Genomic DNA, 71,444 nt, shown 5'->3' with positions numbered 1-71,444 from the left:
CCTCCTGTGGGAGGGAGACGACGAGCCGACGGGGGCGGTGAGGGCGAGGAGGATGGGGCCAAGAGGAGGACAGACCGAATTGCCGGACTCGACGCCGCTTCCCCCTGCGCGCATCGCGCCTGCTCTCCCGAGCCTGCCCCCCGATGCACCGACGCGCAATCGCGCGACCCCCAAGGCCAATGTTTCGTGGCTACAGAGGTGGGCGCCCTACGACCTCGACCCCTCCCATCCTATGGCAGCTCTGGCCCCCATCCCATTCCCGACCAAGTCCATCGACCGCATCGTCCACCGCCTCTGCAACCTCGCCCTCAGTCCTGAAGTTGACAAATTTGTGAAGCATGGAATCCACAAGTGCCACCCTCAGTCCTGTTGTAGAAACAGGAAATGGTCATACTACACTGTTGAATGTTGATGGAAGCAAAATCACAGCGTTCGCGAGGTAATGTTGCTAGCCATGCTGTTGGGTTATCTGAATCCTCCAGCCAGCCCACTGTTTCTACTGTTTGCAAGCCAACAGCCGGCCATATTCGTGCTGATGAGGATACGAGGCAGAGATCTTGTGATACTAATGAATCTTGCGGTGCATTACCAAGTTCCTCCAATCCTACAGTTGAACCTTTGCCTTCAAATTCTCTGGGGAATGCTATTGTTGATGGTATGTCACAAGGAAGTGCTGAAATGGACTGTTCAGATGATGATGTTAATACTGTTTCACGAATTCCAACTACCAGTGGAGCAAGGGCCTCCTGTGAATCCCTGCCGGTCTTGGAGGAATCCTTCTCGTATTGCTCGATGTAGACACGGATGGTGGCACCAACAGAACCGGTTCCGGAGAGACGGAACACCTAGAACGCCAAAAATCCATGTTAGCTCACCAGCACAACTTGTGGCCAGTATGATATAGTCAGATATCTCAAATATATTCATGACCAAGGCTCAGACTTATCATGTACTGACTGATAATATTGCAAAAAAAAAGATGTACAGTTGACTGCGGAACAAGGTTTTCACACCAGACCCTTTGTTTTGGTTCAAGACATAAAATAGAGGATATCTGAAACAATACAGGTCTACATACCAGTCGTGAACCATCTCCGAAGAGGTATCAGATGCCCTGGTGCTTGGACACAGAGCCATCAACAGGATCCTTGTACTCAAACTCGTCAGCTGCAACTACTTCAGAAACATCAGACCAGATCTCCTTGATCAACCTGACAAAGAGATACTTTAGACATGGTTCTAAAAAGTTCAAGTTTGCGATTGCTTGAATTGATATATACACGGGAGTACTATCATAATTTTTTGAAGTTGATATATACACGGGAGTACTTGGACATGGTTCTAAAAAGTTCAGGTTTGAGATTCATGTACATTTGAAAAAGTTCCACTTACTTGTTAACATCAGAAAGTGATGACTGCATGCTTACTAGGTTTGCCATCAGCTCCTTAGCAGCCCCAGCATCGACATTCTTCACAAACAAACTAATGTATTTAGAATGATATAAATCTGAAACATGTGGTACATATATGCAAGGCACATGTGAAAAAAAGGAAGTACCTCATAGTCATAGCGTGAGTAATAATGGCGACCATATGTGGCCCAATGCTGACGGACAATATCTTCAACAGTGACAAGCTTATCTCCTCCAAGGTTGTCCTTATTCTTGAAAGCAATAATAGAAAGCCATGCAAGCACAGCCCAGATGCCATCTTTCTCACGAATGTGGTCAGACCCTAGCCAAAGTAGTACATATAAACATCTCAATAATGTATATACCAAATACCAACAAGTCCTTGATTTTACTATGGGTTGGATTCATGACCACCAACTCAATAAAAGGGCGAGAGAGCTCACTGTCAGAACACAAGAAGTGATTTGCCCCATTCATATACCACATGATAACACAATTTACCCATCTAACATGACAATACAAGAGGTGGTGACATGTTTACTACTGTGATTGGCATGTATAGAAATGATAGCCAGAAGCCAAATATTACCAGTGCCAAAGCTTTCTTCACCACAGATTGAGCACATTCCAGCATCCATCAAATTCCCAAAAAATTTCCACCCAGTAGGCACCTGAAACATGTTTTTTATGTTAGATTTATCTGGCATTCAAAATCTTGCAAACCAAAGTTTTAACACTTTACCTCAAAGAACTTGAGATTCAAATTATTTGCAACAACATCAAGGGCAGCTGATGTTGGCATGCTCCTGCATTTACAACATTGGATTGTCGTAAGTAGCCTATCAGTGCATAGAGAAATTTTAAATGCATCTAAGGTCAGATAGCTGCATACAAGTGGGGATCAAAAGGTTGGCATTAGCAGAAACTGTGTTCCAGATGGTATTATTGCTGATATGTTAAGCAGATTTATTGAGCAGAACGCTGCCGAACTTAAACAGATGCAGAACCAATGTAGAGGGAAACATGCATTTTTATTGCAGACTGCAGTGGTGCTTACCGCTTGGTGCCTACAGTGAGAGTTCTTACAGTAAAAATATATCTAGATGTTATATTAGCAGCACAATATGGAGGAGAGCTTTTTACCTGGCAACTCCCTTCAGGCCAGAAGCAAAGTAAGGAATTGATTGAACAGCATTGGCCGCGATAATGGCAACAGAGTCTGATGGTGTCACAAAGAATCTATAACAAGGCAAAGGGGAAGCATCATGAATTCCTTGAGCTTATCTAGAATCCAAAACAAATTTTCTACATAATAAGATACTCGTACAGATCATACCTTTTACCCAGAATCATGTTGCGGTCAGCATCTCCATCAGCTGCAGCACCAAATTCAGGAGGTTCAACATTTGAGGATGACTTTCCAAGACCCATCCGTTCAACCAACTCTTTTGCATAGGTGAGGTTAGGATCCGGATGACCACCTCCAAAGTCCTCCTGCAAAAACAAAAGTGATGAATTCCCAAGCCATATTTTAAGTAGAAACTTGTGACAATAGAGCATGTGTGGCACTTGATTTGCAACAAAGATACTAGCAGTAAACTTGGTACCTCCTTAGGACCACCTGGGTTATGGCTCGCTGTCAAGATGAAGGCACCAGTAGCCTTTGATCCCTTTTGTTCATGTGTTTATAAACCAATGTAGAGGGAAACATGCATTTTTATTGCAGACTGCAGTGGTGCTTACCGCTTGGTGCCTACAGTGAGAGTTCTTACAGTAAAAATATATCTAGATGTTATATTAGCAGCACAATATGGAGGAGAGCTTTTTACCTGGCAACTCCCTTCAGGCCAGAAGCAAAGTAAGGAATTGATTGAACAGCATTGGCCGCGATAATGGCAACAGAGTCTGATGGTGTCACAAAGAATCTATAACAAGGCAAAGGGGAAGCATCATGAATTCCTTGAGCTTATCTAGAATCCAAAACAAATTTTCTACATAATAAGATACTCGTACAGATCATACCTTTTACCCAGAATCATGTTGTGGTCAGCATCTCCATCAGCTGCAGCACCAAATTCAGGAGGTTCAACATTTGAGGATGACTTTCCAAGACCCATCCGTTCAACCAACTCTTTTGCATAGGTGAGGTTAGGATCCGGATGACCACCTCCAAAGTCCTCCTGCAAAAACAAAAGTGACGAATTCCCAAGCCATATTTTAAGTAGAAACTTGTGACAATAGAGCATGTGTGGCACTTGATTTGCAACAAAGATACTAGCAGTAAACTTGGTACCTCCTTAGGACCACCTGGGTTATGGCTCGCTGTCAAGATGAAGGCACCAGTAGCCTTTGATCCCTTTTGTTCATGTGTTTATAAACCAACAGTCAGGTTATTCATTAGACAGTATAAAGGAATAACAAGTAAATATTCATACTGCTAAAGACTGTCCTTCATTAAGAAATCAAACTTACATCTACACCAATTCTTTCACGGATGACAGCAGATACAGCAGGAGTAGACATGAGACTGTTTTGTCCAACCCAAACACATCTTACTCCATTGGCAGCAGCCATTTTTGTTATGATCTGTAACAAGCAAAATCAATGGGATTCTATGTAGCTCATGAACACCAAGTCTATTAAAAAAACTCAACCTCAGGGAGAAGACAACAATGTTACATCTGCATCGGAATTTAAGTCTACAATAGCTACTATCAAAGCAGTATAAAAATTATAAAATGCGGTTAGAAAATATATAAGGGAGATGGTACTGTTCTAAATCACCTGAACAACATCTTTTGAGAAATAGCGGCCATCACCAGAGACAACAATGGTTGCACCTATAAGAAAGGAAAGGAGACATGACTAATTAGCAACAAATGCAGAGAGAGAACGGAGGTCATAAAAAATGGTCTCCAACAATATCCATTTACAAACATAGTTGTTTCATAAACTAAATTATTTGAAAGGAATCAAAGTTCTATGATATGATCATTTTAGAATTTGCATGATTAAGAGAGCTGACACAATCAGATAAGGATATGAACACATATGAAATTTTACCAGTTATATTTACCAGTCATCCATGAAAATTTAAAATGACAAAGATGTCATATATAGAAAGGAAAAAAAAAACAAGAAACTACCAATATACTCACTATCGGAAACTTCACACAAACAACATCATACCCCATACATCAACTTCATTCTTCAACTCCACATTAACTGTACTGCCATGAGGCCTTGACACCAAGACTACGGCCCCATCACACACTGTGACCCCACATGACAATTATTTGTGCCCCAACGACCAGTCAAACCCAAGAGTCCACGGCCACGCACCGACTCTCAGAGACGAAAGTCTTGAGCCATCCCATCCGTCCACTCATCCTACCAACGGCGCGGATCCCTCCTCTCTCGACGCCGGCCAGATCCGCCCTCCACTCGGGGAAAAAATTCCCGTCTTCTCCACTCCACCAGTCCACCTGCATCCGTCCACCTGCTATCACATGGTACCACATCACTCACTGAATGATGACGAGCGACCGAGCAAGCTATAAAAAAGAGGTCGGACTTATTTTCAACTCATAACTTTTTTTGGTCTTTTGGCTGAGATAAAATGTAATATTTGTTCTCACCAATTTATTATCTGATATGTGAATCATGTTCACTTCGATACTAAATTTATTTTTTTATAAATATCAAATATGATTGTGTGTCGTCGCAGCGTACGAGTGCTGTAGTAGTAAGAGATTAAAGATCACATCTCTTTTCTACTATATTAAAGTACCAGTTTTAACTTTAATACGATTATATGTTTCTTTGTCATGAGCAATTGCGAGAGGTAAAGGTACTTACAACAAGAGAAATGAATGCTTCTCAAATTTAACATACAAAGAATATTGTGTACAAAGAAGTTCACTTCTTAGTCTTTGTATTTGTGATATACACATTATAGTATAATTTGATTTGTTCCAGTTTAGATATGTATTGTTTGGTGGCAAAAAAATAGTGATATATTGAGGTCGATGACAATATGTATTGTTCATTTTCATATAATTGTTGTTCACTAACATTTTATTAATAATTTGTGAGCCATCGCAAATGCATAGACACCTCATATATAGAAATTTGTATGATATTGATGGTCGCAATGTAGTGGTGAAATAAGTAGATTAAAATAATAAAATTTATGTATGACCAAGATCACCAATAAATTATAAAATCTTTTCTCATAGCAATATAACACATTTATATATAAGTTATTGTAATATTATATGTTCCCGTTGCAACGCACGGGCACTCACCTAGTGGAATTAGATAAGCTCTATCCAGATGATTTTAGTTCAGATGAATTGAATGATCTTGCTTATGATCTTCCTATCAGTACTTCAATATCTATGATTTATTTGAAAGAATAGTATTATTATTAATTATCAAATTATTTCATATCAGTACTTCAATATATGACACATTAAATTTTTATTTTCAGATTACTTCATCTTTATCTTTTTACACTGCCTTATATTGATGTCTATGCTATTTAGCTATTGACTATTGGCTATTTTATATTACTATGAAAGAATTTAAATGGTTTGTATCTTATAACCTTTTATTTTAATGTACCGTTAAAATGTAAGTCGTTACACTAATTAGAAACTAGAACCCTTTTATACTCATAGTTTCTCGGTGACACCAATGACCAAAAATCCTAGATCCGCCCCTGGCGACTAGGGGTCTCTTTTATAGCCCCAAGGCAGCTAGGAGCCGTTGAGAGCAATCTGGGAAGGCAATTCTTGCCTTCTGTCGCCTGGCACACCGGACAGTCTGGTGCACCACCGGACACTGTCCGGTGCGGATTTCCTTCCTTATTTGGCGAAGCCGACCGTTGGCAGCCTTGGAGCCGTTGGCGCACCAGACATTGTCCGGTGCACACCAGACAGTCCGGTGCCCCCTCCCGACTGTTGGCTCGGCCACGTGTCTCGCGCAGATCGCGCAGCCGACCGTTGGCCCGGCCGACCGTTGGCTCACCGGACAGTCCGGTGCACCACCGGACAGTCCGGTGAATTATAGCCGTACGCCGTTAATTTATTTCCGAGAGCGCCAAGTTCACCTGAGCCAGCCTGGCACACCGGACACTGTCCGGTGCACCACCGGACACTGTCTAGTGCACCACCGGATAGTCCGGTGCACCCAGACAGCGCTGGCTTTGGCTGAAACAAAGCTATCTCTCTCCAATTTGTTTTCTCCTGTTTCCAGCACTTAGACACAATACATTAGTCTCTAAAACAATTTACTAAGTCTGAGAAACATACCTTTATACTTGATTTGTACTTTGTCCACCATTTGACACTCAAGCACTTGTGTTGGATACTAAATCACCAAAACACTTAGGAATGGCCCAAGGGCACATTTCCCTTTCAATCTCCCCCTTTTTGGTGATTAATGCCAACATAACATAAGGCAAGTAGAACAAGTACAAAATCAATTCAAATAAGAACTCAAATTTGTTTTGAATCAAATTTAGCATATATGGATCATTCTTTGCCACCACTTGGTTTGTTTTTGCAAATCGACCTCAATTTCCTAACTCTAAGTCAAACACACTTGTAGAGACATAAAGAGAGTTGTTCCAATAGAAATTGATCACAGTGTCAAAAACTCCCCCTTTTTCCCATAATTAAGCCTTCTCCCCACAAGAGACAAACAAGAGTATTTTGTCAAACAGAGGCAAATAAGAGTATTTTGACAAACAAAAACTCTAACTCTACTATTTTCAAAATTGACAAGTGGTAGCTGATCCATTTATTGCTTTGGCCTTATTTTCTCCCCCTTTGGCATCAAGCACCAAAACGGGATCAATTTTGGCCCTTTAACCCCATTGCCTCACCAAAATCTTCAACTCAGAGTAAAAGGCAACAAGAGTACGAAGATGAACTTGGAAGAAGTTACTCTTTTATCGGAGTGCAGTGGAAGTCTTGCATGGTCCAAGTCCACCTTTTCCCTTTCAATCCACCTTCGTGACTAAATCAGGCAAACTCAAGCACACAGTTAGTCTCAAAGGTTTAAGTTGTAGCACATCTCCCCCTAAATTTGTGCATCACTTGCAAAGGACTTATGAGGTCCGTGGAGTGCATGTACAACTTGAGCACCATAAATAAACAACACAATGCAAAAGGAACATGATCAAAGGCATAAACACATGTATGCTATAAATCAATCCAAGTTCCGTGAATCTAATACATTTAGCTCACTACGCAACTTGCAAAAGGTCTGCTCATCTAAAGGCTTGGTAAAGATATCGGCTAGCTGGTTCTCGGAGCTAACATGAAACACTTCGATATCTCCCTTTTGCTGGTGGTCTCTCAAAAAGTGATGTTGGATGTCTATGTGCTTTGTGCGGCTGTGTTCAACAGGATTATCTGCCATGCGGATAGCACTCTCATTATCACATAGGAGTGGGACTTTGCTCAAATTGTAGCCAAAATCCCTGAGGGTTTGCCTCATCCAAAGTAGTTGTGCGCAACACTGTCCTGCGGCAACGTACTCGGCCTCAGCGGTGGATAGGGCAACGGAAGTTTGTTTCTTAGAACTCCATGACACCAGGGACCTTCCTAAGAATTGGCACGTCCCCGATGTACTCTTCCTATCGACCTTACATCCAGCATAGTCAGAGTCTGAATATCCAATCAAGTCAAAGGTAGACCCCTTTGGATACCAGATCCCGAAACAAGGCGTAGCGACTAAATATCTAAGAATTCGCTTCACAGCTACTAAGTGACACTCCTTAGGATCGGATTGAAATCTAGCACACATGCATACGCTAAGCATAATATCCGGTCTACTAGCACATAAATAAAGTAAAGACCCTATCATAGACCGGTATGCTTTTTGATCAACAGACTTACCTCCTTTGTTGAGGTCGGTGTGTCCATCGGTTCCCATCGAAGTCTTTGCGGGCTTGGCGTCCTTCATCCCAAACCTCTTGATCAGATCTTGTGTGTACTTCATTTGGGAGATGAAGGTTCCATCCTTGAGTTGCCTCACTTGGAACCCAAGGAAGTAGCTTAACTCGCCCATCATCGACATCTCGAATTTCTGAGTCATCACCCTGCTAAACTCTTCACAAGACTTTTGGTTAGTAGAACCAAATATTATGTCATCGACATAAATTTGGCACACAAAAAGATCACCATCACAGGTCTTAGTAAAAAGAGTTGGATCGGCTTTCCCAACCTTGAAAGCATTAGCAATTAAAAAGTCTCTAAGGCATTCATACCATGCTCTTGGGGCTTGCTTAAGTCCATAGAGCGCCTTAGATAGCTTACACACGTGGTCGGGGTACCGTTCATCCTCGAAGCCAGGGGTTGCTCCACGTACACCTCCTCCTTGATTGGCCCGTTGAGGAAAGCGCTCTTCACATCCATTTGGAACAACCTGAAGGAATGGTGAGCGGCATAAGCTAGCAAAATTCGAATTGACTCTAGCCTAGCCACAGGAGCAAAAGTCTCCTCGAAGTCCAAACCTGCGACTTGGGCATAACCTTTTGCCACAAGTCGTGCCTTGTTCCTTGTCACCACCCCGTGCTCGTCTTGTTTGTTGCGGAACACCCACTTGGTTCCCACAACATTTTGCTTGGGACGAGGCACCAGTGTCCAAACTTCATTTCTTTTGAAGTTGTTGAGCTCCTCCTGCATGGCCAACACCTAGTCCGGATCTAGCAATGCCTCTTCTACCCTGAAAGGCTCAATAGAAGAGACAAAGGAGTAATGCTCACAAAAATTAACTAATCGAGACCGAGTAGTTACTCCCTTGCTAATGTCACCCAAAATCTGGTCGACTGGATGATCCCTTTGAATCATCGCTCGAACTTGGGTTGGAGGTGCCGGTTGTGCTTCTTCCTCCATCACATGATCATCTTGTGCTCCCCCTTGATCACACGCCTCCTTTTGATGGACTTGTTCAGCGTCTTGAGTTGGGGACGCACCATTGTTGAGGAAGAAGGTTGATCTCGCACATCTTGTTCCTGTGGCCGTACATCTCCAATCGCCATGGTGTGTATTGCGGCCGTTGGAACTTCTTCTTCATCTACATCATCACAATCAACAACTTGCTCTCGTGGAGAGCTATTAGTCTCATCAAATACAACGTCACTAGAGACTTCAACCAACCCCGATGATTTGTTGAAGACTCTATATGCCTTTGTATTTGAGTCATAACCTAACAAAAACCCTTCTACGACTTTGGGAGTAAATTTGGAATTCCTACCCTTCTTCACTAGAATGTAGCACTTACTCCCAAAAACTCGAAAATACGAAACATTGGGTTTGTTACCGGTTAGTAGCTCATATGACGTCTTCTTGAGGAGGCGATGAAGGTAGACCCTGTTGATGGCGTGGCAAGCCGTGTTCACGGCTTCTGACCAAAAGCGCTCGGGGGTCTTGAACTCTCCAAGCATCGTCCTCGCCATATCAATTAGCGTCATGTTCTTCCTCTCTACCACACCGTTTTGCTGTGGTGTGTAGGGAGCAGAGAACTCGTGCTTGATCCCTTCCTCCTCAAGATACTCCTCCACTAGAAGGTTCTTGAATTCGGACCCATTGTCGCTCCTTATCTTCTTCACTTTGAGCTCAAACTCGTTTTGAGCTCTCCTTAGGAAGCGCTTGAGGGTCCCTTGGGTTTCAGATTTATCCTGCAAAAAGAATACCCAAGTGAAGCGGGAAAAGTCATCAACTATAACAAGACCATACTTACTTCCTCCTATACTTAGATAGGCGACGGGTCCGAAGAGGTCCATGTGAAGCATCTCCAAAGGTCTTGATGTGGTCATCACATTTTCGATGTGATGAGAGCTTCCCACCTGTTTGCCTGCTTGACACGCTGCACAAGGTCTATCTTTTTTGAATTGCACATTAGTTAAACCTATCATGTGTTCTCCCTTTAGAAGTTTGTGAAGGTTCTTCATCCCCACATGTGCTAAGCGGCGATGCCACAGCCAGTCCATGCTAGTCTTAGCTATTAAGCATGCATCTAGACCGACCTCCTCTTTTGCAAAATCAACTAAGTAAAGTTTGCCGTCTAATACACCCTTAAAAGCTAGTGAACCATCACTTCTTCTAAAGACAGACACATCTACATTTGTGAATAGACAATTATATCCCATATTGCATAATTGACTAACAGATAACAAGTTATATCCAAGAGACTCAACTAAAAACACATTAGAAATAGAGTGCTCATTTGATATTGCAATTTTGTCTAAACCTTTCACCTTGCCTTGATTCCCATCATCGAATATGATTGAATCTTGGGGATCCTTGTTCTTGACGTAGGAGGTGAACATCTTCTTCTCCCCCATCATGTGGTTTGTGCATCCGCTGTCGATAATCCAGCTTGAACCCCCGGATGCATAAACCTGCAAGGCAAATTTAGGCTTGGGTCTTAGGTACCCAACTCTTGTTGGGTCCTACAAGGTTAGTCACAATTGTCTTAGTGACCCAAATGCAAGTTTTGTCTCCCTTGCATTTTGCCCCTAATTTTCTAGCAACTATCTTCCTATCCTTTCTACAAATAGCAAAGGAAGTATCTAAAGCATGATATATTGTAGAAGGTTCATTAACTTTCCTAGGAACATTAACACCATTTCTCCTAGGCATGTGATTAATAGCATTTCTCCTAGCTACATTTCTACCATGCATATAGGAAGAACTAGAAGCAAACATAGCGTATGAATCATAAACATGTGAATCAAAAGCATCATAACTTCTATTTGCATTTCTAGCATGTCTCCTATCATGATACATAAAAGCATGGTTCTTTTTAGCACTACTAGCCATAGGAGCCTTCCCTTTCTCCTTGGCGGAGATGGGAGCCTTATGGCTTGTTAAGTCCTTGGCTTCCCTCTTGAAGCCAAGTCCATCCTTAATTGAGGGGTGTCTTCCAATCGTGTAGGCATCCCTTGCAAATTTTAGCTTGTCAAATTCATTCTTTCTAGTCTTAAGTTGGGCATTAAGGCTAGCCAATTCATCATTCAATTTGGAAATTGAAGCTAGGTGTTCACTACAAGCATCAATGTCAAAATCTTTACACCTATTGCAAATCGTAACATGTTCTACATAAGAGTTAGATTTACTAGCTATCTCTAACTTAGCATTCAAATCATCATTTATGCTCCTTAAGCTAGAAATTGTCTCATGGCAAGAAGATAGTTCACAAGAGAGCATTTCATTTCTTTTAACTTCTAAAGCATGAGATTTTTGAGCTTCTACAAACTTATCATGTTCATCATATAAGAGATCCTCTTGCTTTTCTAGCAATCTATTCTTATCATTCAAAGCATCAATCAATTCATTTATTTTATCCACCTTGGTTCTATCTAGACCCTTGAATAAACATGAATAATCTATTTCATCATCATCACTAGACTCATCCTCACTTGAAGAAGCATAAGTACTAGTGTTACGAGCGCTTACCTTCTTTTCCCTTGCCATGAGGCAAGTGTGATGCTCGTTGGGGAAGAGGGATGACTTGTTGAAGGCAGTGGCGGCGAGTCCTTCGTTGTCGGAGTCGGATGACGAACAATCCGAGTCCCACTCCTTGCCAAGATGTGCCTCGCCTTTTGCCTTCTTATAGTTCTTCTTCTTCTCCCTCTTGTTCCCTTGTTCCTGGTCACTATCATTATCGGGGCAGTTAGCGATAAAATGACCAACCTTACCACATTTGAAACATGAGCGCTTCCCCTTTGTCTTGGTCTTGCTTGGCTGCCCCTTGCGACCCTTTAGCGCTGTCTTGAAGCGCTTGATGATGAGGGCCATCTCTTCATCATTGAGCCCGGCCGCCTCAACTTGTGCCACCTTGCTAGGTAGCACCTCCTTGCTCCTCGTTGCCTTGAGAGCAATGGGTTGAGACTCATGGATTGGACCGTTCAACGCGTCGTCGACATATCTTGCCTCCTTGATCATCATTCGCCCGCTTACAAATTTCCCAAGAACTTCTTCGGGCGACATCTTGGTGTACCTAGGATTTTCACGGATATTGTTCACCAAATGTGGATCAAGTACAGTAAATGACCTTAGCATTAGACGAACGACGTCGTGGTCCGTCCATCGTGTGCTTCCGTAGCTCCTTATCTTGTTGATGAGGGTCTTGAGCCAGTTGTATGTTTGGGTTGGCTCCTCTCCCCTGATCATTGCGAATCTTCCAAGCTCGCCCTCCACCAACTCCATTTTGGTGAGTAAGGTGACGTCGTTCCCCTCATGTGAGATCCTGAGGGTGTCTAGATCTGCTTGGCATTGTCCAAGCCGCTCACCTTATGATACTCGTCCCTGCACAAAGAGGCTAACAACACAGTAGTAGCTTGTGCATTTCTATGAATCTGTTCATTGATCAACATAGGACTATCCGAGCTATCAAATTTCATTCCACTTTCCACAATCTCCCATATGCTCGGATGGAGAGAGAACAGGTGACTACGCATTTTGTGGCTCCAAAATCCGTAGTCCTCTCCATCAAAGTGAGGAGGTTTGCCAAGTGGAATGGAGAGCAAATGAGCATTTATACTTTGTGGAATACAAGAGTAATCAAAAGAAAAGTTCGAATTAACCGGTTTCCTTCTCTCGTAGTCGTTGTCGTCGTTGTCCTTTTGGGAAGAAGTGGACTCGTCGCTGTCGTCGTAGTAGACGATCTCCTTGATGCGCCTTGTCTTCTTCTTCCCATCCTTTAGTTTGTGGCCCAAGCCCGAGTCGGTAGGCTTGTCATCCTTCGGCTCGTTGACGAAGGACTCCTTCTCCTTATCATTGATCACAATTCCCTTCCCCTTAGGATCCATCTCTTCGGGCGGTTAGTCCCTTTCTTGAAGAGAACGGCTCTGATACCAATTGAGAGCACCTAGAGGGGGGGGGGGGTGAATAGGTGATCCTATGAAACTTGAAACTTAATCCACAAACACTTGATTAGGCGTTAGCACAATAATGCCAAGTGGCTAGGAGAAGAGTCTTAGCGAAACACAGTAACCACAAGAGATCAATCACAGAGATGACACAATGGTTTATCTCGTGGTTCGGCCAAGATCAACGCTTGCCTACTCCACGTTGTGGCGTTCCAACGGATGAGGGTTGCAATCAACCCCTCTCAAGCGGTCCAAAGACCCACTTGAATACCACGGTGTTTGCTTTTCTTTTCTATATCCCGTTCGCGAGGAATCTCCACAACTTGGAGTCTCTTGCCCTTACAAAGATGTTCACAAAGAAGCACGGAGTAAGGGAGGGATTAGCAACTCACACAAGACACAAAGATCACAGCAAATACGCACACACAAGACCCAGACTTAAGCTCAAAAGACTAGCACACTAGAACGGAGCTCAAATCACTAGAATGTCGAACAAGTGTGCAAAAATGGAGTGTGAGTGATCAAGAGTGCTCAAGGAATGCTTGGTTTCATCCTCCATGCGCCTAGGGGTCCCTTTTATAGCCCCAAGGCAGCTAGGAGCCGTTGAGAGCAATCTGGGAAGGCAATTCTTGCCTTCTGTCGCCTCAGTCCGGTGCACCACCGGACACTGTCCGGTGCGGATTTCCTTCCTTATTTGGCGAAGCCGACCGTTGGCAGCCTTGGAGCCGTTGGCGCACCGGACACTGTCCGGTGCACACCGGACAGTCCGGTGCCCCCTCCCGACCGTTGGCTCGGCCACGTGTCTCGCGCAGATCGCGCAGCCGACCGTTGGCCCGGTCGACCGTTGGCTCACCGGACAGTCCGGTGCACCACCGGACAGTCCGGTGAATTATAGTCGTACGCCGTTAATTTATTCCCGAGAGCACCAAGTTCGCCTGAGCCAGCCTGGCACACCGGACACTGTCCGGTGCACCACCGGACACTGCCTGGTGCACCACCGGATAGTCCGGTGCACCCAGACAGCGCTGGCTTTGGCTGAAACAAAGCTATCTCTCTCCAATTTGTTTTCTCCTGTTTCCAGCACTTAGACACAATACATTAGTCTCTAAAACAATTTACTAAGTCTGAGAAACATACCTTTATACTTGATTTGTACTTTGTCCACCATTTGACACTCAAGCACTTGTGTTGGATACTAAATCACCAAAACACTTAGGAATGGCCCAAGGGCACATTTCCCTTTCAGAAGAGCAGTAGGGTCATATTGTTTATTGCACAATATGATAATTGTAGAAGTAAAGGAGTTGACAAATATCCCTTTGGATTTGAATGAGAGTCCGGGAGCATCTATTGCCCTACCGCTAGAAGTGACCAACCAAGTTAATCCTTGCTTTGCGGATGTACTTCGAAGAAACTCAGAAATTAGGGACAACTCAAAGCACATCGAGCTAAAAATTATATAGTTGAGCATATATGACAGCGATTCGGTGGACATTAGTACTTTAATATTTTATCCAAATATTGTTCAAGATTTTATCTAAATGTTTCGTCGATGGTACTAGATGATTCGGTGGACACACATTTATATACAAAAGTTATATGCACATTTGATCAAGTGTAATTCAATACAAGAATCTGGATGTATTTATTAAGATACTAGGTTTAGATACACCCCATTGTAGCAAGCTATATCTACGTTGTATATGAAAACAAAGTTGTATCTAAATTGTACATGCCACCGATTTTGAACGTCGATTAGCTGACGTGGGATTTATTTTTGTTGGTTGCACACATGAATTTGGTCACTGTGGTTGCCACGCAGTCACTTTTGTCTGCCATGGCTTCAGGCCCACATGTCAGTGTTGAAGGGTTCAAGATACCCAAGAAGAGGTAAATTAGGCTATTAAAAATTCTCGCAACAATTAAACCTATAGCCGACTTTGCCCCTTATGCCTAGTGTTATCTAGTCTTTAGCATAAAAAGTAGCACCCTAAAATTTGATCATATTCTAACATGATAATTCTAATAATCTAAATACAAACATTTAATTGAACAAAAAAATTATAAGGAATCAAAGAGTCGACATTCTCCACTAGTTTTCGTTAGAGCACCAACTCAAGGGTGTGGCTCCCTCTTGATTTGCACAAGGATTAATTGTGGTCTACGAGTTTATTATTTACCATTCCAATATGGTGAATCGTCCACAACCAGTTACACCATGAGTTAGGCGACTACACCAAAATAGTTAACTTCCTAAACTCTAGAAAGTTAGCCCTAAACTCTAGGAAGTTAGCGAAACCCTCGGAAGTAAAGCTATCCTGTCGGAAGTTTGGCTCTCGGAATTTTTTTGTCGGAAGTTAGCTTAACTTACTATAGCCCTCTAGGAAGTTAGCTAACTTCCTACAGCCAGCGGCGCCTCTCGGAAGTTAGTAGTTTCACGCCGTCAGCCAGCTAACTTCCTATGGCTTATTGTACTAACTTCCTACGGCCCAGTTGGCCTCTAGAAAGTTAATTTGACCAGCATCTCTTGCTCGCCACTAAGTCATCAGTGTGATGTCAACCACCAAGAGTAATAAACACAAACTCTCACTTGATCTAAACAAGTCAAATGAGGAAGGTGGACGCGTTACTAATCTCAATAAACTAATGAAGTCTCTAATCTTGCGATTATCAAATCTTAAACAACTCACTAGGAAAAGGGTTCTCCCTTTCTTTACAAAGAGTTTGTTCATCAGGACAAATGGGTAACATGCATCAAATGGACAAGATGAAGGGATATTTGTAGCCCCTGGCATAGAACTAGTCGTTGCCTCTCCACTCAACTTTGACAGAGTCACAGAACATATCTGGCGCACACCAACTTTTTGCACAAGACACATCCAATGCATGTACCAACAGTTAGTTTATGAACTAGTCATTATTGTATCGGTATCTGTTGCTTCTGAATGAGTGCACATCAGACCTATATGATGAGTGTAGATCCTTGAGGTGCACAACTACATACCTCTTTGAGTACCAATTTCGATGTAGTGTTTGGTGTGGCTATGATGTTAGAAGCACACAAGAGGGGCAACATGCTACTGAAAGCAATGCACAATGAGGATTGAACAAACTTATCTCATGTTTGGCAACAACTAATGTGTTGCATAGCAAGAATAGTACAAGCAGAAGACATTAACATATGCTAATAATCTAAAAACTTATGATATGCCCTAAAGTTACGTTTGTCAATGTAACTTCATTATGTTTTGTCATTGTCATTTTTCTATTGCTAATTTACAAATTATGTCATTTTTACTTTCACTTCACATAAACAATATACACAAAAGCACGTTGTTTTATCCGTGCAACAATAACCACAAGTTGATTTCATATTCTACCACATGAGACAATTTACATAACACACAATTCTAGAATATGTTCATTTTACTAAAGGCCACGATATAAGTACAATCAAACCATATAAGATATGTCCTTCAAACTACAGGCCTGTGGCCATGGATACAAATAATCATGGCAAGTCTAACCACTAAAACCGCATGTCTAGTCAGCAAAACCAAGTGTCGCCTCAACTTATCGACGTTACAAACCGGTCTAAAGGGTGATCTTTATTGTTTTCAATTGTCTAATGTCTAGTTCTTTGGGGTTAAGTTTGTGAACTGGTATACTTAAAGCATCCATAGTAGTTATGTAAACAACGTCCTAAATATGAATTTAAGAAGTTTTCAATAAAACTCTTCTAAGACAATTATGTGAAGTAAGTCCCTAAATTTACAAACTCTCCATAAAATTCAATTTTATTCCTACATTTACCAACCTCGTTGGAACCCTTGAAATCAACGCGCTAAATTCATCATAAAAAACCTTCTACCACCACTGTTTTGCACCATCCATCTCCACCGCTCCATATGCCTTGATGCCGTCACTGCTAGACAACTTCTTATGCTAAGGCGCTGCCATAGGACCTCCTATGTTGCCTCTACGTCATCGCCGCGAGCACCTCTGTGGATGACGTGTGCCTATCTCCACGATCGTCTGATCGCACGTAGGGAGATATGATTACACCCTCGGCTAAAGAAATTGTTCAATTCCCACATGTCAAACACTGATAAAAGCCACTATCGCTAGGATTTTTTATAGAAGCAGCTGTGAAAGTTCAGCTTGTCAAGATTTGTAGCGAGTCCTATACAACATCGCTACTAGAAAAGACAGAGTGTTGTCTATACAGATTTTTGCCACCAACCTAATTAAAAAAGAAAGCAAACCCACCCATTTTTAGTTGACGTGAACAGCCTTAAAGAATAGTAATAAATAAATAGAGAACAATTAAATCACTTTTTTTTTTACTTTTTAAAGTGTTTTAGCGTTCTCTAAATTTATAATTTAGGGAGATAAATTTACATAATTGTTGGAGATTGTTTCAACGGATTATCTATTTCATTTTTGAGATAATTGGATTTTTGGGACTTTAAATAATGTGCTTAATTTTTATATTCCTAACAATAGGAACTAAAACATGTCACCCTTAATTTTAATGTTATTTTGGACATTTTTTGTTATTCTATGCGTAAGTACACATGTATGCGAAAGATAGAAGAATCATACAAAATAGTCTTGAAAGAAGGGTGATATGTTTGATTTATATCTTGTGAAGTAATATTACAAAGTGCAAAACATATTGATTGGAGTCAAAAATCCAATTTTCTCACTTTTTCCTATCCGCATCGCTTCGTGTTCCCTTCCCGCCCGGCCGAAGCGAACAAGCAACCGCCACCAATGGCTGCGTGACCTTGCGGGCGAGGGCGAGGGCGGCGGCGGCGGCGGAAAGGAGCAAGGAGGCTTCCAGAAGCTTTCGTCCATGCAAGGTGAGCGTCAGCCTCGTATCACCGTCTCAATCCCTATCATGATCTAAAGTTTTGACTTTTTTATTCGCCTTTTCATTTATTTGTTTTTTATAATAAAACTCAGGAGGTAGTTTCAATCAATGCGCTCTTACCGAGGTTTTCTTGTGGGCAGATTCTGTCCATTTTTGGTTGTTTGTGCATGAGAGTCCAGGTTGCTCTGTTTTTTGATTCGTTCATTGTGTGTTCCTGGACTCCGTTGTTCAAGGGAACTGTTAACTCGTGCTGCATTTTTTGGACGATCCGGTTTCGTAGTCCATGTATCCAAACTCTTTTTCCCTCTTCGAAGTTTTTTTGGAACCCTTCGAGCCCCGTGGAAGGAATTCAATCTTGCGAACGGAACCGCGGATTTATCGTGATCCACAAGACCGCAACCCTCGTTAGCCGCGGATTTATCGTGATCCAAAATTTCGAACGAGACCAATTCTCTTGAAAATTTCAACCCCCATCCGCGAATCTCTCTCTTTCCAAATCTCGCCCCACCCTCCAGCCCTTAACCCTTTGCGGTGATTTGGTGCGCAGCTCCACCTGAGAGATACGGGCTCGCCGCGATGGAATTCGAGTCAGCGGCGCGGCGGCGGCAGCGCAGACTCTCTTCGCCGTCGTTGAGGACCCACCTCACGCCGGCTTTTGACGCCGTGGCCGGTGGGGAGGGCGGCGTGTCTGGGTACTCTTCATCGTCGTCTTCCAGCGGTCTCGAACTCGGGTTCGACGCCTCTCTCCTCCGCAACCGCCGCTCCGGTTTCGCCGCCCCCTCGGACCTGGACAGCCGTGTCCTCCTCTACTCCCCGCAGTCCGTGCCGCCGCAGATGAGGGCGGCGTACCTGGCAGCGGATGATGGGGTCAGGGCACCTGGCGTCAACCACTACGGATCCAAATATGAGGTACTTGTGCTGCTCTCCAGATCTAGTTTCATTGACAGTTTGGGGGTCTGATTAATCACTAGCTGAAGGGTAGTAATGGTTTGTGATTGGCCCTAATGGTTGGATCATATGTGGATTTTCGTTAATGCCATGGTTGCATGATTCCGATGAATCCTGCTTCAAGGAATTTCCTGTTAATTATAGTGTGGAATGTAGTTGAATAATTGAACTGAGTCCTTAAGAGTTAAGGGTTGCTGAAAGTGGTTTACCACAAGACATGGATTTCATCAAGCCAACTTATGTAGATGTGGACCATGCAATATCTCAGACAATTTGCTTTTGCTGTGGTTACCTTAATTACAGTTCTAGATATACAGATTGACAATTTATATGAAGCTTCAATGAGAATTAGTTCGTTATCATTTACTAACGGCTTCGGAATTTAGGGAATGTATCACAGTGAACATTATTTAATTTTAGTGTGACGTACTCTTGTGAATAGTTATGGCTTTGCTTTAATTGAGCTTATTAAAATACATTGTTTGTCATCCTTTCTAGTGAAATGTGAAGTCCATGGTGCTTTTCGTTTCAGAAAAGTACAGAGAGTTTAGGATCTGGTTCGGTTATTTGCAGTCCCGTTGTTTCCGTAGAGGAAACCACATGATATCCACCATTTTACAACACTTGAGATCCCAATACATTTCAGACATACATGGCTTATGTGTATTCTTGCCATTTAATATTATTGTGCAAACTAGTTAATCCAGTTCTGGTGTCAAAGCTCAAGTTTAAATTTCTTCTATCGTTTCCTTATCAGTCTGTTCATGTTAGGCAATATCCTTTGAGGTGCATTAACAGACAGATAGGTCCGTTACTGGCTGCTTTATTAGTTGGAAACAACCTATGGGGGCATGTACAGCGCTGATGCTTGCTTGGGCCCTTGCAGGCAGCTACTGCCTTGCTGGTTTCCCGTGCCCTTGTGGACAACACCTCAACTAGCTTTTGCTGTGGCGTCGCTGCTTAAGGACATTTACAACGCCGATGCTTGCTTGGACGCTTGTGGGCGGTTACTGTGTTGCCGGTTTTCCATGCCCTGGTGGATAATGCCTCGACTAGCTTTTGCTGTGCCATCGCTGCTTAAGGGCATGTACAACGCCGATGCTTGGTTGGGCCCTTGCAGGCAGTTACTGCCTAACTGGTTTTGTTACCCTAGTGGACGACGCCTCAACGAGCTGTTGCAGTGGCATCACTGCTTGCTCAAGCACCGATGCCTGAGGTCATTTTTCAGCAAACAACTAACAGTTGCATCTTGAAAAAATTGGAGTTTGGTGTAGATATTTAGTTGTTGCCATCCTAAATTAGGACTCATAGTAGGTGCTTGATTGTTCTGTCTTTAAATGTCTATTTAAAAATTATTGCATTGCGCATCCCTAATTATGCAGGTTGCAATACAAATAGAAAGAGTATGTGGACTAAGCATTTTATAAGACCCAGTATCAGCATATGAACATGCCCTAATGTGCTGAAACCTTTTCATTCTTTTAGCTGTCCTGTCTGTCTAATCCAATGGTTAACATGTTTTTCAGAACCAGTGCATCACTGTCAATCAAAGCAACCATTGATAATGCACAGTATAGTTCACTAGCATTGCCTAATTCCCCTGACTGGAACCTATACTAACATACTTTTACATGTTTACTTTAATATTTGTTGCATAGGCTGCCCGGCTTACTGGCGCGCCAGGTTTTCAGGGTTCAGAAAACCACATTTCTTTTGCCTCCCCGCCGCAGACAAGTAGCAATATTCCTACTACAGTTCTGGGCGCCTCCACCTCCACCAAGCTTCCTGCTGAACTCCAGTTGCCAGAGGGCAGCGTCGTAGCGACCAATGCAGAGCTCAAGACGCCAGGACCAGAAGCTACGCCTTCAACTCTCAAGCCATCTGCTAATCCAGAACCACGCGTGGATGGCGATGACATCACTGATGCTCTCTACGGTGACCATGGTCATCGCAGGCTCCCTATTTTCAGGGAGATCTGTCCAGATTGAGTGTCAGCCTCAGCATTCTCAACGTCGCTGATGGATGCATTTCGGCCCTAGCTGTATATTCTGTTTATCTATCTTGTACCCAGGGTCTTGGTAGCAATTACTCTGGAGGGTCATTTCTAGTTTCCTAAAGGAGAATCTCTCTTCTCTTGATCTATTCATAATCGAGAAAGCTATGATATAATTTACTTGATTAAGCCAGCAATTGACCGTTTTGCTTGACGTTGGTTGTAGATGAACCTTGTCATATATATGAATTGAGCCTTGGTTTTTTTTTGCCTTTTGTAACTGAGTTGCAGGGTTTCCATATCCACTCGATGACTGTCTTGCATCATATGCATACTAGCACGCACAAGACCATAAAGCATGACGAACACTGAGTGGATATGTGAATCAGCTTACTGAATGAGGGATGGCAGATGTATAGCATTTGATGTTTATTTAGATATATATATAAATAATAAAAGTAATGTATTTAGAAAAGTTAAAAATATCTTATAATTTGGAACGGTAACTAGCATAAATAAACATTCTAGACTTCTCCGATATGAGTTGAATACACCATCTTATGTAACATACCCCCTCGTCAACCAAATCAAAGGTAAAATTGATTGTCCTTTTAAGGTATTTGATTAGTGCATATAGTGATATATAAATAGTTAGACAAGACATCCATTGGAAATAAAATGAATTTGAAGTTTATATTCTGCCACTATTATTTCTATGATTGATTGATATTGTGGTAGTGTATGACTTGTTCATGAGCAAGTGAACATAGTGTTTGATCTAGTACATGAGCTACAAGTTTATAACTCGGCTTCAACAAGATAACTATTGAAAGATGTGTGAAGAAGCTTGAAGAATGATCAAAACAGGTTATATGGTTATGCATATTGACTAGTTCAAGTCAACGAGAAAAAAGCTACTGGAAACAACCTAAGAAGAAGCTGAAGTGATCCTCAGCTTTAAGTGACCTCCCCACCAAAGCGGTGTCTTGAAAGTCCAAGAGTGGCATCTACCCCATCCTACATCAATAGGAAGCTATCCCTTGTTGGAAATTGATGACAAAGGGGGGAGAAGATGGATACAAAGATAGATCATGGGGAGAAGTAAGTCGCATTTAAAATGTGCATATTCGTATATACAAAGATACAAAGGAGGACATCGGACCAATATGGAGAAACTGAGATGTATCAAATTGTTTGGAGCACACAAGTAGGTGGAGTAAGCTCATAAGCTTGGTTGTTGCATTCAAAATGTGCGTATTCGTATATTTGCTTGCATTTACACGAGTAGAAGTTTTCACAAGTTGTATCTTCCTTGTGTTTAGTGGTGTGTGCTCTACGTATAACTTGTTTGGTGATTTAAGAACTAGTATGAACAGGTTAAGGTGGCCGTGGGTTGAAGCTGAGCCTTGGCTTATAGGTTTGTCTCGTTTTTTGCCCTCAATTTTGCTTCAGTGAGTTTATTAACCGGTGCAAGTTTGGTATGGTATCTCTGCAACGAGAAGGTACGCTGGACGTTTCATCTGCATATCCTGAATGCTTCAACCAAACGCTGTGGTTATTGTATGGTACAGTACTGGCTCACTGAATATAATTTGCAAGCATCGATCTGCGTCGCAGATTCGCGATACGTCCACACCTCATACAGAACACGTTTACATCGCGAACTTACCAAACGCTGTGGTCTGGCTGGTGGTACAGTACGTTCTTGACAATTTTACACGCTACAGGATATAGACGCTACAGAGTACACAGCACTGAAGCTTTAGAAAACGAAGAAGGAACAAACAAAAAAAGCCCGGAAAAGTTCCGCTCAGAGGTCTCCATCAGGGCGCCGCGCCGACGGCGAGACCTTCCTCCTGACCTTCTCGGTGGTCCTCTCGAGCGCCTCCTCGGTGGCCCTGGCCGCCGACTCCGCCAACTTCTCCACCATCTCCTTGCCCATCTCCAGGGTGCTCTTGGCCGCCTTCGTCACCGACGCCGCCGGGCTCCGCGGCAGATGGTACCTTGCCACACACACACACACGGCAGGCGTGAGAACTGAGAGCACACACGTCTCCCGATCCAGAACAGCGGGGCAGTAGTGAAACGGATAATCATCTACCGCGGCTCGGCCGGCGGCCGGCGGAGGTTGAAGCACGCGAGCTTGGCCCACGCGCGGAGCGCGTCCAGCCAGCGCTCGTGCCCGGCGAGGCCGATCGCCAGCTCCACCGGCTCTCGAGGCGGCCCGTTCCCCGGTACCCCCGTCGCCGGCGGCGGCGACGACGACAGCAGGAACAGCAGAGCCGACGCCGCGACGAGCAGCACGACGACGCAGACGATGATGGCGGCCATGCATGTCGCCACGGGCCGCGCGGCGCCACCCTTGCCCCTGCCGTTCCTGTTGCCGCTCATTGCCGCGGGCTGCTGCAAGCTGGTGGCGATCGAGAGGCGTCGCGTCGCGTCGCGCGGCTGGAACCTGGAACCGGTGGACGGAAGCGAGCGAAGGTTGGGTTGGGAGCCCCTCCTCCTCCAGCCCGGCCCCATTGGCCAGGAGCTTTCTTCGTGCGGGCGGACACACGTCCGGCGGCGGCACGTGTTGGGCTCGGGAGCAACGCGGTGACGTGCCGGGCCACGTCGGGTGCTGCATGTGGTGACGTGGCGGGGGCGTTGATTGCATTGCACGCGACGCGAGCGCGATACGTCGTCGCCGGGCTTTCAGAGTGCGCGACGCAGCAGGCCGCGACGGCAAGTGCAGGTGATTCGTGGCGGCCAGTCCCATCGGGACGATGAGGCCTGACCTACCACTACCACTACCACTCTACCAGACTGATGCATCGATGTATCTTCTCGCGCAAAGCACGTACTCCTTCCTACCAAGCTAGCTCAAACGACCACTGATCTGGACACACCTGACCTGGCGACCGGCGGCGGTGAATGGTTGTTTACTCCTGCCGTCTCCGTCCTGACGACAGGGAATAATCAGCGGCGTATCATTCCCGGAAACTTCGGCCTTGGTTCAGCCCACATGAACCAGAACTGGCTAGCTAACAACCACGGCCACCGCTGTCTGCTCAACTCCCATTGAGCTAATCCGGTTTTATAATGCTGCCAGGTTTTATTTACACGCTTGCCAGTGCGTTCCTCGAGCGGTGTTCAATATGGAACCGTCAGTGTGTTCAACAAACTCACGGACACACTCGATTTCTTTTCTTTTTCTTTTTGAGTTAAATTTGACAGCGGACATGTCATACCAAAATCCGCTGCAGCTGCAAAGATGGTTTTTATTTCCAGAGAAGAAAGTAAGCCAAATCTTCCAACACCACCACGGTAGGAAACCCGCCGGCCGCACCATCCGACCGTTAGTTCCAAACCCTCCCCGGCCGGCTTAAAACGCGCCGATCCAAGAAAAGCACCCCCCCTCCAACCCGCGCACAGACGCACTAACCCCCTTCAAGGCTTGCACGTAAGCGTAACCGGCGTTGCCTTCCTTCATCACGGCGGCTGGGCGGCAGAGCGCGCCGCCATGCCGCACCGCCACCATGACGCCGCCGCCGGCGACGAAGCCCCGTCCCCGCGCCCCTCGGCGGCCGGCTGCTACGCGTTCCTGACGCGCTCCCACCGCAGCGCGGGCGCGTACCGCCGCCTGGACTCCGCGCGGGCGCTCGAGGCCGAGGCCGACGCCGCCGTGGCGGCGGTGAGGGTGGAGGTCGGGACGGCGGCGAAGGGGAGGGCGAGGAGCGTGTTCCACGTCGACCCCGCCGTGCTGGAGGCCGGGCCGGTGCGCCGGCTGCTGGCGGCCGCGGGGAGGCGGGCCCCCGGCGGAGGCGTCGCCGTCGACGTCGACGCCCTGCTGTTCGAGCACCTGATGTGGCTGGCAACCAAGGCCCGCGACGGTGGCGGGGTGGGCGGCGACGGCGACGGCGACGAAGACGAAGGCTCCGCCCCCGCCGCTGATGACGACCTTTCCGAGATCGTCGAGTTCTACTCGCAGGACGACGAGGATGACGAGGAGGAGGGCCGCGACCACGGGTTGAGCAGCTTAAGCTTCTAGTAAATTCCCGGTGGCTAAGTTAAATAATCTAAAGTATATTCTTAATCCGCGTCATTTAGTTCTCGTCATTCATGTGTATAATGCTATATATACATGTAAAATGTATAATCAAGATTACTACTAATTGTTGTTTTAAATAATTAGCCCGTGAGGTAGACCACTGAGTCAAGAACCGACGATTTGTTTGTTTAGGAAGAGTCTGACAAACGGGTCTAGGTTTGAATGAGGACAAGGAAGGAAAAAAAAAAGGTACCACACTGATTGGTTAATGTTAATCTATTATTGGGCTAGGTCAGCACATCCATCGTCAAGCTTTTTTTTAAACACTTCACTCCGTAATATGGGATCTAAGAGCTAAGTTAGGCCATGTTTGGTTTGTTTAGTCTAGTGACTAAAGTTTAGTTACGGGACTAAAGTTTAGTCTCTAACATGTTTGGTTCTAAGAGCTAAAAATAGTAAGAATATACTAAATGACTCATAAGAAGACTAAAATGACCTTTAACATTCTCCTGCTATTAGTATAATTGAACTAAATGAGGGGTAAATGTGGAATTAATATGGTTTAGTGCCTTTTAGCACATATGTGAAAGACTAAAGACTAAACCATTTTAGTCCATATTTTAGTCCTAGTGTTTGGCAAAAAATTTGACTAAATGAGACTAAAAACTAGAGACCAATTCTTTAGTCTCTCTAACCAAACACCCCCTTAAAACCGCTTTATATAAAGTGTAATCTACACATCTAGATACCAATTTTTAGATTTGAAGCTAGTCCCAACCAAGCTCTAACTCTAAGGACAAATCCTTTTTAGAATTGGAGGGCATTAGAAAAGAAATTAGTTCATTCCCACCATAATCAGACTAACACTAGTTTTCCTAAAAAAAATGTCAGCAATTTGTTTTTTTAATACAAGATTTTTGTGTACTTCTGTTAGTACTAGCTACTAGCTTATTCGGGCTACTAGTCAACATCATTTATTCATTCTAGTAATAGCTTGGTGTCGCGAATGGAGAACCTTGTCGGGCTCGTTAGTTAAAGCGCGGTTGCTTCGAGGCTCGGGCTTTCGATCCGTCCACGCGACGACGCGTGTGTTCGTGCATTGTGGTGATGTGCAAGATGAAGGGGATAAGATTAGGAAAAGCACACGGGCGGGGCTGGACTGGTTCCCGGGAACGGCTCTCCTGCGATCATCTGACAGCAACGGGTACCGCGGCGCGTGCGGGGAGGGGACACATGCATATGCCACCCACGGTGCGGCCGGTGTGCGTCGTCGTCCCTCTTGGCCCGGACCTATCGACCGATACGAATCCGAGCGCTGTTACCGTGAGATGACACGGACAGACTGACAGACCGACCGTGACAGCGGAACGCGCATGTTTGTGTTTCACGGTATGCCGACCAGAGCTACCTGTCCCCTTACCATGAACAAGATCATCTCGATGACGGCCTACACGAGCTGCTGCCGAAGTACGCCGCGGACGACGGTGGAGAGGCTGACGCGGTTCTTCGCCTCCTCTTCGGCCCGCGTGTGGAGCCTGTACCGCTCAAGCGGCCGCCGGTGAAGGATGGGAGCGAAGGTGCCCATCGTCTCGTCGCTGACGTACCCTTCCAATCCAACGGCACCATCTCCACTGGTGTTCGCCTCTCCCTACCACTATATCACACGAAGAAGACGATGGCGCACGGCTGCACGAGCGTCAAGATTGGGTTTTGACGCTGGGTTCCTGCGTTCCTCTCAATCAAACCGCGAACCCTTTTTTGCGGATTCAGGTGTCCCGTCGCCTCTACGCAGATCTAGGGAACAGGAACCGGTCCTGTTCTTGTTTTGTCAAGCCAGAGGCCACTCGGGGAGAATGGGGATTCCGGATTCGAGTCGTTGGGGAAACAGCACATAGCACACCACCAAAGATGATTATGAATTATCATAATCATCACTAGAAAACGTACGAACACCAGATAAGGTACAAACACTTAATAAATAAATCATCAAATCACCTTATATCCTCCTCTAAAGATATGGAGAGCATCTCTCCACGTGTTCAACGGTTGGGCCAGACACTTGGCAGCACACATCGGTGACTCCAGTCCACATGGCACCAAGTTAGAGGAAGTTACATCACAGCTACATGACTCGTTGTATATAAGTAAATGCCGACTCACATTGTCTTTGGATCAAAGCAAATTTTCTGAGAACAGGGAACATTACATATGAGCCTCACCAACAAGCAAAGGCCGAGTTCAAGCTCTTCTCGCGAGGCTACTACTCAACAAAATCCTCAACGCTCCCAGTTTTGCAGAAAAAAACAGGTTTCGTTCCACCACATGATACGCCTATATTTTCTTGATGATCTGAACGACGTCCTCATCGTCAAGCTCATGCTCCTGCACGAAAGCACAATAAATCAGTGCAAGGAACCTAACACCCACCCAGTGGGTGTGTAACAATGTAACATCATGCTGGTCTAATGCATACCTTGCCAACTCTCTGAGGCTTATGTTTCACACTGGAACCCCATACCAGAGCGCTGCAATTTTTGGAGCAGTTAGAGACGAGGGCCAAAAAAACAAGTAAAAAATTATCTGGTACATAGCCGATCAAAAGATTCCATTCAAGTGAGACAATAATAACATAATTATATGGCACTCACTATTTAAATTGTTTGACCATGTCCTTGTGGATTCTGTCGCAGAAATCTTCCACGGTTTTCTTCTTAGATGATACGATAACAGGATCCTCATAATCTGGGTTCAGCCCTTTAGGTTTTGTGTATATCCTAACCAAATCCAAGTATTCCCATACCTTCTCCAGAAGTCCATCAAGATTCCATTCAAGATGAGCACTGCAACAATACAACAACAACAAAGCCTCTTAGTCCTAAGCATGTTCAGGTTCTAGATGAGCAGAGCACTGCAATGATTTTTTTTTAAATGAGGTGTTTCAGCTATTAAGGGAAATCAAGTGAATCAATTGCAGCAGGATACTACAGTACATGCTCACCTAACCGGGCAGTAATGGGGAAGTTTGTCCAAGATTTCCAGCTCCTCGAGTGTTATCTGATCAATCTTGTTGACAACATATACGCAAGGAGTGTAAATCCGGCTTCCTTCAATAACATCTATGAGATCATCTGCTGTAGCATCATATCTCAGGGAGACATCAGCATTATGTATCCTGTACTCGCTACAGATTGCTTTTACTGTATCAAGGTCCAAATGTGTGTTCGTCACTGTTGATGTGAAGTTGATTCCACCCTTGTCCTTTCTTCTGAAAGTCAAATTGGGTGGTGTTTTGTTCAACCTGACAAGAGCAAAGAGAGCAAAGATCTTAAAACTTTTTTCAAAAATAGGAGGGAAAAACCCACAAAACAAACGGGACTAGTTATAAAGAAACAAAGGAGACACAAGCCGCAAAACAAAATAGAATGTTGTATTAGAAACAGCATGATAACATAAGAGGATAGAATTTAGCATGGTTCAGTATAAATAAATGAGTGCAACATCCAGGAAATGAATCAAGTCATTTAGGTAATTGGTAATAGCTAAATGATGTCTTCCAGATTGGGAGCAAAGGAAAGATCACAAAAGGACTGATGGCCAAGCTGTGTACAAGTTTCGTACACTAGCGCCAGCAGAAGTATGAATGTAAAGAAGACTTACCTAATGCCAAATCCTTCAAGCTCCTTCTCAATAAGACGCTTGTGAGTTATTGGTTTTATGGCATCAAGAACAATCAAAATAACATTGCATGTCCTAGCTGTGCTGATAACCTGTCAAGCCACAAAAATAGGAACTTTCAAGCCCAAGAAGAAATGGTTCCGCACACAAAGAACACGGAATAACACAAGAAAATCCAAGACTGAAGTGTTACGAGCAGCTATTTGATTTGGAGAAAAACTACTGAGTGTGAAGTGTGAATACAAGTATAAAACAAGTACGGATCATAGAACTGTTTCAGTGTTTCTTAATGAAGCATATTAGCTCAGTATGCATAAAATGGTAAATAAAACCAGATGTTGTAGCCTTAGCAATTATCAAATTAGCTTTATTTCTCATCAATATACAAGAAACAACTTGCTTAAAATATATAAATGAATATTCAAGGCTAAGAAGTAAGAACTCATTGGAGCCTCTAGTACTGTGAAGAACATAGTAGCTAATCAGTTCCCAGTTCCCCCTACATATTTAATAAATCTGAGCACTCTTAGCTACAAAGTGGATATTTTTTATAAAGTAAACCATTGACCATTCTGAAGTAAGAAGTGCTGGTGCAGGTTTGTGTAATTACGGACGATTTTACAATAGGTCAATAGGTGAGTGCTCATAAGAATGGAATTTTCTGTCCAATCTATGTACCATTTGTTGATGTATAATCCTAACAACAATCGGAACAAGATGATTTGGAAACTTAAGCTCCCCTGAAAATAATTTTTGTGGAATTTAGGTCGGGGAGGAATCCTCACCAAAGATAATTTAGACATAATACGATGGAAAGGTAGCTTGACTTGTTGCTTTTGCAACCGTAATGAGAGTATACACCACCTCTTTTTCGATTGCTATATTGCCAAAAATATTTGGAGGATAATTTATTTTACTCTAAAAATAGAAACGCCTGTTAACATTAATCATATTATCAGGTCTTGGGCAAGTAATTGTGGTCTAGTATACAAAAAAATACTACTTACTCGAATATCAGCTTTATTTTGGTCTATTTGGCTTACTCGAAATGAGGTGGCTTTTAATAAAAAACCAACATCATCAATTGTGCAGGTCATTTTCAGAGGTACCCACTGGTTCAGGTTCTGGAGACTCCTACAGAAGGAGGAAGTACATCAACAAATTCTCGATGTGTGTCAAGCTTTAGAAGTGGTGGCGATGGAAGTCTTTGTGAATCATGGATGGCGATCAAATGCAAGACTTGAGTGTGCCTAGTGTTTTTCATAGCCATGTTATTTGGTTTCGTCGAGTTAGTTTCATTTTTCAAAGAACCGTCCATTGAGTCAAAAATTGACATGTACATGTAATGGATGTACACATTTAATGCGAAAAGCTGGAACTCTTGTTTCCATTATAAAAAAAAGGTGAGTGCTCATAAAATTTCCAAAATGTGGATGGATACTTTTCATAGAATCATATGAAGATAGGACAGTTCCTGCATACTATGCGATGACCCGGTTATGCCCATCAGCCCATATAAGGAAGGCAATTTTTCCAACAATGCAAAAGTTTTTTTTTGTTGAAATCATGTCAATTTCAAAGAAGAAAATGGTGTCAAGAAACTTTTGGAGATTCAAATACCTGTCTTCCTCTGCCCTTTCCATCTTTAGCACCTTCGATGATCCCTGGGAGATCTAGAAGCTGAAATGAAAGCCAGATATTAATAATTAATCAAGATGAAATATGCTCAGAAAAACTTTTAGATTTCTGAATGCACATGGTCACCTGGATTTTAGCACCCTTATACATGATAACTCCAGGAATACATGTTAAAGTTGTAAACTCGTAGGAAGCAACCTTTGAAACAGAGAAGGAACAAAACAGTGCATTAGTAATTTAATATACTGAAATCAAATAAATAGTAACAGCATACGAAAATATTCATCTGTAAGAAGGTCCAAAGAGCAATCAATCCAAAAATACTTCTTTTCTAATGAATTCGCATCACTGAAAGCAAAATCTTGCTACTCAAGCAATATGTACGTGTAGTCCCTCGGAGCATACCAATAGAATCAGACAGCATGTAACTTAAAAACATTGTGCAAGGTACGAACACGAGGATTTCCCTAATACAATACAGGTGATGAGCAGCTAAATGTAATGTTGTAAACAAAGAGCATTGATGTAGCAAACCTCTGAAAATGTCCCTGTTAGCTTGTTCAACAATGTTGATTTCCCAACCGAAGGAAAGCCAACTAAACCAACACGTGCATCTCCACTCTTCGTCACATCAAATCCTTCACCTGCACCACCACCACCTTTGGATGTTGGAGTGAGCAACTCCCGCCGCAATTTTGCAAGTTTAGCCTAGGCAAACGAACAATTAAGACATAAGCTCAGTTGATATCAAAGAGTATCAGCTCAACAAAGTACAGTGTCATAATAAATATCAAATATCAACATGAAGCATAATATGGAAACTAATTAATAGCAAAACATTGCAGCGTTGATAATTGAATAGTAGAAAATAGCTGAACTGTCCACGTTTTCTTCGGATTAGTACCTCCAACCACAAATATAAGTCCATTTAGGTTTTCCCTCAAACATCTTTTAACTTTGGCCATCAATATCTTAAAAATCATATAGAACTGGCAACATATGGCATTAATAAATTCATAATGAAACATCAAATCAAAGTGTTACATTGAAATGATATGCAGATGTCCTAATGGCCTCATACGGAGTGGGCATCTTAAACTCATTAAAGTGAATGACAGAAATTACCATAGGTAAGAGTTCTAAGATAAAGATTAGAGTATATTTCAAGTTACCTTAAGAAGACCAAGATGGTGAGCAGTGGCTTTATTCTTCTGTGTCCTTGCCATCTGCATAGTCAAAAAAATAGACAACATATTTAGTTGCAGCAATAGAAGATCAGAAGATATATATGCGATTAAATTTCCAGTTCCACGGTCTACATATTACTCAAAAAAAGCAATACCATCAATTCATCACCATGGAACCAAGGTCCACAATTTCGTTTGGAATGATCCAAATTTCGTTTTGTTGATCAAAATTTGACTTTTGTATTTTTATATACTTTGAATCGAAATCCATTTAAAACCGGACCGAAATTCGTTTTTCAGTTAGTAGCGAAACAGAAAAAAAAAACCTTGAAATTTGGTGATTTCGAACCAAAAAAGTAAACCTTGCATGGAACACAACCAAAAAACAGTTTAGATGTTAGCGCTGGCTTTTAAAACCTATAGCTATCGTCTATCGATCACATCTACGGAAGAGTGGGCATGACAATTCCACTTGTTGCCTAGAGATCCTGGGTTTGAATCAGCCTACGAGCAGAATTTTGCAGGGGTAAAGGCTGTCTAGAAATTCCCTTCCCCAGATTCCAACGTTGTCAACAATGGGTATTCCCTTTTTTAAGGAAAAGCAATCAAATCCAACAATGTGATCAGAGGCACAGAACATATAGTATTTGTCGACACTACATATTGATGTGATAAACTCATCAACCCACAAAACAGACTATGATCGTTTCACAGGGATGGAAGCATTTAAAAGGCAGGAAAACCCCATACAGACTAAACTTCCACACAAACCTCACCAGACACTTAACCATCAAACACAAACAGTACAGAACCCAGGGTTAGCATCCCATCTCTCAAATAAAATAATAACCTCTTAAGACAATCCCAATCTCACAGCCGCATTAACACAGCATTCTCGGACAACATCAGAACACATACAAGGTGAAACTAATGATAGTTCGAAACCAGAACGGAAGAAATTTAAAACCTGTAGTATTTCCGGCGTCCCAAACTATCAACTATATAAGCGACTCGGCATCAAAAACCATTGTAATTCGAAGCTCCCACTGAGCTACAGCCCAACATCTCGTAAGCGCTGGGAGCACAGATCTACCGAGACGTTGGGACGGCTGGATGGGAACCTAGCCCTCAAACTCGCGATTCACTAGCCGGGGTGGGGTCGTTAGTCGTTACCTCGTCCTCGATGTCCTTGATCTTCTGCATGACGGTCGCCATGGCTGCGGCTGGAAGGGGGGGTACGCTTCGAGGTCGGGAAGGATCGTCTGCTCCTCGCTCGCGCTGCTTCGTTCGTGCGGATGAAGGGGGGAGTAGGGTTGAGGATGGAGAAAGGAGAAGTTTCGGGAAGCGTGGTGAGGGTTTCCCTTTGGTTTGGGGGGCGGGCGAGGGCGACACGGGCAGGCTTAATGGGCCGGTAGACTGGGCCGTGGAATGTTTCAATTTTGTGGAGCAAAAATGACCAAAAAGAAAAAATAAAGCGAAACAAAACAAAAAGGAAAGAAATTAAAAATGATCCGGTTTGTTCGGGGTTTTGAACCCGACGTGAATCGAACACGCAACCTTCTGATCTGGAGTCAGACGCGCTACCATTGCGCCACGGATCCGGATGGCTTAAGATTGTAATTTAGGTTATAAGTACTGTTCGTAGTTTAATTACGGACGAGATCGTGAGTAGCACAGATGGGGCCGAGAAGGAAGGTGGCATGAAGTGTCGTACCAGTGGAGCGGGGTCATGTTGTAGCTCCGACTCGGACTCGCTGTCGCCGGAGCCGAAATCGGACACGACAGGCGGCGCCCAACGGTGTAAAGACAAGTTCAATGCAACCATAATACATGGAGAGCGTGCCGGCTGGTGGCTGCTCGACTCGCCTCTTCATTCGCACTCTTGCTTCTTGGCCTCTTGGCTTGGGGCACGTGTCTTCATGTCAAATTAAAAAGCACTCATCATACATGGCGTGCGTGGCGCGTGGAGAAGCACCGGTGCTTGGCCGTTGCCGTGGAGCCAGCGGACGTAGGACAAAATTCTATATAGGGCTACAATATAAAAAACAAAACGTTATGCTAGATCACTAGATAAAATTAGTTTTAGTATAATACTAAGGCTAAGTGATAATACTAGGAATGTTTCAAAATGATATACATACATAAAATCCTTTTTTGTATGTATTGATTCACAAATAAAAAACTAATTTTGTAACATTCCGTACACTCCTGAACCAGTGGTACTTACTTCTAGTAGCCCTCTAACTTATGTGCGCACTTTGTCCATAGTCATGTGCACCCAAAAAGATTTCTCGGTCCATCACCCTTCTCAAGATTGCTCTAGACCAAACACAATTAACACAGATGTTCTTTCGAGATAGACTTCCGAAAAATAAGATACATCTTAATGGTATCTTAATGGTATGAGTACTCTATTAATTATATTAATCCTTGATCTTGGATATCACAAATCTATAGCTAGAAAAATTGTATATTAGCTAAACACTAATGCAAGAAAAGTATATTGACAAAAGTAGTGTAGTGAATATACAATCTTGCAGCTGTGACCTAAGACAAATATATTTTTCTAGTTTTAAGACGTTGAAATCTTCTTGTAATAGTCTCATGATTAAAGGATTCGAAATCATGCATCTAATAATTTATTACACAATTATCTCTTTTAATCGGAGATATTAAAACCTCACCCATTTTGCTGTGCCCGCCGCATTCGACGGCCTCCCCGCCATCCGTCGTGCGACGCCTGGCGGTCGCCCGGACCCAAAATTTTCCTAAACTTCAACTCTGAGCGCAGTTAGACGGGTCTGTCTCCCACCGAATACTTTCCCACGTCGTACTTGCCTCCTCCCCTTCCGGTCCCTTTCTCCCTCCCATGCCGACGCATCCCTCTTCCCCCCCATGGTTGGTGTTCCTACTTCGAGCCTTCCACTGGGTGATGGGCGACCCGGCACCTCCGACGACCCCGCCACGCGCCACCACCTCACCCACCGTCCACCCATCACCTTTCCTGCAAACCTCGGCGACCTCCTTTTCAATCTCACGACGATGTCCTGCAAGTCTCTCCCGAGCCCTCTCCTCAAGCCCTACCACGCCCAGCCAGGCCACGGCGGCGCCAAGATCCAGGCCCTATCTCCAACTCAGCAACTTATTGTAGCGCAACTTGAGCTCTGGATGGTCTGCATCGTTGCCATCGTGGCGCGCGCCGAGCAGGAGGACGAGGTGCGAGCCCTGGCCGACCAGGCGGCCAACATAGACGTCGAAGTGTGGGCCGTCGCCGCGCACGCGAAGGTCCACTAGGTCGACGACGACGTCCAGGTGCTCACCACAGCGTGTACTGACCTCATCAACCGGCTCCAGGGCCTACACGAGAACCTCACAAATGTGTCGTCTGAGGCGAGTAAGACCAATTATGTTCGTGCCCAGATTGGAAACCATGCATCGGTAGATCCAGAAGGGCGGTATTGGTGTTGCTTCATTTAATCAGTTAGGTTTAATGTTCATTGATGATATGCTATTCCATTATTTTTCTACCTTATTAGGAGGCCACCCCACTTGTTGACCTATTACTTATTGAAAACAATCATGTGTTTTGATGGTTAGCTTCTGAAGTTTGTAAAATACAAGGACATGCTACACCTTAGGCCGCCTGGTGAAGTTTGGACAGACACCACGCTCAGAGGAAAATGTTAATTATCAAGTGCAAGCGCAAATGCTGCACGTACCTGAAACTACTAATGAAACATGTTAAAAATTATTTTGTTTGAAGTAGGAACTTGTACAGTGTGTTCATATGTCCTATTTATACATCTTCACAAATAGACAACGTTTTATGCACTTCTTTTAGCTACAACCAGTAGGTGTTAAATTTTACACTCTCATTATACATTAGATGTGAACTGAACTGTGGTATGTGTCGACGTCTTGCATTCTTGCCTCATTGAATTTGCAACCACTTGATCATTCATAGTATGACGCTTCTCCTCACATGGTGCATCATCTGTAATTCGTTTAATACTACCTTATTGTTGTTAAAGAAATACTGTCATTATTGTTTCTTGCTTATTTCTCTACTGCTGGTAGAGTGCAGTGTTGCTTGTTACAGTCAACACCTAAAGGACAAGATGTTAATTAATCATAGTAGCATCAGTGCTAGACCCATATTATGAAGATATTTTTGTTCGTCCTTTTTTTACATGGAGCTCCAAGAACTACAACTCTTCATGGTTGTTGACTTGTTGGTCACTGTTCTTATGGTCTTGCAGCATCAGTGCAGTTCCCACTCTACTTCTGTCAAGTGTTTTAGGTGTCTTCAGCTAGGCCCTGTAGAGCATCCTTGTTTTCTCACGTCACCATATTCAGGTATCAATGTTCTTCAGTTCACAATTCGTTCAATGTTGGTTCTGAAATTCATATTTTTCACCTAAAACAAGATCTCTTTGATTGACACATGACATCTGGGTTTTGAGGCCAAGTACATCTTAAACTCATGTTATTGAGCCCCAAACAAGCAAGCACAACCAATATGGCAGAGGTTGTTGTGGGAGTTCTGACCAGCAAGCTTGGTGTGACCTTAGCAAAAGGGGCATCAGCCTATGGTGCATCTCTAGATTTCAAGGATCAATGATTTTTTAAATATCTCTTGCATTCACATAGCCTCAGCCTCACATGTATGTGGTCTTGAACAGGGTTGATGGATAATCTCTATCCAAGCAATCTTGTCTTGGCCCCTTAACATCTGACAGCTCTAATGTGAGTCCCAGGCCTTTCCAGAATTTACAAGCCCCCAGTTCTGCAGAAATATAAATGATGTACTATCTTTTACTTTCATTTGGCAAAGGAACTTGCAATGCTTGAAGTATTTTATCATTTATAGTTATTTTCCGTGCATTGAGTACTTATTACAGCTATCTATGCAAATGTTGGGCATATAAAAAAGTGAAGAACAACAAATTTTGATTGAAGATGTTGGTGTGGGATCTTCTGCACCAATAGGAGCAAATAAACAAACAAGTGAAGATGACACAAAGATTCCATATTCGGTATATTCAAGCCTTTGTACTATTTAGGAAACAAACATTCGTACATGTCCTCCAATTTTGTTTTGCACGTGTGCTCAGTTTGTTGTTTCCAAATGCGTTAGATCTGGTGTTTGCGTTTGGCTAATTAGAGAATCAAACTAACATGCAAAGTTGAAGTTACAAGCAGTTATAAAATCAAATCAATTATTACTTTGTTAGAAATTTTACTTGATTTATTAAAATTTGTGAGTAGGGGTAATTATAGTTAGAATTTTGCAACAGCTTGACCTATCCTTAAAATAGGCAAAAGCTTCTCAGTTCAGTCAATAAGGATTATAATGTGTATATTATTGAAAGGGAAGTGTATGTGGAACTATAAATACATAAACCATCAGGGAACATGTTTATGGTTTTCATTTTTGTAATGTTTACTGCATTTTCAAATAATGTATCATCTTCATGAGGTGGTGTTGGTTATTATATTTTGGAAAATATAGATGGTATTTACATGTTTCTAATAGTTGTATGTTGATGAGTTATTTGGTGCATTCAAAGTACTTAGTCAAGCAGTTTATGCTGCTCAACTATCCATACAATAAAACCTCCTCATTTGGTATACAGTAAAATATTCTCATTCAGTCATTCCTCGACTGGAATTCGTTGTTCCATTAATTGTTTGGTTGGTTGAGAGAAAACCCCACTGAATCCAATCTATGCACTGATTGCGGGAGTGCTACATAAAAAAATGTGTCTAAACATAACATATGACAAGTTCCTGACATGCACCTTAGGTTTAGCATTTTTTTCTTAACAAATATGTTCTTGTGCTTCCTAGCTCATGTTTACATACTTTAAATTAACTTGTTTTCTTAATGCTTTTTAATTGCTTTGTTTTTTAAAATAATGGAAAATTCTTCTGTTTAGGTTCGTTTTCTGGAGTGGGCATGTGATTTGGAGGGTTTTGTTCTATAAGGCTATGGTGATTCTGCCATTGCTCAAGGATGTTGTCCAGTCAATGGAAGAAACAATCAATAGCTAGAGAAGGTAGCTGCATTCTATGATTTCAGTGAATTTAGATCTTTAGTATGTGCTTCTTGGTATAAAATTATTTATAGATTCATTCATTTGATCTAAACAGGATGCAGCTATCTAATATCTATGACATTCTAGTAGATATTTGAGCATATTTACAAACTATTGTTGTAGAATCGCCTTACCTGACCTTTGTCATAGCTATCAAGGAGCTTTCAATTAGGCTTTAGCGGAATAACAACAAATTTAAAACACCTTTCTTGTACCAAACCTCCTCCCCAACACTAGGTCAACTGATGATGATTCTCAATCACAATAATAGAAGAACAACCTATGAGTTGCTTCACCCAAAATTTGTGAGCACAAGTATGTCTATACTAGCTACTACATATATGGCCAGTGTGTAACTCGAACCATGTCAGGCCACACTACAAAACATCATTAAGCGTAGCAACACGACATGGTGCTAGGTCACAAGGAATTCTCGTGGTTCTGTGTCTGCTGCTACACTGTCATTTTGCTACTCTCCACCTTGTACTGGGCCTTCGGCTCCAAATCGATGAACTGACTCCAAATTTTGCTAGCTCCAAACAATTAATAACCTAGACCGGTGCAAAACTAAAACCTTAATGTGGCGGTACATTGTTCTCCAGATCACTTGCTAGCTACAAAATAAATTATCTGGCAGTGAAAGGCATTCTGTTAGGGTGGAAGATTATTTTGATCATTAATTATGTGTTTGTTTTGGTAGGTGTCATGCAGAGGAGCATAATACGACACAGAAGGATAGGCATCCAGCCATCACAAAACAGAAGCATGCGTGCCAATCTGCGGTTACGTGCAATAAATATAACCTTCTAGGGTAAAATAAACCAGCAACACTTATAATATAGCCGCACGCATGCACCTGTTCTATTTTTTGTTGGAATCAGATGCATTTATGATTTAAGGGGGGGTTTGTTTGAGATTATAATCTACCCAGATTATATAATCCAACAATTTTTTAACTGGTAGTAGTTCAAAAATTATTGGATAATATAATTTGGGCAGATTATAATCTCAAACAAACACCCCCTTATTATTGTACAGAGTATGAGTATCGCTTTAATAATTGTTGCAGATTTCATTCTTCTGATGTTTTGTTTGTAGTGGACAGTAACTCTTCACCCTTTTTTTCTACAACCACTTTGCAGCAGAGTGCACCTCAAAACCTATTTGCTGGAACTTCAAAGAGCCTGAGCACATTGCTAGCGAGTGCAAGGATGAGGCACTGTGCCACACTAGCATCAAAATAGGTCACTTGCCATGCGATTGTCCTACTTTATGGGCTAACGTTTGATAGTTAGAGACTTTGTCGCACGGTTTGGCATTTGTCATAGTTTGTGATATTTCCAAAATACTACAGAAAAGGTGAAAGTAGCCTAGAGGGGGGGTGAATAGGCTACACCTGAAAATTTTCACTAAAAACTTCGAAATAGGTTAAATTAAAGTTGCACTGGTGCAAACCGGTTCAGTCGATTTTAATCACGACTGAACAAGTTTGAACCTGCTCAACTTAAATTTGATAATCTATTGAACAAATGCGAAGTAGTGAAGAATATAGCTATAGATTTGCCCTACACAAAATCTACTCAAATGAATAATATGAACCAACCACTGAATATAAAGCGCTTGACAAGAACACACAAGAACACGCGATATAACCCGAGGTTCGGCAACCACCACAAAGGTGTCCTACTCCTCGTTGAGGAACCCACAAAGGGCCGGGTCTTTTCCAACCCTAATCCTCCACAAGCCGACCACAAAGGTCAAGGCAATCTCTTCTCAAATCAGCTCAAGGAGCGGGTGATACAAACTTCTTGGGGTCGTCCACAAATTTGGAGACTCCCAAGCAACCTCTAACCGTCAAGGAACACGAGGTTCCAAGAGTAACAAATCCACACACGGTTAAGTTTGCAACGAGCTCAAGAACAAGAGAATGGGAGAATCGAGATGAAATTGACAGCGAGTTCGATCGAGTTCACCTCACACCAAGGGTCCTTCAAATGATTGAAGGAGATGCGATTGCGGGTGTGAAAGGTGAAATGAATGCTCTTGTTTGAAGGTTGGTCAGCCAAGAATTCGTGGGAGAGGCAGGAGTAAATGAGAGAGAGAGAGTGTGAGGGGGTATATAAAGGATCCCCCAAAAGCTGGCAGCCGTTGGGAGAAAAGGAGCAAAAACCGGTTGAACCGGTTTTCAGACCGGTTGAACCGGTTTCTACCAGGGGGATCCCGGTCCACTGAGCTACTCAGCCGGACACTCGACCGGTTTCAAAACCGGCTGAGTAGGGACAAAATTCGGCTCAACCGGTTTCTGAAAAATATCTGCTACGACTTTTTCTGACAGCTCTGACTGTCAGACAGGTCGGAGCAGAGGTGGCAGGTGAACAGTACCGAAACCGGTTGAGCCGGTTTCAGGACCGGTTGAACCGGTTTTGAGGGCTGAAACCAAATTTTGAGTATTTTGAAGAGAACAAAAGGGGAGACTTTGTGGGAAGTAAAATTTGTTTTTCTCAAGGGCATTCATGATCTGGGAAAATGATCTCCAAGGAGTTTTCAAAAGATTTTGAACTTGGCTCGTTTCACAACTTACTTAACCGTCGCAGATCCCTCTTAATTGTATGGCGATTCCTATGACTCAAGAATTATAAATTTAGAACCACCGTTATTTCTTAGCACTTGGAGCACGCCATTTGATGTGGAATTTTAAATCCGCTGTGCTTTATACTTTTATGCTCGTAAGATCTATGCTTCTCCTGTCTGTAGAAATACTGTGTACATACTAGGAGCAAACTTGTTAGAATCCTAGTTTGTTTTGTCATTAATCACCAAAACCCTCAATTAAGGTTGATTGCACTTACAATCTCCCCATTTTTGGTGATTGATGCCAAAACAAACTAGAATGGAAATAAGAATTAAAAGTTACAAGTGCTTGCGAGATAAAATCTTTTGTGTATGTGTAGCTCCCCCTAAATATGTGCATGAGTTTTGCGATATTAACATTGACTTGATATGTCAATTTGCAACATATTTAGAGAGAGAGAACAATCAACACCATACACAAAAATGATGAGGTATGAAACATAATTGGATAGAAAGAGTAAAAACACATTCAAGCTCATTATTGCATAGCATATGATATAAAAAAAAGTTCTACAGCTATTACAATAATGAGAGCTCGTCTCATCACATCATAAAAGTGTTTATGGCTTTCGAGCCATGCATGCATCAAATAGTTATTACAGACCGAGTGTTCATTACAAAAATAAAGGGGTACTGCATAATAAACTTTCTCCCCCTTTTTGGCAACAAGAACCAAAAAGAGAGAGAGAGAAGCGCCAATCCAATGATCACCAGTGAGGAGGAGGATGATGAGGAGCGAAGAGGTGGTGCGCCAGGTCAGAGGCAAAGTGTTCCTCTCCAGACTGGGCCGGAGGAGGAGCACTGCCAGACGGGTCCTGGGGCGGAGGGTAAGAGGACGATTGGCCCGGATCCCCGTGATATGGAGGCGGGACAAACTGCTCCGGATCATCAAAATAAGTTTCTTCTTCTTCGACGTCATCAGCTGTTGAAAAAGGCACCCCATATGCCTACTGGTACCACTCGTTGACATCTGGAGGAGGAGGGTGGAGAGGTACATCAGGAGAGCGGGGGGCGAAGGGAGTACCCAAAGCGGAAGCTTGACGACGAAGGTTGTCGTCGGTCTCCCGCTGACGTCGAGCCACCTCATGGACATCTGCAGCAATATTTCGGCACATGAAGAAAGTCGCAAACCCGTGGGCCAAGCGAGCACCCATCCCACGGCCACGACCTCGACCACGACCACGACCACGTGATGTGGGAGATCCGCGGCCAGGGGAAGGGCGCGAGGCACCAGCAGCAGCAGCAGCTCCAGCACCAGCAGACGGACCCGCAGATGTATGAGCACGAGAACTGGAGGGGGCTTTCCTGAGGCGCCCTGCTGGATTGTTGGGATCAATCCAGAAAGGGGTGTATGACTGATGTCGGGTACCTTTGTCAAATCTGAACTGGGTCACGACCTCAATCATCTTCATAATGAATGGAGCATGAAGACACCCCTTCAAAGGAAAGCAGGCGGCATGAATAATTTCCTGCCATATCATGTCAAAGACATTTATCCTTTCTGAGCTGCTGGGTTTCATAAAAGAGAGCAAGACCTTGCTCTCCCCAAGAATGTTCATCTGATTACCCCCTTTTGGAATGAGGGTCATCCTGCAGAGGGAGTTGATATAACGATAATACTTATGAATGTTTGTCGACTCCCAATACTTCCCAGACTCAGAAAGATGAAGATCCTTGGCTTCATCTCTAGTAGGCTGCCGGAAATCATGAATCTTGATCTTGTCGCCAGATATATCATCGTCAGAAAAGCCAAGAATGTAAGCAAATCGACGATAGCTCACCTTATACCAACTACCTTCAATGAAGAAGTTCAGATAGGGGTAGTTGTAATGACTCTCCTCGTCAGCTAGCTTTATCCAGAGAGTGGAGTAGAATTGAGCAATAACTTCATCATTCCAATCATATTGGAATGTCATGATATTCTTCATCTGTTTCCTTTCACAGGCCCTCAGTGCCTGTGACATTTCTGGGTCCCCAATGGCTTCACAACCTTCCCAGTTGATATAACGTTGATGCAGGATAGGTTGATGCTTCTTGGGGAGAATGACGGAATTATAGAAATCCACGTGATGCAGAGTCCAAAAGCGATTTCCATCGATCCTGGCATCGCGAATGCGCAATACAGGATTTTGGAAACGAAGATCCTGGAGGAGAGCAGAGCCTCCACTGGCAGTGAAATCAGTGACTGGCTCATTGCCAGCACGCCGAGCCTCTGCCCGGTGGAGGACCAAGCCGCGAATCACAGGAGCGTGGGCCGGGGGAAGATCAACTTCATCGTCCTTCCCGCCGTCATCATCACTTGCAGGCTCCCACGCCTGCGGATTCGTCGCAGGTCGAGACCGACCGGAAGGGTTCCGGGATGTCCGACCGCGAGCACTTTGAGACCCAGAGGCCTCAGCACCCGGCATGACATTGCCGCTTCCGCGCCCTCGCTTGGATCGAGAGCGAGGTGGAGTATCTCCGTGGATTTCCTGGTCATCCGAGGAGTCGGATTCAACCACAGATGGGTTCCTTCGACGCACCATTCTAAGAAATAAGAAATAGAACCTATGATGAGCAAGGATCAAACACGTTTGAGTAGAAACGCATAAGATATTGAGCATGCACTTCAACCGTTCATATGAGTGGTTCAACTACAACGAACAATATCAAATCGCTAATCTCAACAATGTTTGTGACAAATGAAGATAATCTAAGTGTTGCAATCACTTAAACCAAAATGTACCCAACGAATGATACATTAGATAATCAAGAACGAGTAGGATCGAGTACAAGGAAATAAAATAGGGCAATACCTCGATCCGGAGATTGGGTCAAGAATTCCCAACGAGATGGAGGAAGATGGTGGAAACACGTCGGGATGAACGGATCTCCAACAACTCTTCCAAAAGTGAGAGGGCACGAGAGAGTTTTTGGAGTGGAGTGTGAAGGTGAGAGAGGGGAATGAGAGGGCGGCGGCGGCTGTAAAAAGAGACTGAGAAGGGAAGAGGAGAGAGGGAGAGATATAAAAAGGGGAAGAGTCGGCCGCCAGAAAACCGAAAACCGGTTCAACCGGTTCAAAAACCGGTTCAACCGGTTTCTGGTCAAACTGCGCAGTAAAAGCGCGCAGAAAACGGTGTTGACTGCGCGAAAATTCTGGCAGTCTGACAGCACAGACTGCAAAACTGACAGCGCAGACTGTGCAGCTGTTAGCGCAGACTGCGCGCTGACTGACGGCGCGACGGCCAAAACCGGTTCAACCGGTTTCTATACCGGTTCAACCGGTTTCCACCAGGGAGAAACCGGTTGAGTGGCCTACTCAGCCGGTTTACTCAACCAGTTTCCAGATATTGCCCGGAAGGGCTATAATAGTACTTAGCAAATATGACATGAGCTATTTTTAAAGATAAAAATGTTATTTCTCATTTCATATTGCTCAAACAATCAATTTTCAACCATCAAATTTGATCAAAATTTTAGTTATTATGTCACGTTTCGAGAATCCAAGATATTCAGTTCACTCCTAAGAAAACAAAACCTAGTCTCATCAAGGGGTTTTGTGAAGATATCGGCTAGTTGATTTTCGGTGCTCACATGAAATAGTTCGATATCTCCTTTGGCTTCGTGGTCTCTCAAGAAATGGTGTCTGATGTCAATATGTTTAGTTCTAGAGTGTTGCACCGGATTGTTTGCAAGTTTTATGGCACTCTCATTGTCACACAAAAGTGGAATTTTGTTAAACTCACAACCAAAATCTCTAAGGGTTTGCTTCATCCATAACAACTGTGCACAACATGCCCTAGCTGCTATGTATTCAGCTTCTGCAGTGGAAAGTGCAACACAATTTTGTTTCTTGGAACTCCATGACACTAAGAACCGCCCAAGGAATTGGCAAGTCCCAGTAGTGCTTTTTCGATCTACTTTGCAACCGGCATAATCTGAGTCAGAGTAGCCAAGCAAATCGAAAAGGGAGCCTTTAGGATACCATAATCCTAGGTTTTGGGTGTGGACTAAGTATCTTAGAATTCTCTTAACGGCTACAAGATGGCAATCTTTAAGATTTGCTTGAAAACGTGCACACATGCAAACACTCAACATTATATCAGGCCTAGATGCACATAAGTAAAGCAGTGATCCTATCATTGATCTATATAATTTTTGATCTACAGGTTTACCTTCCTCATTTAGGTCGAGATGTCCATTTGATGACATTGGAGTCTTGGCGTGTTTTGCTTTTTCCATGCCAAACTTCTTGAGCATATCTTGAGTATATTTAGTTTGGCATAGAAAAGTACCTTCCTTGAGTTGTTTGACTTGAAATCCCAGGAAGTATTTAAGCTCGCCCATCATAGACATCTCAAACTTGTTCATCATTACTTTGCTAAACTCTTCACAAAATTTTTCATTAGTACTACCAAATATAATGTCATCAACATATATTTGGCACACAAATAATTCGTTGTCAACTTTTCGAGTAAATAAAGTAGAGTCAGCTTTTCCTATTGTAAACTCATTCTTAATTAAAAAATCTTTAAGACAGTCATACCAAGCTCTAGGGGCTTGTTTAAGCCCGTAGAGTGCCTTGTGAAGTAGATAAACATGATTTGGCTTCTTTGGGTCTTCAAAGCCCGGTGGTTGCTCCACATATACTCTCTCTTGTAGTGGTCCATTTAGAAAAGCGCTCTTGACATCAATTTGATATAGCTTGAAATCATGGTTAGTAGCATAGGCAATTAATATTCTAATTGATTCTAACCTTGCTACCGGCGCATATGTTTCACCAAAATCAAGTCCTTCCACTTGAGTATAGCCTTGGGCAACCAACCGTGCCTTGTTTCTTGTAACCACGCCATGTTCATCTTGCTTGTTCCTGAAGACCCATTTAGTCCCAATCACATTTTGTTTGGGTCTTTGGACTAAGGACCAGACTTCATTCCTAGTGAAGTTGTTCAACTCCTCTTGCATGGCAATTATCCAATCCGGATCACCCAATGCTTCTTCAACCTTAAGTGGCTCAAGAGAGGAAACAAACGAGTAAAATTCACAAAAATTAGCTAAACGAGATCGAGTTGTTACCCCTCTCCTGATGCTACCCAGGATGTTGTCCACTGGATGATCCCTTTGAATTGTTTGATGGACTCTAGGATGAGGCACTGATGGATGTCTTTGTATTTGCTCATCCTCATCAATTACTTGATCAAGAGGCACTTCACCATCAATACTTTCTTGTTCATCTTCTACCACTGTTGGCATCCTTTGATGATTTTCTTCGTGGCTTGGATGACTTGAGGTTGATGGGTTTGCTTGGGTGGAGACTTTGTCACTCACCACCCTTGCACCCACATCAACTACCTCATTGGTCATCCATAAGGTTCCTTCTTCATCATCCCTTTCTTGAGATCTCACCTCACCTATTGCAAGTTTCTTTATGGCCTCACAAGGTAGTTCTTCATTTCCTGCAGTGTCATTAGAAACATGCCCTTGCGAGCCATTAGACTCATCAAATGTCACGTCTATCGCTATTTCAACAAGACCGGTGGTATTGTTGAAAACACGATATCCATGCGCATTTGATGCATAACCAAGCAAGAAGCCCTCGTCCACTCTAGGAGCAAACTTTGAGCTCTTGACTTTCTTGTTAAGAATAAAACATTTACAACCAAATACTCTAAAATAATCAACTTTAGGTTTGTTACCAGTGAGAAGCTCATAAGCAGTCTTTTTGTAGATCTTATGAAGATAGAGACGGTTGATTGCATGACAGGCGGTGTTGACCGCCTCTGCCCAGAAGTTGTCAGGTGTCTTGTATTCATCCAACATGGTTCTTGCAGCTTCAATTAGAGTTCGGTTCTTTCTTTCCACAACACCATTTTGTTGTGGAGTGTAAGGCACCGAGAACTCATGTTTGATTCCCTCTTCTCCTAAGAATTCTTCGACACCTGTGTTCTTGAATTCCGTCCCATTATCGCTTCTCACTTTCTTGATTTTGAGCTCAAATTCATTTTGAGCTCTCCTCATGAATTTCTTCAAAATTTCTTGAGTTTCACCTTTGTCACTCAAAAAGAAAACCCAGGTGAATCGAGAAAAATCATCAATAATGACTAAACCATACTTACTACCACCAATGCTAATGTAGGCCACAGGTCCGAAGAGGTCCATGTGAAGAAGCTCCAATGGCCTCTTTGTTGTGACCACATTCTTTGATTGATGTGGGACTCCATGTTGCTTTCCTGCTTGGCATGCGCCACAAACCCTATCTTTCTCAAATACAACATTTGTTAGTCCAATGATGTGATTATCCTTTTGAAGTTTGGCCAAATTCCTCATACCGACATGGGCTAGTCGGTGATGCCATAGCCAACCCTTGTCGGATTTTGCCACTAAACAAGTCTCAGGCGTCACTTTACTTGTTGTGAAATCAACAAGATAAAGCTTGCCCTTCAAGCGACCGGTAAAGGCAACTGAGGAGTCCTCCCTTCTAAGGATCTTCACATCCACATCCGAAAATAGGCAATTATAACCCATTCCACAAAGTTGTGAAACGGACAACAAATTATAGCTTAAAGAATCTACTAATAAAACATTTGAAAGTGATTGTTGGTCAGAGATAGGAATTTTACCAATACCAATCACCTTACTCTTGCCACTATCTCCAAACACAATTTCTTGTGCTTCTTGAGTTAGTTGCAATGTATGAAACATGTCTTTCTCCCCGGTCATGTGATTTGTACATCCACTGTCAAGCACCCAACTTGACCCACCAGAGGAGTAGACCTGCAAAACAAGTTTAGGCTATGCTTTTAGGTACCCAAATTGAATTGGGTCCTACAGTGTTAGTTATAGCCTTGGGTACCCACACACTTCTTTTCATGACTTTTCGTTTAGTGTAGGCACCCACATATTTCACAACCAATTTCCCTGAATCCCAAGTCAACATATAATCACAAAGATATGAGTGGGAAATGGGAGCATTAGATTTTTGTCCACTTGAGGATCCCACTTCCTTCATCTTACTCTTTGTGGAACTCAAGTTAACCTTTACCTGAGATGACTTGTCATTTGAGGAGTGGATCCTCCCCAAGGCATCATATAGAGTGGTTCCCTCTATGAACTTGGGGGATCTCCACCCCTTATGCACTGTGCTAGGGTTTTCCTTGGATGAGTTGAACCCAAGCCCCCTTCTTCCATTGTTGGGCTTAAGGGACTTGTACTTGGGTTCAACTTTCTTTAACCCATCATTGCTAGAGCATCTTTTCAAAATTTCTTTGACCTTCACCTGTGGGCTATTCTTCCTTGCATGGTTAGTTAGACAACAAGAAGCATGATATTTGGCACAATGTTTGCAAGAATTATCATTAGAGCTAGACTTAGATTCAAATACTAAAGAGGAGGCATTGATGTTCTTGCAATTTTCAAGTTGCACTTGAAGTTCTTGATTTTGAACATTCAAGCTTAACATGCTTGATTCAAGTGCATTCTTTTCATTTGCAAGATTAGCTATAGAGGTTTTCATGTTAATTACTTCTTTATCTTTATTTTCTATAGTTATCTTGACTAAAGAGATTTCCTTAGTTAAGACATCTAGCATTTCATCCTTTTTGTGAATCAACTCTTGAAGCTCTAGGTTTCTTTCCTGAAAGGGAATTAGGCTTACACCTAGTTCCTAAATAGTTTTGGTGGTTGAATTGCCCAACACAAATAATTGGACTAACTAGTTTGCTCTAGATTATGTGTTCTACAGGTGCCAAAGGTTCATCTACAAACATACTAGATCGACTGTCCGGAATACCGTAGATTATTCCGGACAGGAGAAGCTTTTTGGAAAAACAGGCCAAGCGCGTGAGAGCACCTAGAGGGGGGGGGGTGAATAGGTGATCCTGTAAAAGTTCAAAACTTAGGCCACAAAAACTTGTTAAGGGTTAGCACAAGTATGACCAAGTGGCTAGAGAGAACTCAAAACAAGATAACCACAAGAAAGCAATCACAGAGTTGACACGGTGGTTATCCCGTGGTTCGGCCAAGTACAAAACTTGCCTACTCCACGTTGTGGCGTCCCAACGGACGAGAGTTGCACTCAACTCCTCTCAAGTGATCCAATGATCAACTTGAATACCACGGTGTTTTTCTTTCCTTTGATCTTTTCCCGTTTGCGAGGAATCTCCACAACTTGGAGTCTCTCGCCCTTACAATTGAGTTCACAAAGAAATACGGAGTAAGGTGGGAATGAGCAACACACACAAGACTCGAAAATCAGAGCAACAACACGCACACAAGTCGCAACAAGAGCTCGCAACGCAACACAAAGAGTTCACAACTCCACAAGAGCTCTATATGCTATCACAATGAAACGAATGCGTGAGATTGATGTCTTGGTGCTTAGAAGAGTTGTAGGAATGCTTGGTGTACTCCTCCATGCGCCTAGGGGTCCCTTTTATAGCCCCAAGGCAGCTAGGAGCCGTTGAGAGCACATCTGGAAGGCTATCCTTGCCTTCTGTCGTCGGGCGCACCGGACAGTCCGGTGCACACCGGACACTGTCCGGTGCCCGATTTCTTTCCTTAACAGGCGCAGCCGACCGTTGCCGACCACTGCAGATCTGGCGCACCGGACAGTCCGGTGCACACCGGACAGTCCGGTGCTTTCTTCCGACCGTTGGCTCAGCCACGTGTCGCGCGGCGATCGCGCGGCCGACCGTTGGCCCGGCCGACCGTTGGCTCACCGGACAGTCCGGTGCACACCGGACAGTCCGGTGAATTTTAGCCGAAGTTGCCAGAGAAAAACCCGAGAGCGGCCTCTTCGGTCGAGGCAGCCTGGCGCACCGGACACTGTCCGGTGCACCACCGGACACTGTCCGGTGCACCACCGGACACTGTCCGGTGCACCACCGGACAGTCCGGTGCCCCAGACCGAAACAGCCCCTTGGCTGCACACAGCCAAGTCTTCTCTTCTCTTCTTCTTTCTGTTTCTAACACTTAGACAAATATATTAGTACACAAAACCAATGTACTAAGACTTAGAAACATACCTTTGTTGAAGATTTGCACTTTGTTCATCCATGGGCATTGATTTACATTTAAGCACTTGTGTTGACACTCAATCACCAAAATACTTAGAAATGGCCCAAGGGCACATTTCCCTTTCAATCTCCCCCTTTTTGGTGATTTATGCCAACACAACATAAAGCAACTAGAACAAGTGCAAAATCACTTCAAATAAAAACTTAAATTGATTTTGATTCAATTTTGGCATATATGGATCATCCTTTGCCACCACTTGGTGTGTTTTTGCAAATCAACTCAAATCTCTATCTCTAAGTCAAACACACATGTTGAAGCATAAAGAGAGTCATTCCAAAAGAGATTGATCAAAGATATCAAAAACTCCCCCTATTTCCCATAATCAATACTTCTCCCCACAAGAAGCCAATTTTTGACAAGAGAGACAATAAAAGCTTTTGACAAAACAAAAACTCTATTCTACTATTTTCAAAATCTCTCAAGTGGTAGCTGATCCATTTATCGCTTTGGCCTTTATTTTCTCCCCCTTGGCATCAGGCACCAAAACGGGATCAATCTTGGCCCTTTTAACCTCATTGCCTCACCAAAGTCTTCAATTAAGAGCAAATGGCAATAAGATTTCATGAGATGAACTTGGAATTAGTTACCCTCTCATCGGAGTGCAGTGGAAGTCTTTCATGGTCCAAGTCCACCTTTTCCCTTTCAATCCTCCTTCGAGACTAAATTATCAAACTCAAGCACAAGGTTAGTCTCAAAGGGTCAAGTTGTAACACATCTCCCCCTACACATGTGCATCACTTTGCAACGGACTTGTGAGGTCCAGGGAGTGTTTGTACAACTTGAGCACCATAATAAGCAACATAATGCAAAAAGGAACATGATCAAAAGCATAACTACATGTATGCTACAATTCAATCCAGGTTCCGCGAATCTAAGATATTTAGCTCACTACGCAGCCTGCAAAAGGTCTTCTCATCTAGAGGCTTGGTAAAGATATCGGCTAGCTGGTTCTCGGTGCTAACATGAAACACTTCGATATCCCCCTTTTGCTGGTGGTCTCTCAAAAAGTGATGCCGGATGTCTATGTGCTTTGTGCGGTTGTGCTCAACAGGATTCTCCGCCATGCGGATAGCACTCTCATTGTCACATAGGAGTGGGACTTTGCTCAGATTGTAGCCAAAGTCCCGGAGGGTTTGCCTCATCCAAAGTAGTTGCGCGCAACACTGACCTGCGGCAACGTACTCGGCCTCAGCGGTGGATAGGGCAACGGATGTTTGTTTCTTAGAATTCCATGACACCAGGGACCTTCCTAAGAATTGGCACGTCCCCGATGTACTCTTCCTATCGACCTTACATCCAGCATAGTCGGAGTCAGAGTATCCAACTAAGTCAAAGGTAGACCCCTTTGGATACCAGAGCCCGAAGCAAGGCGTAGCAACCAAATATCTAAGAATTCGCTTCACCGCCACTAAGTGACACTCCTTAGGATCGGATTGAAATCTAGCACACATGCATACGCTAAGCATAATATCCGGTCTACTAGCACATAAATAAAGCAAAGAACCTATCATTGACCGGTATGCTTTTTGATCAACGGACTTACCTCCTTTGTTGAGGTCGGTGTGTCCGTCGGTCCCCATCGGAGTCTTTGCGGGCTTGGCGTCCTTCATCCCAAACCGCTTTAGCAGATCTTGCGTGTACTTCGTTTGGGAGATAAAGGTGCCGTCCTTGAGTTGCTTCACTTGGAACCCAAGGAAGTAGTTCAACTCGCCCATCATCGACATCTCGAATTTCTGCGTCATCACCCTGCTAAACTCTTCACAAGACTTTTGGTTAGTAGAACCAAATATTATGTCATCAACATAAATTTGGCACACAAACAAATCACCATCACATGTCTTAGTGAAAAGAGTTGGATCGGCCTTCCCAACCTTGAAAGCATTAGCAAGTAAAAAGTCTCTAAGGCATTCATACCATGCTCTTGGGGCTTGCTTAAGTCCATAGAGCGCCTTAGAGAGCTTACACACATGGTCGGGGTACCGTTCATCCTCGAAGCCAGGGGGTTGCTCCACGTACACCTCCTCCTTGATTGGCCCGTTGAGGAAAGCGCTCTTCACATCCATTTGGAACAACCTGAAAGAATGGTGAGCGGCATATGCTAGCAAGATTCGAATTGACTCTAGCCTAGCCACAGGAGCAAAAGTCTCCTCAAAATCCAAACCTGCGACTTGGGCATAACCTTTTGCCACAAGTCGAGCCTTGTTTCTCGTCACCACCCCGTGCTCGTCCTGTTTGTTGCGGAACACCCACTTGGTTCCCACAATATTTTGCTTCGGACGAGGCACCAGTGTCCAAACTTCATTGCGCTTGAAATTGTTTAACTCCTCTTGCATGGCCAACACCCAGTCCGGATCTAGCAAGGCCTCTTCTACCCTGAAAGGCTCAATAGAAGAGACAAAGGAGTAATGCTCACAAAAATTAACTAATCGAGATCGAGTAGTTACTCCCTTGCTAATGTCACCCAGAATTTGGTCGACGGGATGATCCCTTTGAATCATCGCTCGAACTTGGGTTGGAGGTGCCGGTTGCACTTCTTCCTCCATCACTTGATTATCTTGTGCTCCCCCTTGATCAAGCGCCTCCACTTGAGGTACCTGTTCGTCATCTTTGGTTGGGGGATGCACCATAGTTGAGGAAGAAGGTTGATCTCGTTCATCTTGTTCCTGTGGCCGTACTTCTCCAATCGCCATGGTCCGTATAGCGGCCGTCGGAACATCTTCTTCATCTACATCATCACAATGAACAACTTGCTCTCTTGGAGAGCCATTAGTCTCATCAAATACAACGTCGCTAGAGACTTCAACCAAACCCGATGATTTGTTGAAGACTCTATACGCCTTTGTATTTAAGTCATAACCTAACAAAAACCCTTCTACAGCTTTGGGAGCAAACTTAGAATTTCTACCTTTCTTCACTAGAATGTAGCATTTACTCCCAAATACACGAAAGTACGATACATTGGGTTTGTTACCGGTTAGTAGCTCATACGACGTCTTCTTGAGGAGGCGATGAAGGTAGACCCTGTTGATGGCGTGGCAAGCAGTGTTAACTGCTTCCGTCCAAAAGCACTCGGGGGTCTTGAACTCTCCTAGCATCGTCCTCGCCATATCGATGAGCGTCCTGTTCTTCCTCTCTACCACACCATTCTGCTGTGGTGTGTAGGGAGCGGAGAACTCGTGCTTGATCCCTTCCTCTTCAAGGAACTCCTCCACTTGAAGGTTCTTGAACTCGGATCCGTTGTCGCTCCTTATCTTCTTCACTTTGAGCTCAAACTCATTTTGAGCTCTCCTGAGGAAGCGTTTGAGGGTCCCTTGGGTTTCGGACTTTTCCTGCAAAAAGAACACCCAAGTGAAGCGGGAAAAGTCATCAACAATAACTAAACCATACTTACTTCCTCCTATGCTCAGATAGGCGACAGGTCCGAAGAGGTCCATATGCAGCAGCTCCAGGGGTCTTGAAGTGGTCATCACGTTCTTGCTGTGATGTGCTCCTCCCACTTGTTTACCTGCCTGACAAGCTGCACAAGGTCTATCTTTTTCGAAATACACGTTAGTCAAACCTATCACATGTTCTCCCTTTAGAAGCTTGTGAAGGTTCTTCATCCCCACATGTGCTAAGCGGCGATGCCACAGCCAGCCCATGCAAGTCTTAGCCATTAAGCATGCATCTAGACCGGCCTCTTCTTTTGCAAAATCAACTAAATAAAGTTTGCTGTCTAATACACCCTTAAAAGCTAATGAACCATCGCTTCTTCTAAAGACAGACACATCTATATTTGTAAATAGACAATTATATCCCATATGACATAATTGACTCACAGATAGCAGATTGTATCCAAGACTCTCTACTAAAAATACATTAGAGATAGAATGCTCATTAGAAATCGCAATTTTACCTAAACCTTTTACCTTGCCTTGATTCCCATCACCGAATACAATTGAATCTTGGGAATCTTTATTCTTGACGTAGGAGGTGAACATCTTCTTCTCCCCCGTCATATGGTTTGTGCATCCGCTGTCGATAATCCAGCTTGAACCCCCGGATGCATAAACCTGCAAGGCAAATTTAGGCTTGGGACTTAGGTACCCAACTCTTGTTGGGTCCTACAAGGTTAGTCACAATTTCCTTAGGGACCCAAATGCAAGTTTTATCACCTTTGCATTTTGCCCCTAACTTCCTAGCAATTACTTTTCTATCCTTTCTACAAATTGCAAATGAAGCATTCAAAGCACAATAAATTGTAGAAGGTTCATTTGCTATTTTCCTAGGAGCATGAATAGCATTCTTTCTAGACACATGATGAATAGTATTTCTCTTAGGAACAACATTTCTCCTAGTAACATTTCTATCATACACATAAGAGGAACTAGGAGCAAACATGGCATGAGAGTCAAAATCATCAAAAGCATTATAACTCCTATAAGCATTTCTAGTTTGTCTCCTATCATAATACATAAAAGCATGGTTCTTTTGCACATTACTAGCCATAGGGGCCTTCCCTTTCTCCTTGGCGGGAATGGGAGCCTTATGGCTTGTTAAGTCCTTAGCTTCTCTCTTGAAGCCAAGTCCATCCTTAATTGAGGGGTGTCTACCAATTGTATAGGCATCCCTTGCAAATTTTAGCTTATCGAAATCATTCTTGCTAGTCTTAAGTTGAGCATTAAGACTAGCCAGTTCATCATTAAGCTTGGAAATTGAAACTAGGTGTTCACTACAAGCATTAATGTCAAAATCTTTACACCTAGTACAAATTTCAACATGTTCTACACAAGAATTGGATTTATTTGCTACTTCTAATTTAGCATTTAAATCATTGTTGACACCTTTCAAAGTAGAAATGGTTTCATGACAAGTAGATAGTTCAAAAGAAAGCATTTCATTTCTTTTAACTTCTAAAGCATAGGATTTTTGTGCCTCAACAAATTTATCATGCTCTTCATACAACAAATCCTCTTGCTTTTCTAAAAGTATATTCTTTTCATTCAAGGCATCAATTAACTCATTAATTTTGTCTATCTTAGATCTATCTAAGCCCTTGAACAAACATGAATAATCTACTTCATCCTCATCACTAGATTCTTCCTCACTTGAAGAAGCATAGGTAGAGTTGCGAGTACATACCTTCTTCTCCCTTGCCATAAGGCATGTGTGACGCTCGTTGGGGAAGAGGGTTGATTTGTTGAAGGCGGTGGCGGCGAGTCCCTCATTGTCGGAGTCGGACGAGGAGCAATCCGAGTCCCACTCTTTGCCTAGATGCGCCTCGCCCTTTGCCTTCTTATAATGCTTCTTCTTTTCCCTCTTGTTTCCCTTTTCCTGGTCACTTTCATTATCAGGACAGTTAGCAATAAAATGACCAAGCTTACCGCATTTGAAGCATGATCGCTTCCCCTTGGTCTTAGTCTTGCTTGGCTGTCCATTGCGACCCTTTAGCACCGTCTTGAAGCGCTTAATGATGAGAGCCATTTCTTCATCATTAAGCCCGGCCGCCTCAATTTGCACCACCTTGCTTGGTAGTGCCTCCTTGCTCCTCGATGCCTTGAGAGCAATGGGTTGAGGCTCGTGGATTGGACCGTTCAACGCGTCATCGACGTACCTTGCCTCCTTGATCATCATCCGCCCGCTTACAAATTTTCCAAGAATTTCTTCGGGCGACATTTTGGTGTACCTGGGATTCTCACGAATATTATTCACCAAATGAGGATCAAGAACAGTAAAGGACCTTAGCATTAGGCGGACGACGTCGTGGTCCGTCCATCGCGTGCTTCCATAGCTCCTTATCTTGTTGACAAGGGTCTTGAGCCGGTTGTATGTTTGAGTTGGCTCCTCGCCCCTTATCATCGCGAACCGTCCAAGCTTGCCCTCCACCAACTCCATTTTGGTGAGCAAGGTAGCGTCATTTCCCTCATGAGAGATCTTGAGGGTATCCCAGATTTGCTTGGCGTTATCCAAGCCACTCACTTTATTATATTCATCCCTGCACAATGAGGCTAGAAGAACAGTAGTAGCTTGTGCATTCTTATGGATTTGCTCATTAATGAATATAGGACTATCCGAACTATTAAAGTGCATTCCACTATCTACAATCTCCCATATGCTAGGATGGAGAGAGAATAGGTGACTACGCATTTTGTGGCTCCAAAATCCGTAGTCCTCCCCATCAAAGTGTGGGGGCTTGCCGAGTGGAATAGAAAGCAAATGTGAATTTGAACTTTGCGGAATACGAGAGTAGTCAAAAGAAAAGTTAGAATTAACCGGTTTCCTTTGTCTATCGTGGTCGTCGTCCTTTTGGGAAGAAGAGGACTCATCGCTGTCGTAGTAGACGATCTCCTTGATACGTCTTGTCTTCTTCTTCTTCCCATCTCTTCGCTTGTGGCCCGAGCCCGAGTCATTGGACTTGTCATCCCTTGGCTCGTTGACGAAGGACTCCTTCTCCTTGTCGTTGATCACAATTCCCTTCCCCTTAGGATCCATCTCTTCGGGCGGTTAGTCCCTTTCTTGAAGAGAACGGCTCCGATACCAATTGAGAGCACCTAGAGGGGGGGGGGGTGAATAGGTGATCCTGTAAAAGTTCAAAACTTAGGCCACAAAAACTTGTTAAGGGTTAGCACAAGTATGACCAAGTGGCTAGAGAGAACTCAAAACAAGATAACCACAAGAAAGCAATCACAGAGTTGACACGGTGGTTATCCCGTGGTTCGGCCAAGTACAAAACTTGCCTACTCCACGTTGTGGCGTCCCAACGGACGAGAGTTGCACTCAACTCCTCTCAAGTGATCCAATGATCAACTTGAATACCACGGTGTTTTTCTTTCCTTTGATCTTTTCCCGTTTGCGAGGAATCTCCACAACTTGGAGTCTCTCGCCCTTACAATTGAGTTCACAAAGAAATACGGAGTAAGGTGGGAATGAGCAACGCACACAAGACTCGAAAATCAGAGCAACAACACGCACACAAGTCGCAACAAGAGCTCGCAACGCAACACAAAGAGTTCACAACTCCACAAGAGCTCTATATGCTATCACAATGAAACGAATGCGTGAGATTGATGTCTTGGTGCTTAGAAGAGTTGTAGGAATGCTTGGTGTACTCCTCCATGCGCCTAGGGGTCCCTTTTATAGCCCCAAGGCAGCTAGGAGCCGTTGAGAGCACATCTGGAAGGCTATCCTTGCCTTCTGTCGTCGGGCGCACCGGACAGTCCGGTGCACACCGGACACTGTCCGGTGCCCGATTTCTTTCCTTAACAGGCGCAGCCGACCGTTGCCGACCACTGCAGATCTGGCGCACCGGACAGTCCGGTGCACACCGGACAGTCCGGTGCTTTCTTCCGACCGTTGGCTCAGCCACGTGTCGCGCGGCGATCGCGCGGCCGACCGTTGGCCCGGCCGACCGTTGGCTCACCGGACAGTCCGGTGCACACCGGACAGTCCGGTGAATTTTAGCCGAAGTTGCCAGAGAAAAACCCGAGAGCGGCCTCTTCGGTCGAGGCAGCCTGGCGCACCGGACACTGTCCGGTGCACCACCGGACACTGTCCGGTGCACCACCGGACAGTCCGGTGCCCCAGACCGAAACAGCCCCTTGGCTGCACACAGCCAAGTCTTCTCTTCTCTTCTTCTTTCTGTTTCTAACACTTAGACAAATATATTAGTACACAAAACCAATGTACTAAGACTTAGAAACATACCTTTGTTGAAGATTTGCACTTTGTTCATCCATGGGCATTGATTTACATTTAAGCACTTGTGTTGACACTCAATCACCAAAATACTTAGAAATGGCCCAAGGGCACATTTCCCTTTCAGCGCGGACCGTCCGGGCCCTTGCAGCGGACCGTCCGCACCACCTGGATGACCCTCGGGCAGAACCAGTGCATAAATCCGAATCTGCACTATGGACCGTCCGGAGGAAAAGAGCGGACCGTCTGAGACCTCGCACGGACCGTCCGGCCTCAGGCGCGGACCGTCCGGTAGGTGAGAAACCGAAAAACCCGAAGGTGACGGGTTCGGAAAAATGAATTATAGCATCCGCGCGGACCGTCCGGGGTGCACGACCGGACCGTCCGCGCCTGACTCTATCTGACACCTGACGACGCATTAAATGCAATATAGCCGTTGATATAGCCGTTACTGCTGACCGTTGCGTTTTCAGCCGTTGATCAACAGGGGCGGACCGTCCGGACCTGGCTCGCGGACCGTCCGCGCTCAGCAGAATGGTGCAACGGCTAGGAAGTGGTTGGGGGCTATAAATACCACCCCAACCACCTCCATTCAAGACATCCAAGCATTCCAACCTTCAACATTCAATACAAGAGCTAGCAATCCATTCCAAGACACATTCAAAGCCTCCATCTCTCCAAGTTTCACAATTGAGAAAAGAGATCATTAGTGATCAGTGACTTGAGAGAGAAAGTGATCCGTGTGTTATTTGTCGCTCTTGTCGCTTGGCTTTTTCAATCGTGCTTTCTTGTTTCTTCCATTGCGATCAAACTCACTTGTAATTGAGGCAAGAGACACCAATCTTGTGGTGATCCTTGTAGGAACCTTGTGTTCCAAGTGATTAAGAAGAGAAAGCTCACTCGGTCCGAGGGACCGTTTGAGAGAGGGAAGGGTTGAAAGAGACCCGGACTTTGTGGCCTCCTCAACGGGGAGTAGGTTTGCAAGAACCGAACCTCGGTAAAACAAATCCGCGTGTCACACTCTTCATTTGCCTGCGATTTGTTTTGCACCCTCTCTCGCGGACTCGTTTCTATTTCTAACGCTAACCCGGCTTGTAGTTGTGTTTATATTTGTAAATTTCAGTTTCGCCCTATTCACCCCCCCTCTAGGCAACTATCAATTGGTATCAGAGCATGGTGCTTCATTAGAGCCTAACCGCTCGAAGTGATGTCGGGAGATCACGCCAAGAAGGAGATGGAGACCGGCGAAAAGCCCACTACAAGCTACGGGAGCACTTCTTCGGAAGAGTCCCGCACCAAGAGGAGGGAGAAGAAGAAGATCTCCTCCAACAAAGGGAAGGAGAAGAAATCTTCTTCTCACCACAAAGAGAAGAAGGAAAAATCTTCTTCCCACAAGCCGCATCGGAGTGGGGACAAACAAAAGAGGATGAGGAAAGTGGTCTACTACGAGACCGACACTTCATCAACATCAACCTCCGGCTCCGATGCGCCCTCCGTAACTTCTAAACGCCAAGAGCGTAAGAAGTTTAGTAAGATCCCCCTACACTATCCTCGCATTTCTAAACATGCACCTTTACTTTCCGTTCCATTAGGCAAACCACCAACTTTTGATGGTGAAGATTATGCTAGGTGGAGTGATTTAATGCGATTTCATCTAACCTCACTCCACAAAAGTATATGGGATGTTGTTGAGTTTGGTGCACAGGTACCATCTGTAGGGGATAAGGATTATGATGAGGATGAAGTGGCCCAAATCGAGCACTTCAACTCTCAAGCGACAACGATACTCCTCGCCTCTTTAAGTAGAGAGGAGTATAACAAAGTGCAAGGGTTGAAGAGCGCCAAGGAGGTTTGGGATGTGCTCAAAACCGCGCACGAGGGAGACGAGCTCACCAAGATCACCAAGCGGGAAACGATCGAGGGGGAGCTCGGTCGGTTCCGGCTTCACAAAGGGGAGGAGCCACAACACATGTACAACCGGCTCAAAACCTTGGTGAACCAAGTGCGCAACCTCGGGAGCGTAAAGTGGGATGACCACGAAGTGGTTAAGGTTATTCTAAGATCTCTTATTTTCCTTAACCCTACTCAAGTTCAATTGATTCGTGGTAATCCTAGATATACTAAAATGACCCCCGAGGAAGTAATCGGGCATTTTGTAAGTTTTGAGTGCATGATCGAAGGCTCGAGGAAAATCAACGAGCTTGACGAACCCACCACATCCGAAGCTCAACCCGTCGCATTCAAGGCGACGGAAGAAAAGAAGGAGGAATCTACACCAAGTAGACAACCAATCGACGCCTCCAAGCTTGACAATGAGGAGATGGCGCTCGTCATCAAGAGCTTCCGTCAAATCCTCAAACAAAGGAGGGGGAAAGATTACAAGCCCCGCTCCAAGAAGGTTTGCTACAAATGTGGTAAGCCCGGTCATTTTATTGCTAAATGTCCTATATCAAGTGACAGTGACCGAGGCGACGACAAGAAGGGGAGAAGAAAGGAGAAGAAGAGGTACTACAAGAAGAAGGGCGGCGATGCCCATGTCTGTCGGGAGTGGGACTCCGACGAAAGCTCTAGCGACTCCTCCGACGACGAGGACGCCGCCAACATCGCCATCACCAAGGGGCTTCTCTTCCCCAACGTCGGCCACAAGTGCCTCATGGCAAAGGACGGCAAACGGAAAAAGGTTAAATCTAACTCCTCCACTAAATATGAGTCTTCTAGTGATGATAATGCTAGTGATGAGGAGAATAATTTACGTACCCTTTTTGCCAACCTCAACATACAACAAAAGGAAAAACTTAATGAATTAATTAGTGCCATCCATGAAAAGGATGATCTCTTGGACACCCAGGAGGACTTCCTTATTAAAGAAAATAAGAAGCATGTCAAGGTTAAAAATGCTTACGCTCTAGAAGTAGAAAAATGTCAAAAACTGTCTAGTGAGCTAAGCACTTGCCATGAGATGATTGACAACCTTAAACATGAAAATACTAGTTTAAATGCTAAGGTTGATTCACATGTTTGTAATGTTTCAATTCCCAATCCTAGAGATAATAATGATGATTTGCTTGCTAGGATTGGAGAATTGAACATTTCCCTTGCTAGCCTTAGAGTAGAAAATGAAAACTTAATTGCTAAGGCTAAAGAACTAGATGTTTGCAATGTTACAATTTCCGATCTTAGAGATAATAATGATATCTTGCGTGTTAAGATCATTGAACTTAATTCATGCAAACCATCTACATCTAGTGTTGAGCATGTTTCTATTTGTACTAGATGTAGAGATGTTGATATTAATGCTATTCATGATCACATGGCTTTAATTAAACAACAAAATGATCATATAGCAATATTAGATGCTAAAATTGCCGAGCATAACTTAGAAAATGAAAAGTTTAAATTTGCTAGAAGTATGCTCTATAATGGGAGACGCCCGGGCATCAAGGATGGCATTGGCTTTCAAAAGGGAGACAATGTCAAACTTAGTGCCCCTCCTAAAAGATTGTCCAACTTTGTTAAGGGCAAGGCTCCCATGCCTCAGGATAACGAGGGTTACATTTTATACCCTGCCGGTTATCCCGAGGACAAAATTAGGAAAATTCATTCTAGGAAGTCTCACTCTGGTTCTAACCATGCTTTTATGTATAAGAGTGAGACATCTAGCTCTAGGCAACCAACCCGTGCTAAGTTGCCTAGAAAGAAAATTCCTAGTGTATCAAATGATCATAACATTTCATTTAAAACTTTTGATGCATCTTATGTTTTAACTAACAAATCCAGCAAGGTAGTTGCCAAATATGTTGGGGGCAAGCACAAGGGGTCAAAGACTTGTGTTTGGGTACCTAAAGTTCTTGTGTCTAATGCCAAAGGACCCAAAACCATTTGGGTACCTAAAATCAAGAACTAAACTTGTTTTGTAGGTTTATGCATCCGGGGGCTCAAGTTGGATACTCGACAGCGGGTGCACAAACCACATGACAGGGGAGAAGAAGATGTTCTCCTCCTACGAGAAAAACAAAGATCCCCAACGAGCTATCACATTCGGGGATGGAAATCAAGGTTTGGTCAAGGGTCTTGGTAAAATTGCTATATCTCCTGACCATTCTATTTCAAATGTTTTTCTTGTAGATTCTTTAGATTACAATTTGCTTTTCGTTTCTCAATTATGTCAAATGGGCTACAACTGTCTATTCACTGATGTAGGTGTCACTGTCTTTAGAAGAAGTGATGATTCAATAGCATTTAAGGGTGTGTTAGAGGGTCAGCTATACTTAGTAGATTTCGATAGAGCTGAACTCGACACATGCTTAATTGCTAAGACTAACATGGGCTGGCTCTGGCATCGCCGACTAGCACATGTTGGAATGAAGAATCTTCACAAGCTTCTAAAGGGAGAACACATTTTAGGACTAACCAATGTTCATTTTGAGAAAGACAGGATTTGTAGCGCATGTCAAGCAGGAAAGCAAGTTGGTGCCCATCATCCACACAAGAACATCATGACGACCGACAGACCGCTTGAACTACTCCACATGGATCTATTCGGCCCGATTGCTTACCTAAGCATCGGCGGGAGTAAGTATTGTCTAGTTATTGTGGATGATTATTCTCGCTTCACTTGGGTATTCTTTTTATAGGAAAAATCTCAAACCCAAGAGACCTTAAAGGGGTTCTTGAGATGGGCTCAAAATGAGTTCGGCTTAAGGATCAAGAAAATAAGAAGCGACAACGGGACGGAGTTCAAGAACTCTCAAATCGAAGGCTTTCTTGAGGAGGAGGGCATCAAGCATGAGTTCTCCTCTCCCTACACGCCACAACAAAATGGTGTAGTGGAGAGGAAGAATAGAACTCTATTGGACATGGCAAGGACCATGCTTGATGAGTACAAGACTTCGGATCGGTTTTGGGCTGAGGCGGTCAACACCGCTTGCTACGCCATCAACCGGTTGTATCTTCACCGAATCCTCAAGAAGACATCATATGAACTCCTAACCGGTAAAAAGCCCAACATTTCATATTTTAGAGTCTTTGGTAGCAAATGTTTTATTCTTGTTAAAAGAGGTAGAAAATCTAAATTTGCTCCTAAGACTGTAGAAGGCTTTTTACTAGGATATGATTCAAACACAAGGGCATATAGAGTCTTTAACAAGTCCACTGGACAAGTTGAAGTTTCTTGTGACGTTGTGTTTGATGAGACTAACGGCTCTCAAGTAGAGCAAGTTGATCTTGATGAGACAGGTATTGGAGAGGCTCCGTGCATCGCGCTAAGGAACATGTCCATTGGGGATGTGTGTCCTAAGGAATCCAAAGAGCCCCCAAATGCACAAGATCAACCGTCCTCCTCCACGCAAGCATCTCCACCAACTCAAAATGAGGATGAAGCTCAAGTTGATGAAGAAGAAGATCAATCAAATGAGCCACCTCAAGATGACGGCATAGATCAAGGGGGAGATGCAAATGATGAAGACAAGGAGGAAGAAGAACGAAGACCGCCACACCCAAGAGTTCACCAAGCAATCCAACGAGATCACCCTGTCGACACCATCCTCGGCGACATTCATAAGGGGGTAACTACTAGATCTCGTGTTGCACATTTTTGTGAGCATTACTCGTTTGTTTCCTCTATTGAGCCACACAAGGTAGAGGAAGCACTTCAAGATTCGGATTGGGTGATGGCGATGCAAGAGGAGCTCAACAACTTCACTAGGAATGAGGTATGGCATTTAGTTCCACGTCCTAACCAAAATGTTGTAGGAACCAAATGGGTCTTCCGCAACAAGCAAGATGAGCATGGTGTGGTGACAAGGAACAAAGCTCGACTTGTGGCCAAAGGATACTCCCAAGTCGAAGGTTTGGATTTCGGTGAAACCTATGCACCCGTAGCTAGGCTTGAGTCAATTCGCATATTATTAGCCTATGCTACTTACCATGGCTTTAAGCTTTATCAAATGGACGTGAAAAGTGCCTTCCTCAATGGACCAATCAAGGAAGAGGTCTATGTTGAGCAACCTCCCGGCTTTGAAGATAGTGAGCACCCTAACCATGTCTATAAGCTCTCTAAGGCGCTTTATGGGCTCAAGCAAGCCCCAAGAGCATGGTATGAATGCCTTAGAGATTTCCTTATTGCTAATGGCTTCAAAGTCGGAAAGGCCGATCCTACACTGTTTACTAAAACTCTTGAAAATGACTTGTTTGTGTGCCAATTTTATGTTGATGATATTATATTTGGGTCTACTAACGAGTCTACATGTGAAGAGTTTAGTAGGATCATGACACAAAAATTCGAGATGTCTATGATGGGGGAGTTGAAGTATTTCTTAGGATTTCAAGTGAAGCAACTCCAAGAGGGCACCTTCATTAGCCAAACGAAGTACACTCAAGACATTCTAAACAAGTTTGGGATGAAGGATGCCAAGCCCATCAAGACACCCATGGGAACTAATGGGCATCTCGACCTCGACACGGGAGGTAAGTCCGTGGATCAAAAGGTATACCGGTCGATGATAGGTTCTTTGCTATACTTATGTGCATCTCGACCGGACATTATGCTTTCCGTATGCATGTGTGCAAGATTCCAAGCCGACCCTAAGGAAGCTCACCTTACGGCCGTAAAACGAATCTTGAGATATTTGGCTTATACTCCTAAGTTTGGGCTTTGGTATCCTAGGGGATCCACATTTGATTTGATTGGATATTCGGATGCCGATTGGGCGGGGTGTAAAATCAATAGGAAGAGCACATCGGGGACTTGCCAGTTCTTGGGAAGATCCTTGGTGTCTTGGGCTTCAAAGAAGCAAAATTCGGTTGCTCTTTCCACCGCCGAAGCCGAGTACATTGCCGCAGGCCACTGTTGCGCGCAATTGCTTTGGATGAGGCAAACCCTGCGGGACTACGGTTACAAATTAACCAAAGTTCCTTTACTATGTGATAATGAGAGTGCAATCAAAATGGCCGACAATCCCGTCGAGCATAGCCGCACTAAGCACATAGCCATCCGGTATCATTTTCTTAGGGATCACCAACAAAAGGGAGATATCGAGATTTCTTACATTAACACTAAAGATCAATTAGCCGATATCTTTACCAAGCCTCTTGATGAACAAACTTTTACCAAACTTAGGCATGAGCTCAATATTCTTGATTCTAGCAACTTCTTTTGCTAAATCGCACACATAGCTCATTTATATACCTTTGATCTTGTCTCTTTCATATGTTATGACTAATGTGTTTTTCAAGTCTATTTCAAACCAAGTCATAGGTGTATTGAAAGGGAATTGGAGTCTTCGGCGAAGACAAAGGCTTCCACTACGTAACTCATCCTTCGTAGTCACTCCAAAAGACTCTCTATTCATGGGAGAGAAAAGCACGAGGGCTCTAATGATTCCGTTTTTGGCGATTCATGCCAAAAAGGGGGAGAAATGAGCCCAAAGCAAAAGGACCGCACCACCACCAATTTCAAAAACTTAGTGTTGAATATACCACCACCAATTTCAAAAACTTAGTGTTGAATATTTTTCAATTGGTATCTTATTGTGTTCAAAAGTGGGAGAAAGTAGTATTTCAAAAATGGTATATCAAAACCCTCTTGAACACTAAGAGGTGGATCTCTTTTAGGGGGAGTTTTGTTTAGTCAAAGGAAAAGCATTTGAAATAGGGGGAGAAAATTTCAAATCGTGAAAATGCTTTGCAAACTCTTATTCATTTACCTTTGACTATTTGCAAAAGAACTTTGAAAAAGATTTACAAAAGAATTTGCAAAAACAAAACATGTGGTGCAAGCGTGGTCCAAAATGTTAAATAAGAAAGAAACAATTCATGCATATCTTGTAAGTATTTATATTGGCTCAATTCCAAGCAACCTTTGCACTAACAATTATGCAAACTAGTTCAATTATGCACTTCTATAATTGCTTTGGTTTGTGTTGGCATCAATCACCAAAAAGGGGGAGATTGAAAGGGAATTAGGCTTACACCTAGTTCCTAAATAGTTTTGGTGGTTGAATTGCCCAACACAAATAATTGGACTAACTAGTTTGCTCTAGATTATGTGTTCTACAGGTGCCAAAGGTTCATCTACAAACATACTAGATCGACTGTCCGGAATACCGTAGATTATTCCGGACAGGAGAAGCTTTTTGGAAAAACAGGCCAAGCGCGGACCGTCCGGGCCCTTGCAGCGGACCGTCCGCACCACCTGGATGACCCTCGGGCAGAACCAGTGCATAAATCCGAATCTGCACTATGGACCGTCCGGAGGAAAAGAGCGGACCGTCTGAGACCTCGCACGGACCGTCCGCCCTCAGGCGCGGACCGTTCGGTAGGTGAGAAACCGAAAAACCCGTAGGTGACGGGTTCGGAAAAATGAATTATAGCGTCCGCGCGGACCGTCCGGGGTGCACGACCGGACCGTCCGCGCCTGACTCTATCTGACACCTGACGACGCATTAAATGCAATATAGCCGTTGATATAGCCGTTACTGCTGACCGTTGCGTTTTCAGCCGTTGATCAACAGGGGCGGACCGTCCGGACCTGGCTCGCGGACCGTCCGCGCTCAGCAGAATGGTGCAACGGCTAGGAAGTGGTTGGGGGCTATAAATACCACCCCAACCACCTCCATTCAAGACATCCAAGCATTCCAACCTTCAACATTCAATACAAGAGCTAGCAATCCATTCCAAGACACATTCAAAGCCTCCATCTCTCCAAGTTTCACAATTGAGAAAAGAGATCATTAGTGACCAGTGACTTGAGAGAGAAAGTGATCCGTGTGTTATTTGTCGCTCTTGTCGCTTGGCTTTTTCAATCGTGCTTTCTTGTTTCTTCCATTGCGATCAAACTCACTTGTAATTGAGGCAAGAGACACCAATCTTGTGGTGATCCTTGTAGGAACCTTGTGTTCCAAGTGATTAAGAAGAGAAAGCTCACTCGGTCCGAGGGACCGTTTGAGAGAGGGAAGGGTTGAAAGAGACCCGGCCTTTGTGGCCTCCTCAACGGGGAGTAGGTTTGCAAGAACCGAACCTCGGTAAAACAAATCCGCGTGTCACACTCTTCATTTGCCTGCGATTTGTTTTGCACCCTCTCTCGCGGACTCGTTTCTATTTCTAACGCTAACCCGGCTTGTAGTTGTGTTTATATTTGTAAATTTCAGTTTCGCCCTATTCACCCCCCCCTCTAGGCAACTATCATTTCCTTTTCAAGGATAAGCAAGTCTTCTTGAGCATCAAGAGTTGCTTTTCTTTTATCTAGCTTTTCCATTAATTTGGTGATAACATTGTATCCATTCAAGCCAAATTCTTTAATCATTTTATTTTTCATGGCAATTTGATCATCATCATCATCATTTGAAAAATCATTACTAAATAAGGTTACCTTATCTCCCTTTGCCATGAGGCAAGTTGGAGTGTAGGAGTCGTCTTGTAGGTTGGTGAAGAGTTGTGCGCTTGATGTAGATTGGATGGCCAGATTTGCCACCACTTCCTCTTCCTCGGAGCTAGAAATCTCTTCATCGGAGTTCCATTCTTCACCAATATGAGCTTGACCATACTTCTTCTTCTTGAAGTATCCCTTGGTCTTGCCTCCCTTTTTAAACTTGTTCTTCTTGTATTCCTTCTTGGCTTCTTGTTCCTTCTTGTTAGGACAATCCGCTATGAAATGACCGGTTTGGCCACATTCATAGCATGTCCTCTTATTTCCTTTCCTTTGGAACTTGTCATTCTTCCTTACAAATTTCTTGAATGTTTTGATGAACATAGCTGTGTCTTCATCACTTGAGCTATCTTCATCACTTGAGGTCTCGACCACTTTCTTTGCTTTGTGGTCTTTGTTCTTCTTGAGGTTGTCTTGTTCATTTGTGATCAAGGCATGAGAGTCTCTTGTCTTGATGGGGGCTTCTTCGGACTCGTGTTGTTGAATTTTTGCAAATAATTGATGAGGCGTCATATCCTCATAGTCATCACGATCCCTTATCATCCTTGCAAGACTCTTATCCTTCTCTTTATAAGCTCTCATGAACATTCTTGTGACCTTGGAGTCACTCCAATCTTCACTCCCAAGAACTCTTATTTTGTTGATCAACACCATCAACCGATCAAAGAGTGATTGGAGCGACTCACCCTTTGTCCAATCATATCTTGCAAGCTCACTTTCCAAAGCTTCAACTCTATGTCTTTTAGCTTTGGGATCTCCTTCATGTGACATTTTAAGAATATTCCAAATGTCACGGGCATCTTCTCTTCCTTGAACTTTCCGGTATTCTTCCGGACAAAGACTTCCTTTAATTATGCTCACTGCTTGAGCATTTCGATGAACCTCTTGCATCATTTCCGGAGTCATCTCTTCTCCTTGGGCGGGCTTATACATACCTACATTAACAATCTCCCAAAGACTAGGATGCACACCGATTAAATGCGACTTCATCTTGTCGGCCCACTCATCATAGTTCAACTCACTAAGAGTTGGTAACTTTCCAAGTGGGGCGGAAGAGAAGTTGGGAATATAATTTCTAGAGTAATCGAATTGAACTTTGCTAAAGTCATTACCTTTGCTTTTGGTAGATTATCCTTCGGTGTTGAGACTTACCTTGCTCAATACCTTAGACACCAAAAGATCCACTAGATCGTCATTATAATCAAATGTTCCCTTACCTTTATCTTCTTCGACCTTTCTTCTTGATTCTTCTTCTTCGGCCTTTTTCTTAGCATCTTCCTCTTTCATTTTGAGGAACATTCTCTCGGCAATCTTCATGGCGAGGTCGAGGACCTTGGGGTCCACTTCCTCACCGGAAGATGTGACGGGGATTTCCTCGAGGAGAGGATCCACATGGTCCCGTTGTGTAGACATGATCGTTTCCTCACGCGGTTAAGCGTAAAACGAGGCACGTAGCTCTGATACCAATTGAAAGTAGCCTAGAGGGGGGGTGAATAGGCTACACCTGAAAATTTTCACTAAAAACTTCGAAATAGGTTAAATTAAAGTTGCACTGGTGCAAACCGGTTCAGTCGATTTTAATCACGACTGAACAAGTTTGAACCTGCTCAACTTAAATTTGATAATCTATTGAACAAATGCGAAGTAGTGAAGAATATAGCTATAGATTTGCCCTACACAAAATCTACTCAAATGAATAATATGAACCAACCACTGAATATAAAGCGCTTGACAAGAACACACAAGAACACGCGATATAACCCGAGGTTCGGCAACCACCACAAAGGTGTCCTACTCCTCGTTGAGGAACCCACAAAGGGCCGGGTCTTTTCCAACCCTAATCCTCCACAAGCCGACCACAAAGGTCAAGGCAATCTCTTCTCAAATCAGCTCAAGGAGCGGGTGATACAAACTTCTTGGGGTCGTCCACAAATTTGGAGACTCCCAAGCAACCTCTAACCGTCAAGGAACACGAGGTTCCAAGAGTAACAAATCCGCACACGGTTAAGTTTGCAACGAGCTCAAGAACAAGAGAATGGGAGAATTGAGATGAAATTGACAGCGAGTTCGATCGAGTTCACCTCACACCAAGGGTCCTTCAAATGATTGAAGGAGATGCGATTGCGGGTGTGAAAGGTGAAATGAATGCTCTTGTTTGAAGGTTGGTCAGCCAAGAATTCGTGGGAGAGGCAGGAGTAAATGAGAGAGAGAGAGAGTGAGGGGGTATATAAAGGATCCCCCAAAAGCTGGCAGCCGTTGGGAGAAAAGGAGCAAAAACCGGTTGAACCGGTTTTCAGACCGGTTGAACCGGTTTCTACCAGGGGGATCCCGGTCCACTGAGCTACTCAGCCGGACACTCGACCGGTTTCAAAACCGGCTGAGTAGGGACAAAATTCGGCTCAACCGGTTTCTGAAAAATATCTGTTGCGACTTTTTCTGACAGCTCTGACTGTCAGACAGGTCAGAGCAGAGGTGGCAGGTGAACAGTACCGAAACCGGTTGAGCCGGTTTCAGGACCAGTTGAACCGGTTTTGAGGGCTGAAACCAAATTTTGAGTATTTTGAAGAGAACAAAAGGGGAGACTTTGTGGGAAGTAAAATTTGTTTTTCTCAAGGGCATTCATGATCTGGGAAAATGATCTCCAAGGAGTTTTCAAAAGATTTTGAACTTGGCTCGTTTCACAACTTACTTAACCGTCGCAGATCCCTCTTAATTGTATGGCGATTCCTATGACTCAAGAATTATAAATTTAGAACCACCGTTATTTCTTAGCACTTGGAGCACGCCATTTGATGTGGAATTTTAAATCCGCTGTGCTTTATACTTTTATGCTCGTAAGATCTGTGCTTCTCCTGTCTGTAGAAATACTGTGTACATACTAGGAGCAAACTTGTTAGAATCCTAGTTTGTTTTGTCATTAATCACCAAAACCCTCAATTAAGGTTGATTGCACTTACAAAAGGGAAAGATAATATGCGTGTCATTATTTTTGTTTGTGACTGCCTTCCTTTATCTGAATATTTTGCTTTAATGATAAATGGTTCCCTTCATTGTATAATACAATTTGAGATGATCTCGTACATTAGTGATTGGTATAGCGCCCGATAGGGCGCACCTTTTTCTAGATATGTCAATTGTCGAAAACATTCTCTCAACGCCTATCGTTAACAAGGCCAACCCAATTGGTAAGTAATCATAAATTAGAAATAAGGCCTATCAATAGTTTTAATTTTCAAACACCATGGAACGTATCCAACCACGAGAACTTCAGAATACAGAAGACAGAAGCAGAACGCAATTGCCTGATCATCAATAGGCTAATAGGCTCTATCGAGCCTCTCCTGCTCTAGCACTTCCCCTTCTCTTTGTTTAGACTTTTGAGCACCTTCCTCTCTCGATGGCTCTTGGATCCCGTTTAGATCATCAAAATTTAGGTGCGGCCATGGCCCACCTTGCCCACCCTATAGATCCGCCTCTGCGTGGAGCCCCGCGTGGGTGTGGCGACTGAACGAGAGCAGCGACTCTCTCCCTCAAGTCTCAGACAGTTCCGGTATCCTTTTCGAATGGTCATCTCGCTCCTAATATAGATGAAATATCCTTTGTTGTATGGTGGGGCAAGGTGCATAGAAACGTGCACACACGAGTAAAAAAGGATATTTATAGTATCATTATTTTAGGGGTCTAGTGCTTATGACTCCATCGCAACATGCCTGTTTTTGATAGAACAAGACCATCCTTGGCCATAATTCAATGTTTGTTGAATGTTTGTTTTTGATAGAGCAAGATCTTCCTCTACGCTTTCGATAAAAAGTCTAGTTTTTATTTCGTGTGTTGTTTACCTAGTTTGGGTGCAGTACTGTGATCTATTTTCCTAATATAATGATGTGCAGCTCTCACACTCTTACTAGAGAGAGAAAAAAGCCTCAGCAACCTGGTCACGTGTGAAAGTCGCCTAGAGGGGGGGTGAATAGGGCGAAACTGAAATTCTCAAAAATAATCACAACTACAAGCCGGGTTAGCGTTAGAAATATAATCGAGTCCACGAGAGAGGGTGCAAAACAAATCGTAAGCGAATAAGGAGTGAGACACGTGGATTTGTTTTACCGAGGTTCGGTTCTTGCAAACCTACTCCCCGTTGAGGTGGTCATAAAGACCGGGTCTCTTTCAACCCTTTCCCTCTCTCAAACGGTCCCTCGGACCGAGTGAGCTTTCTCTTCTCAAATGCTTGGAACACAAAGTTCCCACAAGGACCACCACAAGATTGGTGTCTCTTGCCTCAATTACAAGTGAGTTTGATCGCAATAAAGAATCAAAGAAAGAAGAAAGCAATCCAAGCGCAAGAGCTCGAAAGAACACAAGCAAATCTCTCTCACTAATCACTAGGGCGTTGTGTGGAGTTTGGAGAGGATTTGATCACTTGGGTGTGTCTAGAATTGAATGCTAGAGCTCTTGTAAGTAGTTGAAGTGGGAAAACTTGGATGACTTGAATGTGGGGTGGTTGGGGGTATTTATAGCTCCAACCACCAAACTAGCCGTTTGGTGGTGGTTGACTGTCGAATGGTGCACCGAACAGTACGGTGCACACCGGACATGTCCGGTGCTCCAGCCACGTCACCAGGCCGTTGGGATTCGACCGTTGGAGCTTCTGACTTCTGGGCCCGCCTGGCTGTCCGGTGTACACCGGACAAGTACTGTAGATTGTCCGGTGCACCGTCCCGCGCGTGCCTGACTTCTGCGCGCTTCTGGTGCGCATTGAATGCGCCTGCAGGTGACCGTTGGCGTGAATTAGTCGTTGCTCTACTGGTTCACCGGACAGTCCGGTGTACACCGGACATGTCCGGTGAATTATAGCGGAGCAATTTCCCGAGGCTGGCGAGTTCCAGAGCCGCTCTTCCTTGGGGCACCGGACAGTACGGT

General features: G+C 43.8%; 3 protein-coding genes, 2 long non-coding RNA genes, 1 other non-coding gene and 1 pseudogene across 7 annotated transcripts; 2 read left to right on the top strand and 5 right to left on the bottom strand.

The window, feature by feature from the left end:
• Positions 1 to 308: 308 nt before the first annotated feature.
• On the bottom strand, positions 309 to 2,972 carry LOC103634399 (phosphoglucomutase, cytoplasmic 2-like; annotated as a pseudogene).
• A 727-nt stretch (positions 2,973 to 3,699) lies between these two features.
• Positions 3,700 to 4,258, bottom strand: LOC103633450 (uncharacterized). The gene is made up of 3 exons (XR_002263421.1): positions 4,197 to 4,258; positions 3,885 to 3,998; positions 3,700 to 3,768 (listed from the first exon to the last, which is right to left on the bottom strand). It is a non-coding gene; the product is annotated as an uncharacterized lncRNA (long non-coding RNA).
• Positions 4,259 to 17,990: 13,732 nt separating this feature from the next.
• LOC100272539 (uncharacterized) lies at positions 17,991 to 21,388 on the top strand. Of its 2 annotated transcripts, XM_020540347.3 has the most exons (3): positions 17,991 to 18,164; positions 18,723 to 19,084; positions 20,782 to 21,388. In XM_020540347.3, exons 1-3 carry the CDS (start codon positions 18,158 to 18,160, stop codon positions 21,109 to 21,111), a joined length of 699 nt encoding a protein of 232 aa, XP_020395936.1. In that variant the 5' UTR covers positions 17,991 to 18,157; the 3' UTR covers positions 21,112 to 21,388. The 2 variants fall into 2 exon arrangements, with proteins under 2 accessions (XP_020395936.1, NP_001140479.1); NM_001147007.1 differs by lacking the exon at positions 17,991 to 18,164 and having other exon boundaries at positions 18,382 to 19,084; positions 20,782 to 21,380.
• A 1,290-nt stretch (positions 21,389 to 22,678) lies between these two features.
• LOC100501320 (uncharacterized) lies at positions 22,679 to 23,736 on the bottom strand. Its single transcript, NM_001357671.1, has 2 exons — positions 23,218 to 23,736; positions 22,679 to 23,119 (listed from the first exon to the last, which is right to left on the bottom strand). The coding sequence occupies exons 1-2, from the start codon at positions 23,637 to 23,639 to the stop codon at positions 22,927 to 22,929; spliced, it is 615 nt and encodes a 204-aa protein (NP_001344600.1). The 5' UTR covers positions 23,640 to 23,736; the 3' UTR covers positions 22,679 to 22,926.
• A 3,367-nt stretch (positions 23,737 to 27,103) lies between these two features.
• On the bottom strand, positions 27,104 to 33,027 carry LOC100283400 (developmentally-regulated GTP-binding protein 1). Its single transcript, NM_001156301.2, has 10 exons — positions 32,820 to 33,027; positions 31,632 to 31,685; positions 30,994 to 31,167; positions 30,586 to 30,657; positions 30,442 to 30,501; positions 28,804 to 28,913; positions 28,145 to 28,444; positions 27,795 to 27,986; positions 27,620 to 27,671; positions 27,104 to 27,528 (listed from the first exon to the last, which is right to left on the bottom strand). Exons 1-10 carry the CDS (start codon positions 32,859 to 32,861, stop codon positions 27,478 to 27,480), a joined length of 1,107 nt encoding a protein of 368 aa, NP_001149773.1. The 5' UTR covers positions 32,862 to 33,027; the 3' UTR covers positions 27,104 to 27,477.
• A 148-nt stretch (positions 33,028 to 33,175) lies between these two features.
• Positions 33,176 to 33,247, bottom strand: TRNAW-CCA (transfer RNA tryptophan (anticodon CCA)). Its single transcript has one exon. It is a non-coding gene; the product is annotated as a tRNA-Trp (tRNA).
• Positions 33,248 to 36,333: 3,086 nt separating this feature from the next.
• Positions 36,334 to 38,641, top strand: LOC103633446 (uncharacterized). Its single transcript, XR_002748808.1, has 3 exons — positions 36,334 to 36,682; positions 37,586 to 37,705; positions 38,445 to 38,641. It is a non-coding gene; the product is annotated as an uncharacterized lncRNA (long non-coding RNA).
• Positions 38,642 to 71,444: the final 32,803 nt, after the last annotated feature.

Source organism: Zea mays, chromosome 7, assembly GCF_902167145.1.
Source record: "Zea mays cultivar B73 chromosome 7, Zm-B73-REFERENCE-NAM-5.0, whole genome shotgun sequence".
Lineage (NCBI taxonomy): Eukaryota > Viridiplantae > Streptophyta > Magnoliopsida > Poales > Poaceae > Zea > Zea mays.
Note: the sequence above shows the minus strand (reverse complement) of the source record. Positions and strands in the feature narration are given on the sequence as shown.

What these genes read in the sequence shown, in the direction of transcription:
- LOC100272539 (XM_020540347.3), top strand. An exon ending in ACTACGGATCCAAATATGAG is followed by an intron (nt 19,085 to 20,781) that starts GTACTTGTGCTG and finishes TTTGTTGCATAG; the next exon opens with GCTGCCCGGCTTACTGGCGC.
- LOC100501320 (NM_001357671.1), bottom strand. Translation starts at nt 23,639, where the DNA reads ATGGGGCCGGGCTGGAGGAGGAGGGGCTCCCAACCCAACCTTCGCTCG. An exon ending in CGGCCGCCGGCCGAGCCGCG is followed by an intron (nt 23,120 to 23,217) that starts GTAGATGATTAT and finishes GTGTGTGGCAAG; the next exon opens with GTACCATCTGCCGCGGAGCC.
- LOC100283400 (NM_001156301.2), bottom strand. Translation starts at nt 32,861, where the DNA reads ATGGCGACCGTCATGCAGAAGATCAAGGACATCGAGGACGAG. An exon ending in ACCATCTTGGTCTTCTTAAG is followed by an intron (nt 31,168 to 31,631) that starts GTAACTTGAAAT and finishes TCGTTTGCCTAG; the next exon opens with GCTAAACTTGCAAAATTGCG. An exon ending in ATAAGGGTGCTAAAATCCAG is followed by an intron (nt 30,502 to 30,585) that starts GTGACCATGTGC and finishes CTTTCATTTCAG; the next exon opens with CTTCTAGATCTCCCAGGGAT.